This window comes from Triticum aestivum, chromosome 4D (assembly GCF_018294505.1).
Source record: "Triticum aestivum cultivar Chinese Spring chromosome 4D, IWGSC CS RefSeq v2.1, whole genome shotgun sequence".
Taxonomy (NCBI): domain Eukaryota; kingdom Viridiplantae; phylum Streptophyta; class Magnoliopsida; order Poales; family Poaceae; genus Triticum; species Triticum aestivum.
The window spans coordinates 418,552,731-418,624,819 of record NC_057805.1 but is presented as its reverse complement, the minus strand read 5'-3'; the positions used below and the strand labels follow the sequence as shown (position 1 = coordinate 418,624,819).

The window sequence follows — 72,089 nt, the reverse complement described above, 5'->3', positions numbered from 1 at the left end:
TTAGAATCAATTGCGATGTAAGATGGGACAAATTGGTCGGGCCAAACCAGAGATGCGACAAATTGGTCGAGCCTAACAAAGATGGGACAAATGATCAATTGGCCCGGCCCAATGAACCCCTTGTTTTTTGGGGCAAAGTATCCACCGTTGATTGGTCCTGGTTCCGAGTCCCTTCCCTTGGCACTTCCCGATTTCGATCGTCGTCCCATTGTCGAACGTGATCGAGGGTTTGCTTCCTTTGTGAGTCACGGCTTCGCTTTCTTCCCATACTAAACCTAGATCTCCTAGGCTCCTAGCTGCCATGGCCCCAACCACCAGCTGGGTCTTGCTCGAGCGCAGGATTTACATCGAGCACGACGCGAATAAAACAGGAGGAGAGTCGTCGTTCTTCACTGGCACCGCGAAAAAGGGAGTGCCAAGCCACCAGGAGATAGCGGACGCCAACCTCGCCTACCTGCGGATCCTGAAACCAGATGCCCGCTACACCGATCCGCCGGAGCTGTCCTCCCTTCGCATACTGCGCCCGATGAAATTCACCCCGGGGATATGCCAACATATCTCATCCGCCTACGACGCCAGCGCGGTCAAGAACCTAGTCGCCCTCTTCGCCGGCCCTTACCGTCCCGGCTCCAATTCAAAAGGAGGCTATCTCATCTACGACGCCGGCAAGAATTCCCTCTCAACGATCCCCCAGCCCCCCTACGACTACAACCGTCTCGACGTGGGGGGAGCAGTCGTCGTCATGTGCCTCGAGGACGGCGGCTACGTTCTTGGCGAGCTCGCCAAGGTAAGGTGCTCCAACCCTACCGAAGCCGTGATCTGCACGTGGCATTCTTCCACCGCGAGCTAGGTCGTCACCAAGGTCGCGAGCTTCCCCTCCGAGCTTTCCTACCCCGGCCACCTCTTCCGGGCAGACACCTGCTTCGCGTTTCGAGGCTCCAGCCTTTGTTGGGCGGATCTGTCCAAAGGCATGATGGTCTGTGATCTGCGCGTGGTGACCCAGCATGGCGCCAGCCCAGAGGCCCGCTTCATTCCGTTGCCCGGAGAGTGCCCGACATATAACCGTGGCCAGCGCGAGCAGCAACTGAGGCCAGAGGAGTTCCGTAACATGGCCTGCATTGGTGGCAGCATCAAGTTCGTTACCATGGATGGCTACGGCGAGCGGCCCGGCAGTGAAGTAACCATGACTGTCTGGACGTTGTCGCCGGACCTCTGTAGCTGGAAGAAAGGCACGGTGTGCCATGTGGTCAGGGACATCTGTGAAGGAAATATGCCCTAGAGGCAATAATAAAGTTATTATTTATTTCCTTATATCATGATAAATGTTTATTATTCATGCTAGAATTGTATTAACCGGAAACCTGATACATGTGTGAATACATAGACAAACAGAGTGTCACTAGTATGCCTCTACTTGACTAGCTCGTTGATCAAAGATGGTTATGTTTCCTAGCCATTGACATGAGTTGTCATTTGATTAATGGGATCACATCATTAGGAGAATGGTGTGATTGACTTGACCCATTCCGTTAGCTTAGCACTCGATCGTTTAGTATGTTGCTATTGCTTTCTTCATGACTTATACATGTTCCTATGACTATGAGATTATGCAACTCCCGTTTACCGGAGGAACACTTTGTGTGCTACCAAACGTCACAACGTAACTGGGTGATAATAAAGGTGCTCTACAGGTGTCTCCGAAGGTATTTGTTGGGTTGGCGTATTTTGATATTAGGATTTGTCACTCCGATTGTCGGAGAGGTATCTCTGGGCCCACTCGGTAATGCACATCACTATAAGCCTTGCAAGCATTGCAACTAATGAGCTAGTTGCGGGATGATGTATTACGGAACGAGTAAAGAGACTTGCCGGTAACGAGATTGAACTAGGTATTGAGATACCGACGATCGAATCTCGGGCAAGTAACATACCGATGACAAAGGGAACAACGTATGTTGTTATGCGGTTTGACCGATAAAGATCTTCGTAGAATATGTGGGAGCCAATATGAGCATCCAGGTTCCGTTATTGGTTATTGACCGGAGACGTGTCTCGGTCATGTCTACATAGTTCTCGAACCCGTAGGGTCCGCATGCTTAAAGTTAGATGACGGTTATATTATGTGTTTATGTGTTTTGATGTACCGAAGGAGTTCGGAGTCCCGGATGAGATCGGGGACATGACGAGGAGTCTCGGAATGGCCAAGACGTAAAGATCGATATATTGGACGACTATATTCGGACTTCGGAAAGGTTCCGAGTGATTTGGGTATTTATCGGAGTACCGGAGAGTTACGGGAATTCGCCGGGGAGAAGTATTGGGCCTTATTGAGCCATACGGGAATAGAGGAGAGAGGCCAAACGGAAGGAGGCGCGCACCCCCCCCCCTCTGGTCCGAATTGGACAAGGGGTGTAGCCCCCTTTTCCTTCTCCCTCTCCCCCTCTTTCCTTCTCTCCTACTCCAACAAGGAAAGGAGGAGTCCTACTCCCGGTGGGAGTAGGACTCCCCCCTTGGCGCACCCTCCTCCTTGGCCGGCCGCCTCCCCCTTGCTCCTTTATATACGGGGGCAGGGGGCACCCCAGAGACACAACAATTGATCATTGATCTCTTAGCCATGTGCGGTGCCCCCCTCCACCATATTACACCTCGATAATATCGTAGCGGTGCTTAGGCGAAGCCCTGCGTCGGTAGAACATCATCATCGTCACCACGCCGTCGTGCTGATGAAACTCTCCCTCAACACTCGGCTGGATTGGAGTTTGAGGGACGTCATCGAGCTGAACGTGTGCTGAACTCGGAGGTGCCGTGCGTTCGGTACTTGATCGGTCGGATCGTGAAGACGTACGACTACATCAACCGCGTTGTGTTAACGCTTCCGCTTTCGGTCTACGAGGGTACGTGGACAACACTTTCCCCTCTCGTTGCTATGCATCACCATGATCTTGCGTGTGCGTAGGAATTTTTTTGAAATTACTACGTTCCCCAACAGTGGTATCAGAGCCTGGTTTTATGCGTAGATGTCATATGCACGAGTAGAACACAAGTGAGTTGTGGGCGATATAAGTCATACTGCTTACCAGCATGTCATACTTTGGTTCGGCGGTATTGTTGGATGAAGCGGCCAGGACCGACATTACGCGTACGCTTACGCGAGACTGGTTCTTCCGACGTGCTTTGCACAGAGGTGGCTGGCGGGTGTCAGTTTCTCCAACTTTAGTTGAACCGAGTGTGGCTACGCCCGGTCCTTGCGAAGGTTAAAACAGCACCAACTTGACAAACTATCGTTGTGGTTTTGATGCGTAGGTAAGAACAGTTCTTGCTAAGCCCAGTAGCAGCCACGTAAAACTTGCAACAACAAAGTAGAGGACATCTAACTTGTTTTTGCAGGGCATGTTGTGATGTGATATGGTCAAGACATGATGCTAAATTTTATTGTATGAGATGCTCATGTTTTGTAACCGAGTTATCGGCAACTGGCAGGAGCCATATGGTTGTCGCTTTATTGTATGCAATGCAATCGCCCTGTAATGCTTTACTTTATCACTAAGCGGTAGCGATAGTCGAAGAAGCATAAGATTGGCGAGACGACAACGATGCTACGATGGAGATCAAGATGTCGCGCCGGTGACGATGGTGATCATGACGGTGCTTCGAAGATGGAGATCACAAGCACAAGATGATGATGGCCATATCATATCACTTATATTGATTGCATGTGATGTTTATCTTTTATGCATCTTATCTTGCTTTGATTGACGGTAGCATTATAAGATGATCTCTCACTAAATTTCAAGATAAAAGTGTTCTCCCTGAGTATGCACCGTTGCCAAAGTTTGTCGTGCCCAGACACCACGTGATGATCGGGTGTGATAAGCTCTACATCCATCTACAACGGGTGCAAGCCAGTTTTGCACACGCAGAATACTCAGGTTAAACTTGACAAGCCTAGCATATGCAGATATGGCCTCGGAACACTGAGACCGAAAGGTCGAGCGTGAATCATATAGTAGATATGATCAACATAGTGATGTTCACCATTGAAAACTACTCCATTTCACGTGATGATCGGTTATGGTTTAGTTGATTTGGATCACGTGATCACTTAGATGATTAGAGGGATGTCTATCTAAGTGGGAGTTCTTAAGTAATATGATTAATTGAACTTAAATTTATCATGAACTTAGTCCTGGTAGTATTAGCATATCTATGTTGTAGATCAATAGCTCGCGTTTAGCTCCCCTGTTTTATTTTTGATATGTTCCTAGAGAAAATTATGTTGAAAGATGTTAGTAGCAAAGATGCGGATTGGATCCGTGATCTGAGGATTATCCTCATTGTTGCACAGAAGAATTATGTCCTTGATGCACCGCTAGGTGACAGACCTATTGCAGGAGCAGATGCAGACGTTATGAATGTTTGGCTAGCTCAATATGATGACTACTTGATAGTTTAGTGCACCATGCTTAACGGCTTAGAATCGGGACTTCAAAGACGTTTTGAACGTCATGGACCATATGAGATGTTCCAGGAGTTGAAGTTAATATTTCAAGCAAATACCCGAGTTGAGAGATATGAAGTCTCCAACAAGTTCTATAGCTAAAAGATGGAGGAGAATAGCTCAAGCAGTGAGCATGTGCTCAGATTGTCTAGGTACTACAATCGCTTGACTCAAGTGGGAGTTAATCTTCCAGATAAAATAGTGATTGACAGAATTCTCTAGTCACCATCACCAAGTTAGTAGAACTTCGTGATGAACTATAGTATGCAAGGGATGACGAAAGTAATTCCCGAGCTCTTCGTGATGCTGAAATCGACGAAGGTAGAAATCAAGAAAGAGCATCAAGTGTTGATGGTTAACAAGACCACTACTTTCAAGAAAAGGGCAAAGGGATAGAAGGGGAACTTCAAGAAGAACAGCAAGCAAGTTGCTGCTCAAGTGAAGAAGCCCAAGTCTGGACCTAAGCCTGAGACTAAGTGCTTCTACTACAAAGGGACTGGTCACTGGAAGCAGAATTGCCCCAAGTATTTGGTGGATAAGAAGGATGGCAAAGTGAACAAAGGTATATTTGATATACAGATTATTGATGTGTATTTTACTAGTGTTCGTAGCAACCCCTCGGTATTTGATACTGATTCAGTTGCTAAAGAGTAGTAACTCGAAACGGGAGTTGCATAATGAACAGAAACTAGTTAAGGATGAAGTGACGATGTGTATTGGAAGTGGTTCCAAGATTGATATGATCATCATCGCACACTCCCTATACTTCGGGGATTAGTGTTGAACCTAAATAAGTGTTATTTGCTGTTTGCGTTGAGCATGAATATGATTTGATCATGTTTATTGCAATACGGTTATTCATTTAAGTTAGAGAATAATTGTTGTTCTGTTTACATGAATAAAACCTTATATGGTTACACACCCAATGAAAATAGTTCGTTGGATCTCGATCGTAGTGATACACATATTCATAATATTGAAGCCAAAATATGCAAAGTTAATAATGATAGTGCAACTTATTTGTGGCACTGCCGTTTAGGTCATATTGGTGTAAAGCGCATGAAGAAACTCCATGTTGATGGGCTTTGGAATCACTTGATGCTTGCGAACCATGCCTTATGGGCAAGATGACTAAGACTCCGTTCTCCAGAACAATGGAGCGAGCAACTGACTTATTGGAAATAATACATACTGATACGATCCGATGAGTGTTGAGGCTCGCGGCAGGTATCGTTATTTTCTGACCTTCACAGATGATTTGAGCAGATATGGGTATATCTACTTGATGAAACATAAGTCTGAAGCATTTGAAAAGTTCAAAGAATTTCAGAGTGAAGTGGAAAATCATCGTGACAAGAAAATAAGGTTTCTACGATCTGATCGCGGAGACAAATATTTGAGTTACGAGTTTGGTCTTCAATTAAAACAATGTGGAATAGTTTCACAAATTCGTGCCACCTGGAACACCACAGCATAATGGTGTGTCCGAACGTCATAACCGTACTTTATTGGATATAGTGCAATCTATGATGTTTCTTACCAATTTACCACTATAGTTTTGGGGTTATGCATTAGAGACAGCTGCATTCACGTAAAAAAGGGCACCATCTAAATCCGTTTGAGACGACACCGTATGAACTGTGGTTTGGCAAGAAACCAAAGTTGTCGTTTCTTAAAGTTTGGGGTTGCGATGCTTATGTGTAAAAGTTTCATCCTGATAAGCTCAAACCCAAATCGGAGAAATGTGTCTTCATAGGATACCCAAAGGAGACAGTTGGGTACACCTTCTATCACAGATCCGAAGGCAAGACATTTGTTGCTAAGAATGGATCCTTTCTAGAGAAGGAGTTTCTCTCGAAAGAAGTGAGTGGGAGAAAAGTATAGCTTGATGAGGTAATTGTACCTGCTCCCTTATTGGAAAGTAGTTCATCACTGAAATCAGTTCCAGTGATGCTTACACCAATTAGTGAGGAAGTTAATGATGATGATCATGAAGCTTCGGATCAAGTTACTACCGAACCTCGTAGGTCAACCAGAGTGAGATCCGCACCAGAGTGGTACGGTAATCCTGTTCTGGAGGTCATGTTACTTGACCATGACGAACCTACGAACTATGAGGAAGCGATGGTGAGCCCAGATTCTGCAAAATGGCTTGAGGCCATGAAATCTGAGATGGGATCCATGTATGAGAACAAAGTGTGGACTTTGGTTGACTTGCCCGATGATCGGCAAGCCATAGAAAATAAATGGATCTTCAAGAGGAAGACAGACGCTGATAGTAGTGTTACTATCTACAAAGCTAGACTTGTCTGAAAAAGGTTTTTGACAAAGTTCAAGGTGTTGACTACGATGAGATTTTCTCACTCGCAGCGATGCTTAAGACTGTCCAAATCATGTTAGCAATTGCCGCATTTTATGAAATCTGGCAAATGGATAAACAAAATTGCATTCCTTAATGGATTCATTAAAGAAGAGTTGTATATGATGCAACCAGAAGGTTTTTGTCAATCCTAAAGGTGCTAGCAAAATATGCAAGCTCCAGCGATCCATCTATGGACTGGTGCAAGCATCTCGGAGTTGGAATATACGCTTTGATAAGTTGATCAAAGGATATAGTTTTATACAGACTTGCGGTGAAGCCTGTATTTACAAGAAAGTGAGTGGGAGAACTACAACATTTCTGATAAGTATATATGAATGACATATTGTTGATCGGAAATAATGTAGCATTATTCTGCAAAGCATAAAGGAGTGTTTGAAAGGAGTTTTTTTTTAAAGAAATACCTCGGTGAAGCTGCTTACATATTGAACATCAAGATCTATAGAGATAGATCAAGACGCTTGATAAGTTTTTCAATGAGTACATACCTTGACAAGATTTTGAAGTAGTTCAAAATGGAACAGTCAAAGAAAGAGTTCTTGCCTGTGTTACAAGGTGTGAAATTGAGTAAGACTCAAAGCCCGACCACGTCAGAAGATAGAAAAATAATGAAAGTCATTCCCTATGCCTCGGCCATAGGTTCTATAAAGTATGCCATGTTGTGTACCAGATCTATTGTATACCCTACACTGATTTTGGCAAGGGAGTACAATAGTGATCTAGGAGTAGATCACTGGACAGCGGTCAAAATTATCCTTACTGGAATAAGGATATGTTTCTCGATTATGGAAGTGACAAAAGGCTCGTCGTAAAGGGTTACGTCGATGCAAGTTTTGACACTAATCTAGATGACTCTAAGTCTCAGTCTAGATACATATTGAAAGTGGGAGCAATTAGCTAGAGTAGCTCCATGCAGAACATTGTAGACATAGAAATTTGCAAAATACTTACGGATCTGAATGTGACAAACCCGTTGACTAAAATTATCTCACAAGCAAAACATGATCACACCTTAGTACTCTTTGGGTGTTAATCACATAGCGATGTGAACTAGATTACTGACTCTAGTAAACCCTTTGGGTGTTGGTCACATGACGATGTGAACTATGGGTGTTAATCACATGGTGCTGTGAACTATTGATGTTAAATCACATGGCGATGTGAACTAGATTATTGACTCTAGTGCAAGTGGGAGACTGAAGGAAATATGCCCTAGAGGCAATAATAAAGTTATTATTTATTTCCTTATATCATGATAAATGTTTATTATTCATGCTAGAATTGTATTAACCGGAAACTTGATACATGTTGAATACATAGACAAACAGAGTGTCACTAGTATGCCTCTACTTGACTAGCTCGTTGATCAAAGATGGTTATGTTTCCTAGCCATTGACATGAGTTGTCATTTGATTAATGGGATCACATCATTAGGAGAATGATGTGATTGACTTGACCCATTCCGTTAGCTTAGCACTCGATCGTTTAGTATGTTGCTATTGCTTTCTTCATGACTTATACATGTTCCTATGACTATGAGATTATGCAACTCCCATTTACCGGAGGAACACTTTGTGTGCTACCAAACGTCACAACGTAACTGGGTGATTATAAAGGTGCTCTACAGGTGTCTCCGAAGGTACTTGTTGGGTTGGCGTATTTCGAGATTAGGATTTGTCACTCCGATTGTCGGAGAGGTATCTCTGGGCCCACTCGGTAATGCACATCACTATAAGCCTTGCAAGCATTGCAACTAATGAGCTAGTTGCGGGATGATGTATTACGGAACGAGTAAAGAGACTTGCTGGTAACGAGATTGAACTAGGTATTGAGATACCGACGATCGAATCTCGGGCAAGTAACATACCGATGACAAAGGGAACAACGTATGTTGTTATGCGGTTTGACCGATAAAGATCTTCGTAGAATATGTGGGAGCCAATATGAGCATCCAGGTTCCGCTATTGGTTATTGACCGGAGACGTGTCTCGGTCATGTCTACATAGTTCTCGAACCCGTAGGGTCCGCACGCTTAAAGTTAGATGACGGTTATATTATGAGTTTATGTGTTTTGATGTACCGAAGGAGTTCGGAGTCCCAGATGAGATCGGGGACATGACGAGGAGTCTCGAAATGGCCGAGACGTAAAGATCGATATATTGGACGACTATATTCGGACTTCGGAAAGGTTCCGAGTGATTCGGGTATTTATCGGAGTACCGGAGAGTTACGGGAATTCGCCGGGGAGAAGTATTGGGCCTTATTGGGCCATACGGGAATAGAGGAGAGAGGCCAAAAGGAAGGAGGCGCGCACCCCCTCTCTGGTCCGAATTGGACAAGGGGTGCAGCCCCCTTTTCCTTCTCCCTCTCCCCCTCTTTCCTTCTCTCCTACTCCAACAAGGAAAGGAGGAGTCCTACTCCCGGTGGGAGTAGGACTCCCCCCTTGGCCGGCCGCCTCCCCCTTGCTCCTTTATATACGGGGGTAGGGGGGCACCCCAGAGACACAACAATTGATCATTGATCTCTTAGCCGTGTGCGGTGCCCCCCTCCACCATATTATACCTCGATAATATCGTAGCGGTGCTTAGGCAAAGCCCTGCGTCAGTAGAACATCATCATCGTCACCACGCCGTCGTGCTGACGAAACTCTCCCTCAACACTCGGCTGGATCGGAGTTTGAGGGACGTCATCGAGCTGAACGTGTGCTGAACTCGGAGGTGCCGTGCGTTCGGTACTTGATCGGTCGGATCGTGAAGACGTACGACTACATCAACCGCGTTGTGTTAACGCTTCCGCTTTCGGTCTATGAGGGTACGTGGACAACACTCTCCCCTCTCGTTGCTATGCATCACCATGATCTTGCGTGTGCGTAGGAATTTTTTTGAAATTACTACGTTCCCCAACAATCTGGGCAAGCGAGAGTGTCAGGAACAGTGACGAGCGCCAAGAGGGAGTTCAAGCATTAGGCCGGCCCAAGAGACAACCTCGCCTTCCGGCTCGGCTTGCTGGGTCAGAGTGGATCCACTAGCCTGTATTTAAACCACTAAGCGATAAGATCGAGGTGGCGATGGCGTAAACGGCTAGGTGTTGCGTGTGTGGTGTACGCTCCTGCGAGAGCTGATCCCCTTCCTCCTCCTCCGCATTCAACCTTGTAGCTCGAGATTCATGGCTGCTGCCTAATACAAACCCTAGACCTTACAATCTGGTATCAGAGCCGTCCTCCCCTATCCACCTTCCGCTCTGGATCTCCCCGGTCATCGCCATCGCACCCGATTCGCTGACCGACGGCGAGCCGAAGCCATGGAGAAAATTTCTCCAGAGACCAAGGCGATCTACGATCTTCTCCGGGCCGATTTCAACACCGCCCTGTCCAGGACCACGGGGAGCGCGGCGAGGAGCTGTCGACGGTCTTCGCCAAGCTCGACTCCAAGCTGGACCTGCTCTCCGGCCGCATCGACGACGTTAAGCTTTCCATAGGCACCGACCTAGACGAACTGTGTGGCGAGATCGGCGCTGATCGAGGAGCGGCGTCATCTCCTACCGCGCCACCATCTCCGCGGGAGACCGCCGCGCGCACCGGATCAAGTGGATCTCAAGGTACTCGGTCTGAAGCAGAGCAGAGAAATTCCGGCCCCAGATATGTACCTCCGACCGCCCGAGGTATGGTCGTCGATCCAGTTCCTTCAACCCGTCAAATTGTACCTGTCAATGAAGGATTTCGGCAGTACCAAGCAGATGCTGTGAGTTTTGGTCCCCGTATTGAGCTGCCCCAATTCGATGGTTCGAACCCAAAATTGTGGCAGTCTCGCTGTGAGGACTATTTCAGGTTTTGGAACACACCGCAGATTCAGTGGATATCTTTTGCTTCTGCTCTCTTTGAAGGCACTGCCGCGCGTTGGCTTGAGTCAGTACAACGTCGAGCACCTAACATATCTTGGGTTGAATTCTGTGAGATGTTGTAGTCGCGATTTGGGCGTAACAAGCACCAGAATATCCTGAGACAGTTGTTCCATGTACGTCAGACTAGTTCTATTGAGGATTATGTGGAGCGTTTTTCTGAGTTATATGATCAATTAACTGCATATGAAACTAACCCCAATCCAGTGCATTATGTGACTCGGTTCATGGAGGGCTTAACACCATCGATCAGGCTCATGGTGGGCATCCAGCAACCCACAGACCTGGACTCAGCTTACGCCCTGGCACTGTTAATTGAAGAATTGGGAGATAATTCAGCAAAGTCAGTAAATGCTGTCCAAAGTAAAGGCAACTCAGTTTTCTCCAGCAGGACAGTGACCAGTAAAGAAATGGAGGACAAACGAGCACTTGAGTTGCAACGCCTAGCTGCATCTGAAGATCGCTGGTCTACCTTGCGTGCTTACAGGAAATCCAAGGGACTGTGTTTCATTTGTGGGGAGCGATGGGCAAGGGAACACGGGTGTAAGCAAGAAGTGCAACTCCATGTAGTGCAAGAAATGTTGGATTATGTACAAAGTATGCCATCTGAACAAAGTGACTCGGGCGATTCAGTTACTGCTGAAGCAAATGCAATCAGTATTTCTGCTGCAGCCATGGGAGAACTGTCAGCTCCAGCAACTACCACTATGAAACCGAAGGTTTATTTGCAGGGCAAATCTCTTGTGTTCTTGGTTGATTCTGGCAGCACCCACACATTTCTGGATTGTACAGTTGCAACTTCAGTTAAGGGCATCTCCCAAACGCCAGTCAGGATGGTTAAGGTAGCTAATGGTGATATGGTTTCTTGCAATCAGCAATTACTGAATGGTAGTTGGTGTTGTGATGGACATGAATTTGTCAGCAACTTTAAAATATTTCCTCTGGGAACTTATGATGGCATATTGGGCTTGGACTGGTTAGCTGCTCATAGCCCTATGCAAGTTGATTGGGCTGATTATTGGATGTCATTCCAATTAAAGGGAAGTTTTATCACACTGCTGGGTCAGGATGCTGCACCTCAGATGATGGCATTGATTGAACTGTCAGCTATGTTAACTATTGAAAACACTGATGAGGCTGATTTACCTCCTGAAGCTAAAGAGCTGCTACAACAATTTGCTCCAGTATTTGAGGCTCCAACTGGGTTGCCACCTAGAAGAAAATATGATCACACAATTCTTCTAGTTCCTGGAGCTCAGCCTGTATACAGTAGGCCTTACAGAATTCCTCCAGTTCTGAAAGATGAAATGGAAAAGCAAGTCAAAGAAATGCTTGCTGCTGGAATTATCAGACCAAGCAATAATGCTTTCTCTTCCCCCGTGATTATGGTGCAGAAAAAGGACAAAACATGGAGGCCAGTGTTTGACGACAGGAAATTAAATGCCATTACAGTTAAAGGCAAGTACCCCATCCCAATTATTGATGAACTCCTGGATGAACCTGCATGTGCTTGTTGGTTTTCTAAATTGGACCTGAGATCAGGATGTCATCAAATCAGGTTGGCACCAGGAGAAGAGCATAAGACTGCTTTCCAAACTCATATTGGTCATTTTGAATTCTTGGTATTATCATTTGGCCTTACTGGTGGACCTAATACCTTCAACTTTGGTATGGATGATACTTTGGCTCCATGCATTAGGAAGTTTGTATTGGTCTTCTTTGATGACATGCTAGTATTCAGTGCTTCCTATGAGTTACACCTGCAGCACTTGGCTGAAGTTCTGAAACTGCTGCTCCAACACCAGTGGCAGGTCAAGTTATCTAAGTGTGCTTTTTCTCAGACCAAGATTGCATACCTAGGGCACATTATTAGTGGGCAGGGAGTGGCAACTGACCCTACAAAGCCATAAAAGAATGGCCAATGCCTCAATCTGCTAAAGAAGTTAGAGGATTCTTGGGTCTTGTAGGATATTACAGAAAATTTATATCTCATTATGGTATACTGAGCAAGCCCTTGTCAAATTTGTTGAAAAAGGGGGTTACATTCCATTGGACAGATAATGAAAACCAAGCTTTCCTACTCCTAAAACAAGCTCTCATGTTAGCTCCTGTATTAGCACTACCAGATTTCTCACAGAAATTTGTGGTAGAAACTGATGCTTGTGATATAGGAGTTAGAGCTGTACTTATGCAAAAAGGACACCCTATTGCTTATGTCAGTAAAGCATTGGGCCCCAGAAACCAAACATTATCTGTGTATGAAAAAGAATACCTGGCAATCTTATTGGCAGTGGAACATTGGAGACAATACCTGCAAGTGTCTGAGTTTGTCATCAGAACTGATCAAAGGAGCTTGGCTTGTTTAACTGAACAAAGGTTGCACACCAGATGGCAACAGAAAGCTCTAACCAAACTATTGGGATTGCAATATTCCATTGAATACAAGAAAGGGGTGGAAAACAGTGCTGCAGATTCCCTGTCAAGGAGACCTCCTGTACCTGCTGATGTGCTACCAGAGCTGCAGCAATTGTCTGTTGCACAACCAGCTTGGTTAGAGGAGATTGCACAGAGTTATTGCAATGATCCATTTGCAACTGAACTGATACAGCAACTCATAGTGTCTCCAACCTACAATGATAAGTTCTCTCTTAGGGCTGGGGTACTCAAACAAGGGAAAAGTGTCTGGGTGGGTAACAACCCTTCTCTCCATAGAAAAATCTGTGCTACTCTTCATGGCAGCCCAATGGGTGGTCACTCAGGTTTCCCAGTAACTTACAAGCGTATCAAACAGCTATTCAAATGGAAGAAAATGAGAGGATTTATCAAAGATTATGTCCAACAGTGCCTTGTCTGTCAGCAAGCTAAACCTGAACGAGTGCCATACCCTGGTCTTCTCCAACCTCTACCCGTTCCTACACTTCCTTGGGAAATGGTTACGATGGATTTTTTGGAAGGGCTGCCCACATCAGGGCGTTACAACTGCTTGCTGGTCGTTATTGATAAGCTGTCTAAATATGGGCACTTTATGCCCCTGCACCATCCGTTTACTGCAGAAACAGTGGCTGATGCATTTCTGAACTTTGTCTCCAAGTTGCATGGCATGCCCCTGTCAATTGTGTCTGACCACGACAGAATCTTCACCAGCAAGTTCTGGAGCGAACTTTTTCAGAAATCAGGAATCCTCCTTCGAATGAGCTCGGCTTGACACCCTCAATCTGATGGGCAAACAGAGCGAGTAAATCAGCAGGTGGAGTGCTTCTTGCGCTGTTTCATCAGTGGACACCCAACTCATTGGGCAAAGTGGATTCCACTGTGTGAATACTGGTATAATACCAACTGGCATTCAACCATAGGGAAGACGCCATTTGAAGTTATCTATGGACATCTTCCTCGCCACTTTGGCATATCACCTGACAATGCAATTGAAAATGGTGATCTACAACAATGGCTATCTGATCGTGCTGTCGTGCTCGACTCTGTGAAGCAACATTTGCTCCGAGCTCAACAAAGAATGAAATGCCAAGCTGACAAGCATCGTACTGATCGGGAGTTTGCGGTCGGGGACAAGGTATTTCTTAAACTCCAGCCATATCTTCAGTCGTCAGTAGCTCCTCGGGCAAATCAAAAACTGGCGTTCAAGTTCTATGGCCCATTTGCTATTCTGGAGCGGATCGGGCAAGTTGCTTATCGCCTGGACTTGCCTTCTACTAGCAAAGTCCACCCGGTGTTTCATGTATCCCCACTGAAGAAAGTGTTGACTCCAGACTGTCAAGTGCTACCTCTACTTCCCTCGCTTGACAATCAGTTCCAAGTACCTGAACAAGTTTTGAAGCAACGAGTGGCGCGTCGTGGCTATGATTCCGTAGTTCAAGTCCTCGTCAAATGGAGTTCAACACCTGTGGAACTGGCTACTTGGGAAGACAAAGTCGCTTTGCAGCAAAGGTTTCCGAGAGCTCCGGCTTGGGGTCAAGCCGTGTCCAAGGGAGGAGGGATTGTCAGCAACAGTGACGAGCGCCAAGAGGGAGTTCAAGCATTGGGCCGGCCCAAGAGACAACCTCGCCTTCTGGCTCGGCTTGCTGGGCCAGAGTGGATCCACTAGCCTGTATTTAAACCACTAAGCGATAAGATCGAGGTGGCGATGGCGTAAACGGCTAGGTGTTGCGTGTGTGGTGTACGCTCCTACGAGAGCTGATCCCCTTCCTCCTCCTCCGCGTTCAACCTTGTAGCTCGAGATTCATGGATGCTGCCTAATACAAACCCTAGACCTTACAGAGAGCCACCTCTCGCTGGGCTTGCCGCGGGTCTTGCCGTTGTTCCCGGTGCTCAGCGTGGACGAAGACGACGTCGTCTACCTAATCTTCACTGATCTGGACGTGGCGGTCGATGGTCGAATACTGGAGTACAAAATGCAGTATCTGCTTCGCGTCGACATGCAGCACAACAAGGTCTCCTACCATCCGAAAAGTGGAGAGGAAATGCCTTTTCAACTCTTCCACAATGAAATTCTCGCCAGTGAGTGCAGTTCATACCTACGAAGCTAGCTAGCAAGTTAGAGGACCATCCGGTACTAGGTAGTACTTGTCCTACTGCTAGGTGTCTATTTTATTTTCTCGTATTGGGAAATGGATAAAACTAGAGGATATTGCGTGCATTGCTGCTGTAATTGGTTCATGACAATTTGTATTGATAACATCAGAATCAAATTAAAAATGCAAATGACTTACTCCCTCTGTATCAAAATGAGTACAAGAACGTCTTATATTTTGACAGTGTTAAAGAACGTCTTATATTTTGATGGAAGAGGAGGAAAGGATCTCTGCTTGAGAAGGCTACACATATAAAGGGCTGAAACTACTCGGCATTCTTGGAGTAACATTTAAAAAGATGGGACGCGACGTGGAGCGAGGGGGAGGCGATTCCTCACCTACCGGCATTAATGGCGACGCGACCGCCATTAATACCACCGCGGCCTTATCCCCTCCCGTTTCCCATCCTCATCCTCCCCATCTTAGATCGAGCCACGGTTCCCTGAGTGCCACGGACAGATCTGGCGAGCGAGATGGTGGGAGGGGCGCGACGCGGGGCGAGGGCGCGGCGACTGCGACCGGCGCATCAGGTGGCGGCGCCGCCCCAGCCTCCGCCACCGGTGGCGACGCTCCCGAAGATCGATGCGTCGTTGCCGGAAGCGCTGGTGGAGATGCGTCGGGTGGTGAGGGAGAGATTCCCGAACCGCTCCAAGTGGCCCGACATCTTCATGGAGAACCTTCGGCATGCGACGTTCGAGGAGCGCGCTCACTTTGCGGGCGACGACGGCGGGATGGACTACGAGTTCATCTTCTGGGTGATTCAGGAGGCGGAATCATCAGACCCGAGGCAGGCGGCGAGATGGGCGCGTTTCAAGACAGCTCACCGTCAAGGCCCACCATCCGCCCTCCGTCGGTGCTGCAGATCTCCCGCATCCCTCCAGAAGCGCTTCCGCCGGGGGTCGTCCTCCCCAGGGTCCCTTGAAGCTTCCGCAATCCGGCGCATGGGCCTTGCAGGATGCCCCCGCCCTGCAAACAAGGCGCAGGAGGACCAGGGGATCCACCTTGGAACCCCACCATGGTCGGGTGATCGCGGGGAGAAACCCCGTACAAAGGTACAAAACAATCGACCCAAATCCCGTTCATGTGCCTTGCTGAATTCTCGATCTGAAGTTCATTTGATTGGGGATTCCCAAATTGTTTTGGGTGGGGAATTTAGTAAAACGATTGTCCCGGATACAATTGGAAGGGTTGTCCCTTCGATTAGTCCTTGCAATTCTTCATGCACGTCTGGAACACCCCGAAACACTCATGGTGTTCTGTTTCCGGCGACCCATGCGGACTCCGACGACCTCGCTTTTGCAAGGACGGCGGGACTGTGTTCAAACCAACCAGTCACTGTTGTAGGGCCGACCCCCACCCCATCTCCGTTGATCCGTGGATGTGTGGTTGGGAGGAAAACGGGTTTTCAAAAGACGTGTTCTGAGCCAGTGAGCGGGTTTGGAGAGGAGGTGGCGATTTTTTTTGGCCAGCTCTGGGTTATCCCCTCCCCGACCCGCAGTTGCCGCCTACATAAACCTAGGCAGGCTCCCCCGAACCCTAGCTACGCCGTCCCCAAACTGTTTTGGGTGAGAAAAGATTTGTTCCGCTCGAAGATATTCTCGGTTCAAGACTATTTTCCGGTTGCATCGGTTGGTCCTTTCGACCCCATACCTACCACTTTCAAGATCTCTACTGAGGCACTAGGATTCCCTAGATCGTTTGTTGAAGCTGTGAGGAGAGGGATGGAAAATCGTGGTCAGATGCCACAGCGGAATCGCCGGCCACCACCGGGGAAGAAACCCAATCCCCAAGAGGGGAAATCCACTGCCTCTTCCTTGGGCAACACCGGGAAACCAGGTCTGCAAGGGGCGCCCAAACCAACCCAGGGGAACCAAGCCCAAGCTGTCCCTCCGACGACTGCCCCACCACCTCCTCCCCCCTCCAGCGGTACAGATCCTCGACCCCAAATACAAGGATATGATCTGTTTCAACTGCAGTTTGCCTGGACATTATGTGGGGAATTGTGTAGAGGCAAAAAAATGCTTTATCTGCGCTGGGAACCACAACGTCAACAATTGCGCTGCCTGGGCAAAACCACAACCTGCTGCCACTTATTTTGGTAGTGCTGCTTCAGGTCTAGGATTTTACCATGTTGAAGTTCCTGTGGCGGCTCAATCTAGCTGGTTAAATTACAAGAACTGTGCTGTTCTCAAGGTGATTAAGGGAGAGGTTTCTGTCTCGGATCTACTAACTCAGTTAAATGGGATCTTTTGTAAGAACAAAGAGTGTCCATGGCAAATCAGGGAGCTGGAGAACAAGAAATTCGTGCTGAGATTTCCCCCTTGGAAAAATGTGGATGACCTAATTGAATTTCCCCCTTTTGAGCAGCCAATTGCTGGTGTATCTGTCAAAATCTGTGAATGGGAAGGAATGTTGGATGAATTTGGAGCACTAACTGAAGCTTGGGTACAGATTGAAGGAATTCCACCCAAGTGGTGCGCCTGGAAAGTCTTTGCCCAGATCACAGCGTGTTTTGGAATACTGGTGGATGTGGACTGGAATGGTATTTTCAAGAGCTTCTATGAAATTATTCGAGTCAAAGTTGCCTGCAGAGATCCCAGGAAGATTCCTTTCGAGAGATTGGTGGAGATGAAAAAGAAATTATACCTGTTGTTCTTTACAGTGGAAGGGTTCGAGCAGAATGATGAGGATGCTGATGGAGGGGATGATGATCCAGATCTGGATAATCTTGAAGGAAATGATGGAAATAACAATAAGGATACTGAGGACAAGGAAGGATTGGAAGAAGACAATGATGAGGCGATTGATGAACTGGACAAGGCCAATTTCCCTACCAAGACAGCCACATCTTCTAGCTCGAGCAAAAACAAGTCTCAAGTGGCTGCTTCTGCAGTGGAAGTCCATCAGGTTAGCATGAGTGATGTGATACAAGGAGAGATTAATGATGACCTCGAAGATTGGACCCCGATGAAGGCTGGTGGAGATGAAACTGAGCCAACTTCAAGGTTTGAAAAGTCCAATGCTCTGTCAGTCCATTTGGACTACTGTTCGAAACAACTTAGTAAGTTTGAGATGGAGGAATTTGATGTGGAAGAGGAAAACATCAATATGGAAATGGAATGCTTACCAGAAGATCTAACATTAGCAATGAATTCAGTGAAAAGATCCTTGTTAGAATCACTAGAGAGGGCGGACTCGGTGGTCAAGAAGAAACTCAATATCAAGAACTCACCTACTTGGGGCCCAGTGTTGGCTGGCAAACCTATGACCAGAAAGCATGGAGATGTAAAGATCATGGACAAGGCCGCGGCATACATGATGAAGAAGAACTTGGAAATGCCGGCCACGTTTAAAGGTAAATCTTTTGCGACCCTTGATCCTAATGAACTTGCTTCTCATACTGCTAAAGTTGACCTATGCATTAGTAATAGTGAAGAGGAACAAAATAATATCATTCTGGACCTGATTGACAGAGAGAAAATTAGATGTTTACAATTTGCTGATGAAAACCCGGAGATTGTTCTCCCTGATAGCCTAGATCTATTGGATACAAATGACCTTCCTCCTGTTTCTGGGAAAGAGGACATTCCACATACTGAAGCAGGTGGCACTGCTGTTTCAGATGTAGAATGCCCTGTCTTGAATACTAAGAAAAAGCCTTGTGGCTTATCTCATCCATTTAAAATAAAATGATAGGGGCTTTTTGAAATATTCGTGGTCTAGGACAACCTGGAAAAATCCAGTGCCTAGGAGATTTCATTTGTAATAACCATGTAGACTTCCTGTGTTCCTCTGAAACCAAAAGAGAAAATATTGATGCTCATGTCCTTAATGGCATTTCTGGTAGGATAGCTTTTGACTGGCATTATCTTCCTGCTATAAACACGGCTAGTGGGATCCTTGTGGGTCTTAAAAGTGACTTGTTTGAAGTAATTGGTTTTATTAATAAGAAATTTTGCATTGTGGCAACTGTGAAAAACAAATCAGATGGTTTCATGTGGCATCTTGTTGCTGTATATGGTACCTCATATAACGAGTTTAAGCTTGATTTCTTTGCTGAATTACATGATATCATGGATGGCTTACTTACCCACTTTTACTTGGGGGAGATTTCAATTTAGTTAGGTCCACGGTTGACAAGAACAATGGTGTTATTAATAATCAGTTTTCTTACCTCTTTAACGACTGGATTAACTAATGGTGTCTTATGGAGACTAATATTGCAAATAGAAAGTATACCTGGAGTAATAATCAAGACAGTCCCATTTTTGCAACTATAGATAGGGTTTTTGCTTCCATTTCCTGGGATGCTCACTTCCCCTTGTCGGCTGTTACTGCACTCCCTCGCGTAGGGAGTGATCATACACCTTTGTTGTTGGACACAGGAGCTCGGAGGGTTACCTCCCCGAGAAAAAAATGGTGATCGATACCTGGAACACTCCGGTTCCTGGAAAAATAGCCATGGATATTTGGATGAATAAGAGTAAACTATTTAGGAAAAAAGCTAGAGGCTGGAGTATTAACATTGAGGCGGAGATTAAGAAAAAGAAAAGAGAGCTTTTGCTTGAATTTGACATTCTTGATGTGTTTTCTGAGAGAAATCAACTTGACAACAGAGATAAGGTTAGAATGGAGGAAATTAAGAAAGAACTCACACAGATTTGGAGCAAAGAAGAAACTGCCTTGTGGCAGCGCTCCAGGGATCATAGAATTACTGATGGGGACAAAAATAATGCATATTTTCATGCGATGGCCAACCATAGCATAGAAAAAACCATTTATCTGAGTTAATTGGAGAAAATGGCCCAGTTTACACCACTCAGGAAATGTTGGGGGTGGCTACTACCTACTATAAAAACTTGTTTTGTTTTGAAAACAAGCATAATATTTGCCTTGGTCCTTCCTTTTGGGAGGAAAACGAGTTAGTTACCCAGGAAGAGAATGACCTCTTGCAGAAAAACTTTTCCGAAGAGGAGATTAAGGAGGCGATATTTGAGTCTTATGCCCATGGTGCCCCCGGTCCGGATGGACTGTCCTTCTTGTTCTATCAAACCTTTTGGGGTGTGATTAAAAACGACTTTATGGCCCTGGTTAGAGACTTTGAGACAGGGAAACTAGATTTACAACGATTAAACTTTGCCCTGATTGTGCTTATTCCTAAAGAAGTTGATGCCAGGGAAATGAAGAAGTTTCGCCCTATTAGTTTGAGCAACTGTGGGGTTAAGATTTTCTCTAAAGCCATGACCAATAGGGTCTCCCCTGTTGGGCGCAGGTTGATTTCTTCTAATCAAACTGCATTCATTAAAGGGAGATACATCTTAGAGAGTGTGGTGATGGCCCATGAAGTGATCCATGAGATTAAAAATCAGGATCGCAAGGTTTAGTTCTCAAATTAGATTATGAGAAGGCATATGACAGAGTTAGTTGGGAATTCCTTTTTGATATGCTTCATTCGAGAGGTTTTGGTCCAAAATGGATTGCTTAGATTAAAAGCACCCTTGTTAATAGCACTTTCAGTGTGAGAATTAATGACACAACTGGTCCCTACTCGCTTGTTGTTTAATCTAGTTGCTGATGTTTTTACTAAAATGCTCAAGAAAGCTACTTCTCAAAATCTAATTTCTGGGCTTCTGCCCCATGTGATCCCTGGAGGTGTGGTTAGTCTGCAGTATGCAGATGACACCATACTCTTCTTGGAAAATTCTGTGCAAAAAGCAAGGAATTTTAAATAGCTTCTGTCATGTTTTGAAAACCTGTCTGGGATGAAAATCAACTTCCACAAAAGTGATCTCATGACTATAAATGTAGACGATGCAATTGCTAATGAATTTGCACAAATTTTCTGTTGTAAGAAAGGATCGTTCCCTATTAAGTACTTGGGAGTGCCTCTGCACTATGATAAGTTAAAAAGGGAAGACCTTTAGCCTATCATTGATAGAATCATTAAAGGGATCTCTGGCTGGCTGGGAAGATACCTCACTTATAAAGGGAAAATTATCTTATTGTGTGCTTGTGTGATTAGTATTCCTGCTTATTTGATGTCTGTGATCAAGTTTCCTAAGTGGGCAATTAATGCAATTAACTCCCAGATGGCTCATTTCTTTTAGGGAAATATAGGAGACCAGCACAAATATCACCTAGCTAATTGAGGCTTAATCACTAGGAGGAAGGAGTTTGGAGGTTTGGGGGTCCCCAATATCAAGGAATATAATATGGCCTTGTTAGCTTCTTGGGGTAAAAGATTTTTTAATAACCCTGATTCAGATTGGTCTAAGCTTCTGCTGTATAAGTATCGTGTTAATTCTCCAAATCTCCTCTGGGCTAAAAGTGAAGGGGGGTCTACCTTTTGGAAGAGCATTACTTGGGCTTTGGCAGCTGCAAAAACTTTTTATACATGGAGATTGGGGAATGGAAAACTCATTAGTTTTTGGCATGATGTGTGGGTAGGGGGTTGTTCCCTTAAGGTACAGTTCTGGGACTTATTTTGTATTTGTAACCAGACTGGTTACACTGTAGCCCAAGTTTGGGATGAAAATGATTTGAAACTAACTTTCAGGAGGTGTGTTGATCACTTTGGTATGAAACGCTGGGATCAACTTGTCTGTGTGGTCAAACAACATCCCCTAGTAGATGAAGCGGACACCCCAATCTGGGGCTTAGAACCAAATGTGGTTTTCTCAGTTAAATCCTTTTATAAACAAATCAATTTTGGTGGTGTAGTTCCTGACATTAGTCCTAAGATGTGGAAAATCCTATGTCCACAGAACATTCATATATTCTTGTGGCTATGTGTTCACAACAAGATACTTACTAGAGATAATCTTGCGAAGAGGAGGGAAGTGGAAGACCCTTCCTGCTTATTTTGTTCGGAATTTGAAACTGTTCAACACCTGTTGTTTGATTGTGTGGTGGCTCAGCAAGTTTGGAACCTTATTGCAGAAATTTTTAATATTGATAGAATGTCTGGCTTTGCAAAAATTATGTCCTTTTGGCATATGCATAAAGAAAAAGCTGTTTTGAATCTGGTAACAACTGCTGCCTTGTGGAGCTTGTGGAGACTAAGGAATGAATTTTGCTTTCAGGGGCGCAAGTGGAGGAGTGTGAAATGCATTCTTGCAAAACTAAGCTGCTTTTTACACCAATGGAAAGTTCTCTGCGACGATGGGCAAGCAAATCTTCTGCAACGATGCATCCTCCTGCTGGACAAACGACGTGGGGAACTCCTCTGGATTGCTTGGAGGTGAGGCTGGAGGGGACCAACTGAAGAATCAGGGCGATGGAGATGGTGGATCATCCCTGAAGATCTGATTTGGACCCATTCTTCTTCGTTTCCTGTTTTCCTGTTGGACCTCTGTAATAATTCAGTTTGGACACTGGTGCCTCTAGGCGTAATCTGCTATGTTGGTTGTAGGTTATTTTCGGCGAGTTAGATGCTTTGTAATATTCGGGTCGTTTCGGACTTTGTATTACTTGTGACTGGTTGTGGTCTGCTTCATTCTATAAAAATGGGGCAGGGGGGCAACCCCCTTTCTTTCAAAAAAACATATAAAGGGCTCATCTGCGAAAAGTCACAACCGTCACACTCCTTGAGACTGATGTGGCAACGGTCAAAGCGACACGTCGTCAGGTCAACGTTGGCCAGGCGAGCGTGGGAGCTGTGATGGGCGGCTAGAAATGTTTTGAGGCCCAAAACAACAGTCTTGAAGATATAGGACTAATTTGGCATACATCAAATAGTTATAGAACTTATAATGCATCTTACTCGAAGACGAAACGGAAGGGGTACTTGTTTTAGCGAAGTGTGATTGCTTGTTAGGGCATCTACAGTGCAGGGACTCTTGTATAGACGCTAACAGTAAATAAAAAATGAATTTTATGTTTAACGCCCGAGTAAGAGTCTCGGGCTCTCCAACGCTCAGCGCTATAGACAGGCGCTAAACGGCTTAAAAAACGCAACGGGGGATGCGTTAGCATCAATCTCTCCAACGCAGAGGCGCCGTATCAAGCTGTTGTAGTTTGTTGAGATTACCATATTTCCTCTATTTTTTAGCGTTTACACTAGCGCCCGGCTCAGCTCAAACAAACAAGCGGCGTCGACGCAAGTGGAAATCCCATGATCGGGTTTGGCTCAGGTGCAGGGGTCACAACACGGATTAATATGCAGGGCCAATAATCAAGTGACAGATGTCCCGGTGGGACCAACTAATAAAGCCTTCTTATTTCTCTCTATACCTGATTCTCAATCTTCTTCGTTCTTCTTCTAGACTAGAGACCATGAATCCGATCGAGGCCAAGGTGGCGGCGGCGCAAGGCTGAGGTGATGGTGTGGGCGGCCAAGGCGGGGCCGCGGAGGACGACATCACAAAGCTGAGGGGCACGCAGCGATTAGACTTCAGTCAAAAAAACGCAGCGATTGGACCATGGTTCCTTAGGTAGTGGAGATGGCAGCACCCATAGCGTTGAATTCACAGTCCTCATGCACGGAGGTGAGTTGGAGCGGCGGAGCACATCCTCCGTCTTGGCCGCCTTCACGCAGCACGGGGAGCTTCATTTGTGTGGCGGCCGGCGGCCGGCGGCGACGGCGTCATCGTCAATGGGATGACAGCTAGCTACTTTCTCGAGGAAGCACCCTAGTATTACAAACGTTGATTTCATAGGACGTGAAGGTTCATGGTCTCTACCCTTGATTAATGGTGGAGTAGAAGATTGAGAACCAGGAAACTGGTAGAATAAAAAGAGAGAAGTAAAAAGGCTTTATTAGTTGGTCCCACCGGGACATGTGTCACTTGATTATTGGCCCTGCATATTAATCCGTGCTGTGACCTCTGCACCTGAGCCAAACCCTCCATGATCGGCCAGGAATCGATCGAAACGGCCAGGATTGGGACCCTAGCGCCCATCCTAAGAGCCTGCGTTGTAGATGCCCTTAAACTCCTTGGAAAAAAAATAATGCTCATTAACGTCAGACGGCATTTGAAAGTCCAACCTGTATCAAACGTGCCATGAAAGACTTCCTCTCGCTTTCCTCCCTAAGAGCAACTCTAGCAGACCCGTATAATGCCGACCCGCATATGGCGTTTACAGTTCGACGTAGAACTGTTTTGCGGGTCGAAATCGTGCGCGGCAGAGTAGACCCCGTATATGAAACTATATAATTTGAAGAAAAAAACTTTTGCGGGAGAAATTGTAACCACACTAGTTCATCGCATACTACGTGATCATACACTAGTTCATCACATACCACATGATCATACATACTACATTCTACCACTACTACTAGAGGGGGGTGGGGGGTCTCGCGGCGGCGAGGCCGAGGTCGATGTACCAAAATGGACGAGCTCGCGGCCGAGGATGGCGCGGTGGAGGAGCTCGGTCCTCCTCGTCGGAGCTGACGATATCAATGAACTTCTGTCTCTGCTCCTCGCGGATACGCCGCCACTCGTCGTCCTTGTCCTTCGCGGCAAGGTTGGCCGCGACGGCCTGCTGGAGCAGGAGGTCTTCCAGCTCCTCATCATGGCGACGACGCTCCGCCTCCTCGCGCAAGCTCCGTTCGGCAATGGCGGTCGCGACCGCGTCGACATCGGCCACGAAATCTTCTGGCCCTACGACGCCTCAGCGCTCGATATCCTCCGGCTCCTGCTTGACGGCGACGATCTCGCGGTCCTCCGGCTCCTCCAACCACTCCCTCTTCACGGGGAGAAGCGTCGCGCCGGAGGAAGGGCCCGCGGCCGAGGAGGGAGACCGGAGGAGCTCGTGCCGGCGGTCATACTCCTCTGTCTCGCGACAGAGGAGCCTTGACGGCGGCTCGAGGCCCTGGTTCGTCCACTTCCTCGTCATGCACTTCCTCGCGCCGTCCGCGCGGACACACCGTTCGCGCTCGGGGCCGCCGCTGCCGCCGGAGCTACCGCCGGAGTTCTACATACAGCCCCACATGGCATTTCGAGGCGGAAGGGGGCACACCGACGGCGAGAAATGCGGGGAAGAAAGTGAGGAATCGCGGTGAAACGCGGCGGCGGGGGTATAGCGTTTCGACCCGTATCTGCCCCGCAAACCCGTAGATATACTGCTTCGGGGGGGTGGTTTGCGGGCCGCGGTAAAAATTTTTACAAGTCAGACGAGTATACGGGCTCTGTTCTGGCCAGAAAATTGGGTCGAGCCCCTATACTCGCATGAATTATGCGGGTTGGCGAGATATACGTGGTATGCTAGAGTTTCTCTAACTCTAGACGGTTAGGGCAAACTCTACCCTCCATGCTTCATCGACGAGCCGGTGGATTCGTCTTCCCTCTGCCTGCGGCTCCGGTGGCCAGTGGCTGGGAGGGAAATCTCGGTGCATTCGCTTCGGTTATTTGTTTATGTTAGGATTGTTTAAGTCATCGTAGGTGCGTCGCTCGGGGGGATGGCGACGCTTCTTCTTCGAGATTGTCTTTCGGGCTCCAACCCTCCTCGAGTTCGTCCGCCTGGACGTAGTCGACGGAGCTCCGGCATAGATTCCTACCGTCTCCTTGGGGGCGGTGAGGTTATGGGTTTTTGACATGTGGCAAGATTTAGTGTTAGGTGCTTCAAATCCATGCAGGGTTCAACAGCGACGACTGCGATTTCAGGGCGCCGGTCCTTAGGGACACGTGCACGAAGACTTTCCGGATGTCATCATCAAGTTCAAGCCGGCTCCGATAAGGGAGCGGCGACAGCGGCGCGTCGACGGCTTGTTCTGGCGGCAATAGTGTCCATTCGGTGATCTCGAAATCTCGATGCGTTGTTTGTTATGTTTGAGATGCTTTGTAATTCCGGTGATTTTCATAATAGACCTGATCCTTTTCTCAAAAGAAAAAAAACATCAGTCGGCATTTTTTTTGTCTTTTTTAAACGAAAAGAATGCTTGTTTTAGCAGTGGAACGTGGCCAAATTAACCGTGCATCACCGGTCGCTCGCTTGGTGCGACCCGACCCAACCCAACCCAACCCAGGCACGGCCAACCCGACCGAACCCACCGACGCGGCGGCGAGCTCTCCGAGTGCGAGAGCGGCCGTGGGACTGTCCACACCGCGGGAGGGACCGTGAGCTAGCTAGTGCTGGCCTGCCCACTCTCTCACTAGTCACTCCCCACACCGGCGCGGCGCCACCTCCCTCTTCCTTCTCATATGGTCTCCCGCCGCGCGCCCCACACCCACCGCTAGCGAGCCTGCCCCACTTCAACCCACCCATGGCCGCGGCGTCGTTCGCCCGCCTCTTGCCGCCCCTCCTCTCCCTCCTCCTCCTCGCCGGCGCCGCGCGGGGCAAGACGGTGAAGAGAGACGGTACTTGCTCGTTCCTCTTCCGCCCCCCTCGTTCGAGCGAATCGATCCCTCCCGGCAGGCCCCTTGATGCGATTACAGCGAGATGGGCTCTGTACTAGCTGTTTGCTGGGGGAAGATCTGACCCAGCCTCGCGCGTAGGACGCTGCATTCCCCTGCTGGTTCGTTAGAGGTGCTGAATTGGGCGTCCGCTTGTTAGGTTGCCGAATTTGGCTCCCTGGCACTGACGGTTGTAGGTTAGTTTCAGCATCTGTGAAGCTGAGACCCTGCCTGGACACTTAGCGTGACAGTAGGATCTATCCTTGTTTATCTCATTATTAGGTGGTTAAATTCGCCGTGCTTTAGATAATTGGTGCTCATGGCACTTAAGTTTCTGTGCCAGTGATGCATGATCTCTGAAAGAAAATGAGCTGGCGATGTCATATGTTAACTAACACAAATCGGGGGCTCACCTGGTGCCAAGCGATAATTGGCCTGGACTTCATGATTCAGTTGTAGCTGAATGAAGGCCCGGTACGCTGCCTACTTTACGATGCGCTATCTGGTGTAGTATGTATCATTTTCCCTGGTTGCATAAGATATTACTTGGTGCTTGATAGCAGGAGAAATTTGTCTGTTAATAGAGGCATAGACATTATGCAGAATTAGAAACTTACGGTGACCGTTCAGTAGTTGCTCGGCGACTGTCCGAACTGAACTTGTGTTTGTGCTGCAGTGAAAGCGTTGAATGAGATCAAGGCTTCACTAGGATGGAGAGTTGTCTACTCATGGGTCGGCGATGACCCTTGTGGGCATGGTGACCTTCCCCCCTGGTCCGGTGTGACATGTACTCAGCAAGGGGATTACAGAGTTGTCACCGAACTGTAAGACATGTCTTCATTTCTTGACTTTACTCTCTCTTTTTATGTTGGCATATATAAAATTTTGAAGGATATTTTACAGTGACTAGCATTTTCATGTAAAAGGATATGAAACTGTCGTTACATATTTAGTTTAGTACGCTCCTTTGCATACAGAAACTCAATTCATACTTGTAATCCATCCATGGTGTAGCCTTGTAACTACCTGAGATATGTCAAGCTACAGAAAAGTCATTCCTTGAACAACTTTCTTGCTTGAAATCTTTAAGATGCAATGTCAGCCTGAAGAACTGCAGTCAACCATTCATTCTTGTACGTTCCAACTATAAACCATGAAATCTTCAAGATGCAATCTCAACCTGAAGAACTGCAGACAACCATTCGTTCTTGTACATTTCAACTATAGACCATGACCAGGACTAGGAAAAACTAATAAATCATGCGGTCATGCCATGTATCTTGCCTTGTACTTCAAACCTACTCTGACAGTAGTATTTTTAAACTATTCTGGTACCAGTTAAAGGGAAAGTGGTGTACTTTTCTTGTATGGTAAATTCGCCATTCCTATGTTCGAGATAATTGAATAAATAAGATTTTTAGCATAACATAATCTTTGACCAATCGATGCATGTTGCATATGGATGTTAACTTTATTAATTGCACAATCATGCACTTTGTCTGAAGCTTTTGTGTACTGTTCAAGTTAGAGCGACCATATTATACCACTTTACCTTATTTCAGGGAAGTCTATGCTGTATCAATAGTTGGTCCATTCCCTACAGCGGTAACAAACCTGCTGGATTTAAAAAAACTGTAAGGACTTTTTCCTTGTTACCACTGCTTTTATTCTCCTGTTCTGTGTATGCATCTTGATGCGTGTGACAATGAACTGTTGGCATTTTTGTATCTACTAAGTGTAACAAGAACTTTTTCCTGTTCACCGCTACTCTGTCTTCTGTATAAGTGTCGTGATGCACATAGCGATAACCTGTCGGCATGATTGAAGTGATGGATTTCTTAATGTCAAGTTTGTAGTGTTTTAGCATAACCATCACTCCATCAGCACAAGTACATGCATGGCAAGACATCCATGCAGATGTATATATTATTGTGAAAGTTTATGTTTCTGTTTATGTAATATGTCATGGTTTCTGAATTTACGTAGATCATTAGCCAGAATTTAGGAACTAGCGTATTCTGAAAACATTACCTAACTTAACATCAGCTTTTTATTGTGGCTGAGTTACACTTTTCTGTGTACCAAGTGTTTATTCCATTTATACATTGTAGAAGTATCTTTTTCCCCAAAAAACTATATTTGAGACTAAAGTTGGTTATTTTATCAGAGACTAGACGTGGTTATTTTATCAGACTAAAGGCTGAACTAAACATCTTTGTAATTTTGACCTATGTTACCTCATCTTTAACACATCCTTGAACTGAGAACAGTTGAATTTTTGTAACTATAGGGATCTCCACAATAATAAGTTGACGGGGCCAATTCCTCCACAGATCGGACGGCTGAGACACCTCAAGATATTGTAAGTATGGAATGTCTTTGTGTTTACCGAGGTACATTTGGATGCTAGTTTGGCGAATTGTTTTAGTTCTCGCTGTACAAAACATTCCTCTCAGTTTCTGTATTCTTCCAGTGTCCCTGGATAATGCTGTATTGAATCATAATTATTTTGTTGGCATTATGGTTCAGATTTCAGAGCTGCCTATTTTGAATACAGTTGTTCTTCAGCTAAGCAATTTCGTTCATACTTTTAGGAACCTGAGGTGGAATAAGCTTCAAGATGTGCTCCCGCCCGAAATTGGTGACCTAAAGAAACTTACACACTTGTAAGTTCAGTTTTGGAATGAACTGGATTAAATACGTCTCAGTTTCTGTGCCTCTGACTACTACTACTGTTCAGGTATTTGAGCTTCAATAACTTCAAAGGTGAAATCCCTGTGGAGCTTGCAAACCTACCAGAACTACGCTATCTTTATCTTCATGAGAACCGCTTTACTGGGCGAATCCTCCCTGAGCTTGGGACTCTCAAAAATCTTCGTCACCTGTAAACTTCCATCCCAGCTTCTTTCTCTCAAGTTCACATGAAAAAATATCTGTACTAGCAAATATTAAGTCCTTTCTCTGCAGCATATGATGAATTATAAACCCTCTCCTTTTGCAGTGATGTTGGTGGCAACCACTTGATAGGCACTCTGAGGGAAGTCTTCAGCATTGAGAATGGTTTCCCCTCCTTGAGAAACCTGTAAGCAGAAATTTTAGAAGCTACCGATTTGTTCTCTCCTGACTGGAGGATGCTGTCTTCCTAAGCTAGTAGGCTGACTGCTACATTGTGCTCTGCAGATACATTAACAATAATCAATTGGCTGGAGTGGTGCCAGATCAGATTGCGAATTTGACCAACCTTGAGATCTTGTAAGTTTTTTCACAAGTTAAAGTCAACGCTGTACCAAGACACCATCATAAACTCCAGTTTTCTTTTCCCATTGGGAAGATATCACGCAAAAAAAGAAGGGAGAATCAGAATCACCTGATTATCCTTGTGTGTTATGCAGGCACTTGTCCAATAATAGGCTGATTGGATCGATATCGCCAAAGCTAGTTCAGATCCCAAGATTGACATATTTGTGAGCCCTGCTGCTTAAACTTTCTAAAATTCTGTCTAGTGTTTGATCGATGTGAATCTTCCTCTTTCATCTGGTTCTGGCGTTCTCAACCGCTATGATTTTTGGCAGGTATTTGGACAGTAACAACTTCATTGGAAGGATTCCTGAAGGGTTATACAAGCATCCATTTCTGAAGGAGCTGTACGTTGGCTTTAGAATCTCAACTTTTTCTCAAACAAATTCCTTTCATACTATCGAATAGAATTATTCTACGTGCGCAATTGCTGAGGTGCACATGTATTGCTGCAGGTACATTGAGGGGAACCAGTTTAGGCCAGGAAGCAGATCAAAAGGAATGCACAAGGTGCTCGAGTTACCCGAGGCCGACCTCACGGTCTAACCAGGCTCATGAAGTGTGGGCCTGCTGTTTATTCTGCACGACAGCAGCCACCTTTCTACATCTCCACACGACGCAGTTGCGAAACGCACGCGGTATTTTAGGACGTACTTATACTTACAAGTCTGTCTAGGACACATCTAGATGTGACATAGTTATGTCACATCTAAGCTGATTTTCATTCTGGTTGTGGTCTATTTTTTTTTGTCCAAGTTTTTTTTGTTTCTTGTTGCTGCATTATATATTTGTGGGAGCTTAGATGTGACATCCTTAAAAAACATCTAGATGTGAATTAGACAAACCGTATGATGATGTATATGTATACTAAGTAGTATTACGTCGACCATGTTTCTCACTGCGCTGTTTAATGATAAGTTTACGCGTACAAAGGCACCTGCATAAAATATGAAAATCGGTGAAATCCAGAGCCAGAATTACGATCCTGTCACGGAATAGTGTACAGGCTGTGCTGCTTTTTCCTGTATCTACGACGGAGAGGCGTCCTCCTTGAGAATCAGATGCGTCGCCAGCTGCATGGCACCGACAGCCATGGATGGTGTGGCCGGCCGGTGTTTGTGTGTGTGGCCAACGACATTTCCCTTGGCTCGCTCCACTGGACATGATCTGGACTTTTGGAAGCAAACTCCGAGGACATGAATGCACGCTCGAAACCGGGGGAAAAGTGGGAGCAAGAACATGCCAAGAACAGGCTGGCCGTAAGACCTGCCCCAGATGAAGGGGCACCATATACTATCAATCTTCATACCATGATGACACAATTTACAGGCTGCATCAATCAGGAAGATGGCGATGGTGCAGGTGAGAAAAAGAGACGAACTGAGCTGAGAACCAGGACGCTGCTCTGCAGGCTTTCATTGCCAGGAGACACATGACTATGCGCTGCCAACAGTCTGATTGGATGAGCGGCTGCGGCAAGGAATGCATACATACATACTGTCAAGCGCACATGCATTCCCCATCCTGCTCCGTTTTATATACTTTCATGACCTTAACGTCCATGATACCTTTGCTGGTGTTGGTGGTCCGTGTATGGTATACGGCTGTTGGTATCTCTGTTCCTTGTAGCATGATTCAGTCTCAAGGATCATGCTGTCGCCAGGCGGTTATGATCATCTCAAAGGGAAAAACGACGAGGCGGGTTAGGCCAATCCCTGTCCTGGTTGCTGTTGCCAGGGTGACATTTACTCCGTACATGGCTGTCCATATGTCCAACAGTGGCTTCCCACATGAGAGGTTCTCGTCCTGCACTGGCCATGGATGTGCGAGAGCGAGACTACCGGCGCCCTTGATCTGTTTGCCATGGGTGAGCGAACAGTCCGCTCAAGCTTTTTTTGTCTCCCTCCCACATAAGTGTCACTGTCCACGCCACATGGTCCTCGGCCTCCTTTGGTCCTCCCTTTGTGCTGTTTTCCTGTTCCAAAACCTGTGCTGTCTTTTGCTGTGCTGGACCAGAAGAGATGCCTCATCATCAGTGAGAGCTGTAGGCAGGTGTCCCGGGCAATTACCAGGCAGACGCTCCAGTTAATCATGATCAAATATATGAACCTTTTTTCCAAAAAATATTGAATAAGAATAACCGATGTCGGGCTCAGATCACAGTGGATACGCTGCAGTTTGTGATGACTTGGGCTTGTGAATGCGATGTGATACCCAGACATGTGATGCATTACTGCACCACTGGTTGCTTCGTTAAACCTGCAGGTTGCAACTTTACAGCATCAATCAGGCCAGCAGGTGCTCTCAAGTCTTAACAATGTCACTAAGGTCAATGCGTGCAAAATCTTCTTTTCTAATGGCCGAGAGCGACAGGGAAGGGGTGCGTGTGATCATGCATGCGACGATGCGTGCGTCACATGCGATCTGCAGAGGTCATGGAATTCTCCTTTCCATGCGTTGGAAACAGGTACTCCCTCCCCCCCTTGCTAAATATAAGCTCTTTTAGGGATTTTATATGAACTAAAAACGAAGCAAAATAAATGAATCTACACTCTAAAATACAGTATAGTGATCTAAACGCTCTTATATTTCTTTACGGAGGAAGTATGTCTATATACACACATACGTAATCCCTAGAAAAATCTCTAAAATGACTTGTATTTAGAAACGGTGTTGCTAAATCTCAGTCGACTGAACTTCATTAAGTCTCAATCGATACGATATTCTTACATGAAGATTTATGCAAAAAAATAATAATAGTTTCCTTTTGCTTTCTACATGTTATGTCACTTAATTAAGCCTTGATTAAGTTTCAGTCAACTAAAATCTAACCACACTCATTTTAAAAAGGGAGGTAGTAGCAGTACACGGCCGGGCACCTAGCGTTGGAGAAGGGTTAGAGCAACTCCAAGGCAGAGCCCCATTTTGTCCGTTTAGATCATCCGGACACAAAACTTCACCCAACCGGACAACCCAAATGGACGTTCGTGTCCGCCTGTTGTCCGTCCCCGACCCAAACTTGACCCAAATCTGGGAACAAATGGATACGAAGCGGACAGCAGCGTACGCTCTCGTCGACCGCTGTCGTCCGCTCGTGTCCGCCCCTGGTCCCACCTAGCAGTGACTAACCACGAGCTGGCGTCTAGCTCCACCCACCCCCACGAGGAGGAGCGAGGCCACCGGCGAGACCACATGCGCAGGCGGCTGCCACGCTCACCGAAGAGCCCCCCGAGCACCTCAGCCCACTCGTCGTGCCACCTCGCCCCGCCACCCGTGCGCCGGTCGCTTGCCGCAGGCCTTGCCAAGCCTCCCCGCGCGCGTCACCGTGAGCCGCGCCACCTCGCTCCGCCCGCCGCGTGCCCCGCAGCTCGCCTCCGCAGCCGTTGCTCTGCCCGTGCGCCGCTCGCGCGCGCCGCACCCTGCGGGCAGGAGATGGTCGAGCGGGGCGACGAGGAGGAGGCGCGGGACAGCACGACCGCAAAGTCCGGGTCAGGGGCGGCGCCGCGGCGGACGACAGCGAGACGGCTGCGTGGAGGAGCGGCGGGGCCCAACGGCGCGAGGGGGCGCGGCGGTGCCCGACGGCGCGAGGGGGAGAGGAGGGGCGGCAGATGGATGCCCGCAGTGTCCGCTCTATCCGCTTTTAGGTTCTTGTGTTGGATATCCGCAGTGTCCGCCCATGTCCGCTTGGTAGACAGAAGATTCAAACGGACAAAAAGCGGACAAAATCTATGCCCGGGCCGTGCGTTGGAGTTGCTCTTAGGTCTGCCGACCGACACCGCTGGTGGGTGCACGACGCTCCGCCGATGTTGTCTGCTGCTCATATGCTTCTTTGTTTTCCGTTGCAGCTATCAGCTGCCATCTTATTAAACTCCCAAGCACACAGAGGTTGATGTACTCCCTCTATCAAAGATATGTTTTGTGCTGACAGCCATCTTCCCTAGTACTAGTAGTTCCTCCACGAAAAACATGTGAATAAAATACTGCTGTATGGCTCGATGGACCTACCGTTTATATATTTTTCACCTAATTTCACCCTCTGCGGCGGATCAATCAGTATGCACACGGGCCAAGCTACGTACTACCTGGCCGATGGGGTCACCTGGACGGCTGGAGCACCTCAGCTTTGCATTTTTGTTCGTTGTTTTATGTTTTATTATAGCACCAAGACACCAACCAAACACAACCAGATCGAGGCGCCACCGAACTACAGTAGTGTTAAGAAAACACAGAGGGCAGGGCACCACCGAACCGTACCCATGGGGGCGGGGGTGGTCCAACGTTGTGAGTCGTGGTTTGATTCTGCTCGTTTGGATATTGCTCTGGGCAGGACAAATGATTGACATTTTGCTCTATCCGCACCACCCAATTTCTCACTCCTTTTTGTCCGTGAGGTTTTGGTAGGGGTTGTGGAGTTGTTCGATCGGCCAGAAAGAAAGCTATATCAACGAGAAATCTCAAAAAGCTTCTTCTTGGGAAAATAAAATACATGTGCACTGAAACTCTGAAAGCAAGGAGCATACCTAGCACCACTGCACCACTAGTCGCATTAGTACACAATGCAATGCAACATTGGGAGAGGTCAGTAGAGCAGAGACCACATCAACCTGCACGTATATGGACTTCGTCGGGAGAGAGCTAGCTAGTGCTAGTACTATTATAATTAATAGATGTAATAGTAGACATGCAAGGCATGTTTATGTGGGCACCAACTGCAACACCGATCTTCGAAATTATATAATACTACTATGATGAGAATATTTTCTTGCACTCACCAGGTAATAGTTTTGATATTTCTTATTCATCTTTTCCCAAGCGAAGATAAAATTTCCATGTTTGAGAATGAAAAAAAACAAAACACCTCTTTTTTTTAGCGTGAAAATTTCCAATCTATTCATCTTCAATCACAGAAGTACAACGAAAACCAGAAATAATAAAAATTACATTCAGATACTTACTCCACCTAGCGACGACTGCAAGCACCGAAGCGAGCCCAAGGTGTGTCACCGTCATCGCCCCTCCCTCGCCAGAGCCGCGCAAAACATGCTATAGTAGACAGACGCGAAGTTATCGTGCTAAGGCACCGTAGGACCAAGATGAAGAGTATCGTAGATCGGAAGGATCCAAGCTGAAGACACACGAACGTAGACAAACGATGACCAGATCCAATCAAATTCATCAAAAACGGATCCACTGGAGACACACATCCACACACCCACGTCGACACCGACAATGCTAGACGCACCATCGGGATGGTGCCTAGGCGGGGGAAACTTTATTCCATCTTAAGAAAGTCGTCGCCGTCGCCTTCCTGAGCAGGACACAAGCCCTAAGGCCAACTCCAGCGCGCGACCCCATCCTGTCTGGATGCGTCCGTTTGGGGCAAAACGGACAAACCAAACGGCCCATCGTGCGGGCGCAAACGGACTTTTGTCCGTTTCTGTCCGCTTTCGACCCATCCCCGGCCCAACTTTGCACCACATTTGGGGCGAAACGGACATCGCACGGACGTGCGGGACGCGCGCGCGTGTCCTCCCCTGGTCCGCCCGTCAGTTGCACAAGCAAAACCCCCCACGCCCCCATTTGGCGCCATTTCCCCCAAACCCTCCCACGCCCCCCTCTCCCATCCATGGCCGACGCCCCGCCGAATTCCGACGGCCTGGCCGTTGACCCGCCCGCAAAGGTGAAGAAGAAGGCGGCCAAGGGTGCAAGGAAGCCGCGGTAGGAGTGCACGCCGGAGGAGCTCGCCAAGTTGGACACGGAATCGGCGAAGAGGAGGAACCAGAGGGCGGCCGTCAAGGGCAAGACCGCCGCGGCCAAGTTCGCCACTGAGCGCGATGCGGTGGAGGCCGCGCGGCGCAAGGCCGAGGTCGACGAGAAGGATGCCATCGTCAACAAAGCGCACACCCTCCTCATGCTTGGCATTTGCCGTCCGGCGGGGTTCTCTGGTGCGGCCGCCGGCCCGGCGAGCACAGGCTCGTTGATCGCCAGGCCTCAGCATTGCTCATCGCCGACGTCGCGGACCACGCCTATGTCGCGCGGCTTTCTCCCGCCAAGGCACGATGGCCACACCCTTTTTCGGGCTCGTCGGACGTTTGCGTGATCGTGTCATCCACCCCGCGCCCCTCGGCCATCATCGACCTCAACGTCATGCCCGGGTCCAGCAGCGACGGCCGCCCGTTCGTGGAGATGCAAAGAAAGCAAGCACGACCACCATTTACGGGCAGCATGTCGTCGCCCCGCGTCTTGTTCGACGAAATGGCAACACCAACGCCAACGGTCGACGACCCCTTCTACAACCAGTTGATGGAGCAAGTGATTTACGAGGGTGGGCATGGCATTTTCTACGATCCCGACGAGACCCAAAGTCAGGATGGCCGCGCCCAATACGTTGCGGATGAAGAGGCCCACGACCATGCGGACTACGACCATGGTGACTCGTGGCATGAAGACGATGACAAACTATTCTTTCCGTAGGCTGGCTCTGTTGCCGGCCGCTGGTTGTGTTGCCGGCGACAAACTATTCTTTCTGTAGGCTGGCTCTGTTGCCGGCCGCTGGCTCTGTTGCCGGCGAGGACATGTAGGCCGCTGGCTGTGTTGCCGGCGAGGACGTGTAGGCCGCTGGCTCTGTTGTCGGTGTGAACTAGGGCTTGGTATTTCGAACGTTGTTGTTTGAAAATGAAGGCGGACAGGATGGGGCCAAAGGATGCGGCCGCGCGCTGGGCGCACGGCCACCGCATATCAGAACAGGCCCGGACACGATCTCATTGACCTACCCAAACGAACATAATCTGTGTGTTCGTTTGGGGTCGTGCGTTGAAGTTGGCCTATCAAAACTGAAAAAAAAAAAACTAAAAACGAAGACCTCCCGCCGACGAGGGCCGGAATCCATCACGCCCCAAGACACTAAGATCATTGAAGACGAGACGGACGTACGGGAGGCGGAGGAACCTTAAACCTTTTTTTGGGAAGGAGGTGCGTGGGATAAAAAAACCTTTTACCTGGATAAGAAAACCTTTTACCCGCTCCAGCCATCGAGGGTCTTTGCCGCGATTGATCTGTCGGTGCAAAGGGATGAACAACCGTGACATTCTCACACGGCTAGTACATACACATTACACAGACGAAAAGAAAAAGGGGAAATCGGGGCACTACCTACCACGTGGCCGGCACGCAACCCGACGTCAAAAGGGGACCCCAAAAAATCAACGAGAAGAAGTCGCATGCATGCATAGTCGCGTTCGCGTATACATACAAGAACAATAAAAAAATGGAGCTGTGTTGATTACTGTGGTGTGATCGCGCGTCGCGTGCAAGGAATTCAAGAGAAGAATATAGCGCGGGTCCAGCAGCGGGCCAAGGCACTCAAGGCACTCAAGGAAGGAGCGCAGATGAGGAGGCGCTCGGAAAGCTCGACATCTCCGAGGAAGAGGCAACGCCTCTGGTGATCGACGACACTGACGACGGCGTGGCACCAAAGTGGCTTCTGGCAGGCAAGGTTCTCCACCGCAACCTCCTTCACATCCAAACGATAATCAACGCCCTACGTCCAGCATGAGGAAACCCTAGGGGCCTGGTAATCCGTCCTTTGGGTGAGAACATGTTCGCAGCAGATTTTGAATCCAAGAGGGATCGTGACCGTGTGTGGGAGGGATCTCCCTGGCACATCAGTAAGCACGCGGTAATCTTGGAGGAATTCCAAGAGCACATGCAACCATCGGAGCTGAAATTTGATCGGCTGCCGTTTTGGGTACGGGTTGCTAACCTACCCTACAATCTGAAGAATGAGACGAGGGGCTTGGCCATAGCACGCCAGTTAGATGCACAAGCCTCTGCTGTCCAGATCGATCCTGTGGAGGGCTACCTGAGAGCTCGGGTCACCATTAACGTGACAAAGCCCCTTCGAAGATGGATCTTAATTGAATCAGCCAAGAGAAACAAGACTGACTGCTATGCCATTGAGTATGAGTGCATCCCGCACTTTTGTTTCTCCTGCGGCCGTTTGGGACATTCGGATCTGTTTTGCCCTACACCTGGAACAAGGGATGAGAAGGGAGATCTGCCCTTCAAACCCAGCCTACGGGCGCTGGAGGACAAGCAGAGAACCAATTCTAGGGAGTCTTCGTTCAGGAAGAAAAGTGATCCACAACCAAGTACAAGGGAATCACGCCCTTCCAACTCCAAGCAGAATAAGGGTACTGAGGTCACCTCTCCTGCCAAAGCCAATGCACCATTTAAACGCAAGGGCGGGCCTCAGAACACAAAAGTCTACCGCAAGGTCGTCTCGGCCCCATTGGCCATTACTGAACATGGGGAGAAGCAGACCGGAGGGGAGACTGAGCAGGTGGCTTTGGTCATCTCAGAGCAGCAAGTTGGAGATCTAGGGGACACCTTCCAGGAGAGGGAACCCAAGAAGAAGAGACCAACACCACCATCGTCAGAATCAACGGCAGCGGCTGCGGGACAGCCCTGCCCGAGCCAATGAGTGCTCTAAGTTGGAACTGCCGAGGGCTTGGGAACCCTTGGTCAGTTCGAGAGCTTCGCAAAGTTGTGAAGCAAGAAGCTCCCGCCCTTCTGTTTGTCATGGAAACCAAAATCAAGGGCAAGTGTGTGGAAGATCTGAAGTTTACTCTGGGCTTTTCAGGCTGTTTTGCTGTCCATAGTGACGGGTTGAGTGGAGGAGTCGGTCTCTTTTGGACAAAGGAGGTTGTGGTTTCTCTGCAAAGTTTCAGTTTATCTCATATTGACGTCAAAGTCGAGAAAGATAATAAGAGTTGGCGCTTCACCGGGTTCTACGGTGAGCCCAGAGTGGCCAATAGATATCTTAGCTGGCAGCTTTTACGTACTTTGTTTGCTGTTCAACATGAAGCATGGATTTGTATGGGTGACTTTAATGAGACGCTTCATGGGGACGAGCATTTTGGAGCCAACGCAAGACCGGAGAGGCAAATGTGTGCTTTCCGGGAAGCTACGGCAGACTGTGCACTCCTTGATGTGGGGTGGCGGGGTGTCCCCTTCACATGGGATAACAGGCAGCAGGGGGACGCGAACGTAAAGGCAAGACTGGACCGTGCTCTGGTCAACTCTTTGTTCCTTGACCTGTTTGAGTTTTCAAGTGTAAAACACTTGAGTATTGTGGAATCGGACCACGGTTATGTACTAGCTGAGCTTAAAGCGACAGCGGCGACCGGCTGGACTCGAGCCCGGCGCTCTTTTCGGTATGAAAATGTATGGCAGAGCCATTTAGAGTACGATGGAGTGGTACGTGCGATGTGGCGCACGGGATCTGGCCAAAGGGGTCTCCAAGGTGTGATTGAGGCTCTAACCGTGGTTTAGTCTCAGTTGGGCGATTGGGGCCAACGTGAGTTTTGGAATATGCAGAAGAAAGTCCGCCGGCTCCAACACCGGTTGGACAGACTACGGAGCGGCTCAGTGGGTCGAGGCCCAAATGAGGAGGAAGCGAGTGTAGCAAAGCAGTTGCGGGAGGCCTTGCGACAAGAAGAAATCTGGCTCAAGCAACGTTCTCGTGTGTCGTGGCTACGGGAAGGAGACCGGAATACCGGTTATTTCCAAGCCCAGGCAGCACAAAGAAAACGCATCAACAGGATTACCTGGACGTGTATGTACCGATCCAGCGGAGGTGAAGGCGGAGATCATGGGCTTCTACCAGGCGCTATATCTTTCTCAAGGTTATGCGCCCATGGAGGAGTTGTTGGACTGCGTTCAACCTCGAGTGTCAGAGGCAATGAATCAATCTTTGCAAAAGGAATATGTGGCAACCGAGGTAAAGGAAGCGCTCTTCCAAATGGCACCGTCCAAGGCTCCTGGAGTGGACGGATTCACGACGGGCTTCTACCAACGACATTGGGACGTCCTTGGTGATGATATTGCCCAAGCAGTACTGGGATTTCTAAACGGTGGTGAGCTACCGTTGGGACTTAATGACATAGCTATTACACTGATTCCGAAAGTCCGTAATCCGCAGAAAATTTCACAATACAGACCAATTGCTCTATGCCCGGTGAAAGATCGTGAATGTCGCCTAGAGGGGGGGGGGGTGAATAGGCACTTTAAAATAATTACGGTTGAGGCTTGAACAAATGCGGAATAAACCTAGCGGTTAATTTGTCAAGCACAAAACCTACAACAACTAGGCTCACCTATGTGCACCAACAACTTATGCTAAGCAAGAAAAACTACTTAGGTGATAGCAAGATATATGACAAGAAACAATATGGCTATCACAAGGTAAAGTGCATAAGTAAAGGGCTCGGGTAAGAGATAACCGAGGCACGCGAAGAAGACGATGTATCCCGAAGTTCACACCCTTGCGGATGCTAATCTCCGTTTGGAGCGGTGTGGAGGCACAATGCTCCCCAAGAAGCCACTAGGGCCACCGTAATCTCCTCACGCCCTCGCACAATGCAAGATGCCGTGATTCCACTAAGGGACCCTTGAGGGCGGTCACCGAACCCATACAAATGGCAACCCTTGGGGGCGGTCACCGAACCCGTACACTTTGGCAACCCATGGGGGCGGTCACCGAACCCGTACACTTTGGCAACCCTTGGGGGCGGTCACAGGAACCCGTCAAATTGCTCGGGGCGATCTCCACAACCTAATTGGAGACCCCGACGCTTGCCCGGAGCTTTACACCACAATGATTGAGCTCCGAACACCACCAACCGTCTAGGGCGCCCAAGCACCCAAGAGGAACAAGCTCAAGGGCACCAAGCACCCAAGAGTAATAAGCTTCTCAACTTGTAACTTCCACGTATCACGGTGGAGAACTCAAACCGATGCACCAAATGCAATGGCAAGGGCACACGGAGTGCCCAAGTCCTTCTCTCTCAAATCCCACTGAAGCAACTAATGCTAGGGAGGAAAAAGAGAGGAAGAACAAGAAGGAGAACACCAAGAACTCCAAGATCTAGATCCAAGGGGTTCCCCTCACATAGAGGAGAAAGTGATTGGTGGAAATGTGGATCTAGATCTCCTCTCTCTTTTCCCTCAAAAACTAGCAAGAATCCATGGAGGGATTGAGAGTTAGCAAGCTCGAAGAAGGTCAACAATGGGGGAAGAACACGAGCTCAAGAGATGAAGTAGAATGGGGAAGAAGACCCCCTTATATAGTGGGGGGAACAATCCAACCGTTACCCCCACTTCAGCCCCGCAGAGAGCGGTACTACCGCTTGGCCAGTGGTACTACCGCTTGCCCCTATAAGCGGTACTACCGCTCCCCCTCGCGGTACTGCCGATGGGCCCAGAGCGGTACTACCGCGGTGGCAAGGCGGTACTACCGCATACGAGCGGTACAACGACCCCCACTGCCGTGGCTAGTACCGTAAAACCCGACACGAAAAAAGACCCCTCGAATCGAGGCGGTACTAGCACGAGATCGCAACGGTACTACGGCTGGGGGCTACCAGCGGTACTACCGCTCAGGAGCGGTACTACCGCTCTAGAGCGGTACTACCGCTTGTAGCACCCAAGCGGTACTACCGCTCCGGCCCGCGGTACTACCGCTAGGAAACCAAAACTGCCATAACTTCTGCATATGAGCTCCGAATTGAGCAAACTCAAGCTTGTTGGATAGAGGAAGACGAGTAGCATCAAAACAGCGACCTCCAACAAATAGAGGAGTGAAACCTCCAACCGAGGAGTGAAACCTCCAACCGAGAAGAACGGGCATAACCTCCAACATCGAAAACATCATAGAAGATGCGAGTGAACTCCGTTTTCGATGAACTCGAGCTTGTCATCAAGATGACCATAAGCTCCAAAACTCACAAAGAGAAGAACCAAACAAGAACCAATAAAGATGATGCAAGGATGCAATGGTTTGAGCTCTCTATGAACGATACGATCAAGCTACTCATCGAGAGCCCCCCTTGATAGTACGGCAATCGATCCTATAACCCGGTCTCCCACCTACCATCATGAGACCGGTAAAATAGAAAACCTATCAAGAGCAAACCTTTGCCTTGCACATGGTCCACTTGAGCTAGATGATGACGATCTTGACTCCCTCAAGTTGGACCACCTTTCTTGGTTGCGTTGGCTCGATGAAGACTAGTTGATTGCTCCCCCATGCTCCACTATGGGTGAGCCACTCTTCCGCACATCTTCACAAGTCCATTTTCACCACAATGGACGGCAAGATTCAAGCATTTGATCTCTTCATGATGCTTCACTTGAACTTGCACACCGCAACATCTTCACAAGTCCATTGTCACCACAATGGACGGCAAGCTTCAAGCATTCGATCTCTTCATGATGCTTCACTTGAACTTGCACACCGCAACCTAACCCCACAAAGAACTCTCACGAAGATCATGGGTTAGTACACAAAGCGTAATTGACAATGCTTACCACACCATGGGATCGCTTGATTCCTCTCGGTACATCTTCTACGCTTTGTGAGTTGATCAAGTTGATTCACTCTTGACTTAGTCTTGATCAACCTTGAGTCTTGTCAACTCTCTTCATTTGGATGATGTCTTGAAGATATACATGAATGATCACACAATCTTCTTCTCCAAGACATGGTTGTAATAAGCTCAACTCTCACATGACCAATCTTTGGATAATTCCTTAATAACACCTTGGTCACCACATAAACTCCTTGAAACCAACACATGAACTTCAAGGAATGCCTATGGACAAATCCTTCAAATATAACTCAAGGCAACCATTAGTCCATAGAGATTGTCATCAATTACCAAAACCAAACATGGGGGCACCGCATGTTCTTTCACCCGGTGCTTTATAAGATTGCTGTCAAGGTCGTGGCTAATAGGCTTCGGCTTATTCTTGATGATGTTATAGGGGAGGAGCAAAGTGCTTTCGTACCTGGCCATCTAATTACGGACAACGTACTGGTTGCTTATGAATGTGTCCATGCCATTCGCAGAAGGAAGAAGGGCAACAATGCAAGTTGTGCGATCAAACCGGACATGTTAAAGGCTTACGACCGGGTGGAGTGGCACTACCTCGAAGCAATGTTGTTCAGACTGGGCTTCGGGGATCGCTTTATCAGATTCATTATGAAATGTGTCACCTCCGTCCGGTTCACGATCAAGGTGAATGGGGAGCTCCTACCTTTTTTGATCCCACGAGGGGTCTCCGTCAGGGCTGCCCCATGTCTCCATACCTCTTCCTTATCTGTGCACAAGGCCTCACTTCCCTCTTAAACAACTATGGAGGTGCATATATCGATAGAGGTGTTCGGGTAAGTATACATGCACCTTGGGTTAATCACCTTTTATTTGCTAACGATAGTCTCATCTTCCTCAGTGCAAATACCCAAAGTGCAGACAGGCTCAATGATATTCTCCGGATTTATGCCGAGTGCTCGGGCCAGGCAGTTAACCGAGAAAAGAGTTCTATCTTCTTCAGTGCAAACACAGGACAGCCCATCAGAGAGATCCTCAAAAACTCTCTCGGAATTATGGTGGAAGCGCTCTCCGATCGCTATCTAGGGCTGCCTACTGCCATCGGAAGAATTACTAGCGGCACTTTTAACCATATTGGTGATCGTGTGCGCAATAAGATAGGTGGATGGTCTGAAAGGAACCTTGCGTGTGCAGGGAGGGAGGTCCTCATAAAAACCGGTGCACAGGCCATACCAACCTACATCATGAGCTGCTTTCTGTTGACAAAGAAAGTGTGCAAGAGTATCACGTCCCCCATGGCTAAATATTGGTGGGGCAGCTCCCTCGACAAAAAGATCTCTGCATTAGATGTCCTGGGACAAGTTGACCGTGCCAAAGGTCAAGGGAGGCATGGGTTTCCGAGACCCTGAAGTGTTCAATCTCGCTATGCTCGGTAAGCAGGGCTGGCGACTTTTGACAAACCCGGACTCCTTGTGTGCCCGGGTATTAAAAGGCAGATACTTCCCTCAGACAAATTTCTTACACGCCACGGCGTTGGCCCGGGCTTCTGCCACATGGAAGGCCATTGTGGCTGGCCGGAAGGCGTTGGACGAAGGATTGATTCACAGGGTCGGCGATGGTACCACGATCTCAATTTGGACAGACCCGTGGATACCAAATACCACATCCCTCAAACCTAGCGGTCGCATTGGAGATGCCCCGCGTAGAACAGTTTCAGAACTGATTGATAGTTACACAGGAAGGTGGAATATGGATCTAATCCGCCAAAACTTTACTCCCCCTGATGCGGCAGCAATACTTAATATTCCTCTACGGGTGGCAGGCGGGGAGGACACCTTGGCATGGGCTTTGGAAAGGTCAGGACACTACACTGTCGAATCGGCGTATCGATCTCTCATGACTCGTAACGAGCTTAGTTCTCCAGAGGAAGGGACGGTAACGGAGGCATCACCGAACAAGAAACAGTTGTGGACTGCACTTTGGAAGCTAAATGTGCTACTAAAGATTAGAGTATTCTGGTGGAGAGCTCTGCGCGGGATCCTACCAGACTCTGCGACTCTACATCATCGGCACATCAAAACGACGGGCCGTTGTGATATCTGTCAAGCTACAGATGAAGATCTGAAGCATGCATTGATGACTTGCACACATGCAAGCATGTTCTGGGTGGCAGCTAGAGACGTTTCGACTTACAGCTACCGTGACTGCACCAAGACACCTAGGCTCGCGACATCACACTAGATAAGATGCTCTCTGATGATGCGCGGTGCAAGATTATTACCATCATGCACTCCATTTGGACTTCGAGGAACAAGTGGACACATGAACAACTGGGGTTCGATCCTCCGATGGCCATGAAGTGGGTGCAGGAGACGCTGTCTATTCTTGACACACCAGGCCGACACGCTCGGACGGCAGGCCAGTGCTGGCGCCCCCCCCGAAGCGGGATGGATCACCATTAACACTGACGGGTCAGTGTTCGACGACCGGGCCAACAGAGGGGCGGGGGAGTTGCACGCTCCCATCTGGCTTTCCAAGGCGCTTGGTGCAAGCCTATGCTGGGAGTCTCGGACCCTTTCATCGCCGAGTTACTGGCTTTCAGGGAGGGGGTAATTTTTGCTCAGCTCCGAGGTTACTCACATGTGATAATGGAGGTTGACTGTCTTCACTTGGTTGATCTCTGGAACTCACGAGGCAATTCCAGATCGGTTGCATCGCCTATCTTTAGAGAATTATTGGACATTGTACCACACTTTATTTCCTTTTCGGTTCGACATGTCGGTAGGAACTTGAATGTGCCGGCCCATCTCTGTACTCAGCATGCCTGTACGTTTGATGGGAGGATAGTTGGCTAGATGTTAGCCCAGAATTCCTACATGCTAGCCTACGGGCAGACTGTAACCAACTTTTGTTATTCTGAATAGTCCTAAATTCGATGAAAAAAAGAAGAATATACGTACTCCCTCTGTCCGAAAATACTTGTCATCAAAATAGATAAAAGGGGATGTATTTCGAACTAAAATATGTCTAGATACATTTTCTTTTATCCATTTTAATGATAAATATTTTCGGATGGAGGAAGCAGGTACGTACCGGCGCGGCACCGCGGGTCCGCCGGCCGGGAGAAACGGTCGCAAAGGTTGGTTCCTATTCCTTTCTCTTTCCGGTCGATGAGAGGTCGCTGTCAACCCCAGTGATTGAGCGTGAGAGCTTTCACGGCTCTCTCGCGGTCATTTCACGGCTTTTCGATCTGATGATTTGTTAATGTGCGTGCAGTGTGCCAGCGTGCGTGTCGAGTTGTTGGGTTGGTGGGGCGTCGCGTTTGATCGCTAGCGTCATTACGTACGTACGTGCTCAAGAGGACATGATCGAGCACCGCAGTTTCGGCCGTGGGATGGAATGGAATGTCGGTGGTTCTAGGGTCCGGTTCCGCGGTCCCAACCGTAAGCCTCTCGAACCGCAGGAACTTTAGAACGAAAAATTGGAGAGAAAAAAGGGATAAGTATTCTTTTCATGAGTATGAAATGTCAAGTATGTGAGAAAAAATCAACGCGTGGAAATTGTGTACGAGGTTTCTTTGTGCAGTGCAGTGAATAAATTCATATGGATTGGCCCTTCAAAATTTGTATGAAGTCCAGCTAAATAAAAACGCAACTCGCGGTACCTTTCTTTCCCCGTGGTAAACTCGAGGCATCACAGACACGCTGTTTTAATAGAATCTCTTACCACAATCTCATGAGATCGAGCCAATTTTCTGTACGTAAATACTGTATTTCTTTTCCATGTCTAGTGACGTTGCCCCCCCCCCCCCCCCCCCCCCCCCGATACTAAGGGTGTCATTGCTTAGCCCACTGGTTTATTTGCTCTGAGTGGCATATAGTGGTTTGGGGCTGCTTTTGCATATTGTGAAAATTCCTCAAAAGTATCGGTTTAAGAAATTTATTAGTTACTGCAAAAATGTGTACACCTAACTATGGTCAAACTAAGCTCCGACATGTTACATTGAAAGCGGTATGTCCTAACTAGTTCACGTAGTTTTTTGTGCTAGAGAGAACCATGGTTGAATACCAGCTGCACACGTTAAATCAACTAGCTATACATGTAGCTTACTTAATGGAGTGATTGACAAAAAACTACCACTTTAGGGTTACCGTCCCACAGAACTACCACTTTTAAAAAACTGACCGAAAACTACCAAAATTTTCTAATTTCGTGACTAAAAACTACCACTTTTGGAAAATGACAGGTTTAAACGATTTAAACATGTTTATGACATGCGGGGACTACCAGTCAGGGCTGACATGCTTTTTTTTTTCTAAATTCTCAATCTTAGTTTAAAAAAAGTCAACCGCTGCCCCTGACCCCGCACCGCACCGTCGCTCCACCCGTACATCTGCTCCTGACTCCGCTCGATTTGGCCAGCGAGGCAGCCGCTCGCTGCCGGAGCTACGGGATGCGACGAGCAGCCGCCCCTCCATGTCCCGGCGAAGCAGCCGCCCCTCCATCTCCCGGCGAGGTAGCCGCCGGCGCCGCGGGATCCAGCGTGCACCCGCCCCTCCATCTCCCGGCGAGGAAGCCGCCGGCGCCGCGGGATCCGGCGAGGACCCGCCCCTCCATCTCCCGGCGAGGTAGCCGCCGGCGCCGCGGGATCCAGCGTGCACCCGCCCCTCCATCTCCTGGCGAGGTAGCCGCCGGCACCGCGGGATCCAGCGTGCACCCGCCCCTCCATCTCCCGGCGAGGAAGCCGCCGGCGCCGCAGGATCCGGCGAGGACCCGCCCCTCCATCTCCCGGCGAGGAAGACGCTGGCCGCCAGCGCTGCTGTTCCAGGAGACTTGGCTGCTGTTGGTTCCCGCAAACGCGGCTGCGACACTCCTATTCCAGCCAAGACCTGGCTGCTGCTGACGGTGGTCGGGGTCGGAGCAGCTCGGGGTCGTCCGTGGCCAGCAGGCCCAACTCCTCGGTGTTCTCGGCGGCGCAAACAGCTCATCACCGCTGGCGTCGGCGGCGCAGACAGCTCACCACCGCTGGCGGCGGCGGCGGCGTGGTTGTGCTCCTGAGGTGTTTGTTGAAATGCCAAGTAGAGAGAGGGGATGAGGAAGAAGAAGATCAATGCTGACACCTGGGTCCTACATGTCATAAACATGTTTAAATCATCTAAACCAGCCATTTTCCGAAAGTGGTAGTTTTTAGTCATGAAATTAGAAAATTTTGGTAGTTTTTGGTCAGTATTTTAGAAGTGGTAGTTCTGTGGGATGGTAACCCCTAAAGTGGTAGTTTTTTGTCAATCACTCTACTTAATGAGTAGATTTGAGCTAAGCTCACGACCTCTAGGCATTTTGCTACCAACTTTCCGAAGCCTTTCTAGGTTTCTTCGAACAACCCAAATGGTTAAAGATAATTGATAAGATTTGTCATATCAAAGATTTTACATTGATCATGAAGCAGTCAAAGAGTAATCCTAAGCACAACAACACAAGTCCAAACTTTATGAAGCAGGGAAAAGAAATAACAACGAATTTGCCTTTGATAGTAAGGGTAATCTCGGTGTTCCGCCTTACGTCAGCCTCAATGCTCCACCATGTACTATATCTTAAGTACGCCATTTAAGAAAACAATCTCACGTGTCATTCTATTTAACAAGGAAAATAGATAATTACCATATCTTAATTTGGATATATTTCTTAGCACCAAAACTAAGACAACCAATATTTTTGATCTCATAAAACACATTATAGAGCTCTTTTAGATATAACAATAATATATAATGCATTGGAGGGGTTATATATAAGTGCATATTTAATGCTATGGTCTAAAATATAATGCATTGGGGGTGCCCTTAGATTATATCTTAATCATGGCACCCAAGAGGAAAATTTAAAGTGACACATTATTTAATGAGAAAGGGAGAGAAATATCATGTGTTATTATAGATTTAACTCTAGAACCAAGACCAAGACAACTCATATATTTTTCTCACAGAAAACTCATGAAATGATAACTCTTTAGATAGAACAACAAGATACAATCTATTAGAGGAGCTACTATATCCAAAATATATTAAATGCTTTCTTAATGATAATTGATAAAATTTGACATAACAAAGATTTAACATTGATCAGGAGGCAGTCGAAGAGTGATCCTAAGTGCAACAATACTAGTCTTAAGTTTATGCAAACGGAAAACGAAATAACAACAAACTTGCCTTTGATAGTGCAGGTACGAAAGGATCAAGATGGACCTAGAGGGGGGTGAATAGGTACAATTACAAATTTTAATTGTTACTTAGCAATTTTAGGCAATAATGCGGAATATGAAGTTGAGCCTAACAATTGCAAGTGTGATGTGATGAGCTAACCAAGGTAAACAAGTAACACTAGAGGAGAGTAAGCAAGCACAATATCATATAAGTAAAGACTAAGAGACAAGTAACCACAAGTAGGAAGTTAGGGTTAGGAATAACCGCAACTCCGAGAGACGAGGATGTATGCCGATGTTCACTTCCTTGGAGGGAAGCTACGTCACCATTAGAGGGGTGGATGTTACCACAAAGGCTCACCCTATTCTCCCTTTGAGACAACACCATGAAGGCATTTATCAACCACTAATGGTAGACCTCGGGGTGGTCTCCAAACCCTCACATACTTTCCGGGGTAATCACAATGAACGATTCCTCTCCGAATGACTCCTACCGCCTAGGAGTCTCCAACCTCCAAGAGTAACAAGAACGATGGGGCAAAGCTCAAGACTTGCTCAAATCACGAATTCCTTTGGTGCAAAGAAGGGGAAGGAGTGGATCTATCACTTGGACGGACGACTTCTCTCAAATGCTCTCAAATCCCTTGGGGATCTAAGATTTGGTGTGGAAGGGTGAGAGAGAGAGTGAAATGTGTTCTAGGGTTTGCTCAAAGTGAATGGTCAACCCTTTCCCGTGGGGGAAGAGGGCTATATATAGTGTGTGAGCAAAAGTGACCGTTGTAGTGCAAATGACAGGGTAGGCCGGACATCTGGGGCAGAGGCCGGACATCCGGCCTAGTGTAGCACTACAAGCGTAAATCAGAAAGCAGAGGATGAAGCAGAGGGGCCGGATATCCGGCAGCACAGTAAGGCCCGGACATCCGGGGCAAGGCCCGGACGTCCGGCGTGGCTGGGAGTCCCGGACATCCGGGGTGAAGCCCAGACGTCCGACAAATACGTGCAAACCTACTGGTGTCTGGATAGCAGGGAGCCGGACATCCGGGGCAAAGTTCGGACATCCGGCATGGCTGGAAGTCCCGGACATTCGGGGTGCAGCCCGGACATCCGGCTAAAACGTGCAAGCCTACTGGTGTCTGGATAGCAGTGAGCCGGACATCCGGCGAGTGGGTCGGATATCCGGCGTGCGGCACGGATGTCCGGCCGACAGCCCGGATATCCGGCAAGGGAGCAAAATAGAACATATGCACCAAAATATTTTTGTGTGACCCTAAGATTTTGAAGCTAGGAATTATTGTGGCTTGAGCAAGTCCTTCACTAACCCTATCGATCCCCTCTTAATAGTGCGGGATCATATACACAAGAAATCAAATGATGCAATCTTTTTGATACTTCTTGCTTGAGTATACTTTGGGTAAATTCAACTTCGTATGCACACGATCCTCGCACATTTTGATGGACCAGAGACTAACACCTGAGATTTACTTGACAAACATAGTTAGTCCCCTACATGTATATTGTCATCAACATCAAAACATGATGTAAGGGCAAGATTGCACTTTCAATCTCCCCCTTTTTGTTTGTTGATGACAATCATACATGTAGTATCATAGATGCAATAAATAAATCTTGCATTGTGAATCATGAGAGCATAATACAGTATATGTTCCTATTTGCTTTTAGCTCCCCCTCATTGTGTGCATGGGATGATTATGTTAGGATGTACAACACAAATTCTCATGGTAGCATATGTAACTCAAAAAGATAGGAAAGTATGACACGCACATATGAGACAACAACGACCCATAGCCATAAGGTTAACAACATAGTCTCAAACGATTAAGCAACATATGTAGCATACATAAGAGTTTGAATAATAGTGCACACACATGACCAACATATAGCATGATCCAAACCCAAACTACCAAGATACTACTTCTCCCCCTTTGACAGCAACATGCAAAAAGGGGTGAAGAACCATAAGAATACAGTAGAAATCACTCCTGGCGGATGTCATCATTATCATCAAAGAACTCGGCGAACTCGTCACGAGACGGGAATCCGAAGGTGGAAGAGGATGGAGCCGCCGGAATAGGATCATCATCACTCACGGGACTCCCACGGTCGCGAAGTGATACGTCTCCAACATATCTATAATTTTTTATTGTTCCATGCTATTATATTATCTGTTTTGGATGTTTAATGGGCTTTAATATGCTCTTTTATATTATTTTTGGGACTAACCTATTAACCACAGGCCCAGTGCCAGTTTCTGTTTTTGCCTATTTTAGTGTTTTACAGAAAAGGAATATCAAACGGAGTCCAAACGGAATGAAACCTTCGCGAGGATCTTTCTTGGACCAAAAGCAATCCAGAAGACTTGGAGTTGAAGTCGGGGACTCTACGAGGAGGCCACGAGGCAGGAGGGCGCGCCCAGGGGGGTAGGCGCGCCACCCACCCTCGTGGGCCCCTCGTAGCTCCACCTACGTACTTCTTTTGCCTATATGTACTCTTATACCCTAGAAACATCAGGAGGAACAACGAAACCATTTTTCCACCGCCGCAACCTTTTGTACCCGTGAGATCCCATCTTGGGGCCTTTTCCGGCGATCTGCCGGAGGGGGAATCGATCACGGAGGGATTCTACATCAACACCATTGCCTCTCCGATGAAGCATGAGTAGTTTACCACAGACCTTCAGGTCCATAGTTATTAGATACACACGTTCCTCCTCAGTGAGCTGAGTGACAGGCTTAACAAGAGGCATGCAATCATCAATCCCTTGGGCTTATGCAGTGGATCCAGACTGTGGATTTTGTGTCCAACACCAGAGAGGCCCAAAATCTGAACAAAACGCTCATAGGTGATGCTCAGCACGGTATCATCGGTCATCCGGGCAAGAGTGTTGTCAGGGCCAAAGAAGCAGGTGGCATAGAATTGAAGGATGGCCACTTCATTCCAATCACACTTGAAGGTCATTGCTGGACTGAGAGTCATATCATCAATGATCTTGACTGGGTTGTCAGGGAATATGGCAGGATTATCACGCAAGAACTCAAGATCCAGGTACTTGTGAACAGCAAGTCCACGGCCGCGGGCAAAGCTAGAGTAGAGGTCCTGCTACATGCGAGTACGGAAACAAGCATCCTCAGCATCAGCCCTCATCTCAAATTGATTGATATCCCTTCGAAACTCAAGGTATGGACCAGCCCCCACGGTTGTGAAATCGTGAATGGGGTGATCCCCGCTGTTAGGGATCTCCATGGAGATGTGGCGACCACGGACAACAGGCATAGCAGAGCCACAGACTTGAGGCACGGGCCCCCTCCGGGTGCCCGGTTTTGACTGACCAATGGAGCTCCTAGGGGCAATGTCTTCCTCTTCCTCCCCAACATAGTCCTCATCATCCGGATCAGAGGCCGACGGACTTGGTGATGGTGCCCTACGCTTCTTCTTAGGACCGGTGGAGGTCTTCTTCTTCTTAGGTCGAGCATGTTCATCGGAGTCGGTGGAACCTTGCCGGCGATTGACTGAAACGGATGCACGAGAGGGTACCGATGAGAAGGAGTGAAAATGTATGAACAAGGATAAAGCAAATTAAACAGTGAGGATGTGAACATTTTCGAACATGACCATAGGACAAGTCCACGTGGTAGATCAAAATATTGACATGCCCATGATTAAGTCGATTTAGCCAAGTACATAGAAAGGACTTTAGGCTAGGCAAGTGACATCAAATCTCTGGAGAGATATATACACCAAGATAGCCATGAGAGATAATGAAAACCTAGGATGGTTGTGCTAAATAGGAAGGGAGGCAAGGGTAGATAGCAGCCATACCCCAGGAACAAGGAGGAGGGCCACAGTTCTTGGTACGAGCCATGAAGAACTTCGGCGGCCAATCCACAAGTCAACACCCGAACCGGTCCCTCCCGAGTGATTCACACCGCAACCCAGAGAATGAATTGGATGGAACCGAAGATCGGGAGGAGATGAAGACGTAGGCAGGAGATCGGGGCCAGAGGTTGGAGGAGATGACCGGGGCAGCGCCGAAGCACAGCCCGGTGGCGGTGGCGGTGTGAAATAGATGGGGAGAGCGAGAGAGAAGGAAAGGGGAACTGCCCCCAAATCCCAAGCCCCCATCCCGTTTTGTGTGTCTGCGAGCGACAGGCCGAACATCCGGGGTGAAGCCCGGATATCCGGCGACTAGTAGTCAGGGAGCAGACGAGCAGGACTCCAGGGCCCGGATGTCCGGCCACTAGAGACGCCCGAAGATTTTAGGTAGCAAAGAAGTGTTAGGGCCCGGATGTCCGGCCACTGGACACAGATTGAGACTGAGAGAGGGCAGTGTAAGGGCCATATAGAAATAGTTTGTGATATAGACTCCGCCAAGGAGATTTTCATATTGTAGAGATGAAAGACAAAGTAATTTTATGGTCATACTAAGATGTGCAATAATAACCCAACAATATTAAGTAAAGAAAGGTTCATATAAGCAATCCATGAGCAGTGACCGAGGTCACCATGTTTGAGCATATGGGACATAGGATCGCAAAGATTTCGACTTTGGATACATAGTCACGACTCCATCATTTAAAGCACCATAGTTTGAAAAACTTGGTAGCACCACTAGGGAAAACCTTATACACAGAACTTTAGCTGTAGCGCGTGTCAAAAAAGCGCGCTACAGATAAAATTCTAGCAGTAGCGCGCCTGAAGATAAAAGCGCTGCTACTAAAATTCCCACCGCTTAGCCGATAAGCTACACATAGTAGTAGCGATCTACGTAGAACTGCGCTACCGCTACTTGCTTTGTAGCAGCGCGTTTACGATGAAAGGCGCTACTGCTAAAGGAAATAAAATTAAATGGAAAGCAAATAGAAAAGTAAATGAAAATGAAAGAAATAGAAAAAGGTGAAAGGAAAAAAATAAAATGTAAAGAGAAATAAATGAAAAAGGGGAAAAAAGAAAAAGGAATAGCAGTAGCGCGTATGCAGGAACGCGCTATAGCTAGCTTAGCAGTAGCGCACTTCCTGGAACGCGCTACTGCTACTTCTGACTTAACCGCGCGGTTCGTTCTTCCCCACGACCACTTCCCCCAAATCAAACTCCTCTGGCTGTCGCCGCCGCTGTCATCCGTCGGCCGCCGCGCGCTCTCCCGTCGCTCTCCGCACACCCTCGACGCCGCCCTCCGCCGCGCGCCCGACCCCGACCACGACGCCGCCTGCCCCTCTCTCGCCGCAGGCACCCGAGGTGAGCACGCCTGCTCCTCCCCCTTCTCTACCTCTGCCTAGATAGGGTTCTTCAAATTTTAGTTGCATCAAATTAGTTAGGGTTCATCTATGGGTGGAAATGAATCGGATACAAATGCGGCTGGGATGTTTTCTTAATTAGATGATGTTTTCTTAGATGATGAATAAACACTAGTGTAATGCATAATAAAACGAGTAAAATTTGACCACTTATTTCACTTTTAAGTTGGATAATTGGAATATCCGCTACCACTTTCCACCCCTAGGTTCATCAAATTAGATGGTAATTAGGGCAGTAGTTCCTAGGTACTAATTAGTTAGTAAGAACTAGGTACTAATTAGGTACTAGTTTATTTTTATTTATAGTAAGTTTATTTTTAGTAAGAACTAGTTGAATTAATAGAACTAGTTAGTAAGAACTTGTTGTTATTTTTTTAGTTAAAGCAATTTTTCCCGCATCGACGTCGACGATGCCTATCCCGCATCCTCGTCGTCGAGTCGGCGGAGGACACCTGCGTCACCAGATGGGCCATGTCCGGGACTGGGCTCCGCCGGGGTGGTACTGGGAGGCGCTACCTACCGGGGGGCGCAGGTTGGTGAGGAGCCAGCCTGTCGTTGACCCGAACCTTCTTTGGTGGCGGTCGCGTGGGCCAGTGACGGTCCAGAGGCTCGAGGACCCCGCGGAGGTGGTGCGTCACCGTGTCAGTGAGGAGGACGCGCACGTCTGTCGCTACTTGTTTGCGTTGGAGCACAGGTTCTCCAATACCTGGCAGGTTCTCCAGGGATCTCATTGGAGCTATGATCCTGTGATGGTTCCTTCTCTGTGGGTGTCCACCGCCCGCGCCGATACCCGTCGTGCGCTAGGGTTTTAGTTGTATTAGTGATGTTATATGTATGATACTATTCGGGATGTATTAGTGATAATATTCGACGATGTATGGACGCATGAGATGATTTACTTTTGCTTATTGAATGCATGCTAATTTGTGTCCTATAAGATATTTTGAAATGTATATCTTGTGTTGCTCAAATAGGATATGTGCTTTCCCAAGTGGCCGGTCATGTTTGCGGGTTACACCTCCGAGTGGCCTATGTTTTGCCGGAGTGTTGATTCATTTCCGTTCCGGCAAATTTCAGGCACTCGATATGTCCTATTTTAGCAAAGGTCATGCCGGATTTTTCCGTGAATTTTGGCATGACTTGTAGGAAATATCGAGTGCCCCGGATTTGTGTGTTGAGTATCCTGGTAGTTGTCTTTGATCGATTTTCAATTAATGTTTCAACTATGAACATAGGAAATGTCTGACGATGAAAAGGATTTCGGTATTTGCAAATACTGCGAAGACGAGCGCGGCCTGTGCGACGGAATCTTCCTAGATGTTGATAGGCGCTTCAGCATCAAGCTGGACGAGAACTTCGAAGTGGATACAGTAAGTCACAACGACAAGTCTTTTTTCGTAATTAAGCATGACATCTGCTTCATTTGCTTCAACTTATAATTTATTTATTTTACTATTCTACTAGCGTATCCCCTGCCATGCAAGAGTTTATGTATTGGATAAGATAGGTTTCAGTCGTACTATGGAGGTAAAGAAAGTTTACTTGAAGACCGAGCATGGTTATATTTTCCACGAAAAATTATACAACGCAGACGACTACACCTATTTTGGATGCAAAACATGGCGAGCACTATGCAAGACTTATGCATTTAAGCCTGATATGGTTATCACCTTTGATATTCGTCCGGAAGATGATATTGAAGGTAATACTGACATCTGGGTCGATGTGCAGACGCCTCCAGTTATACCATCATGTGAGTTTCTCAACCATATTTATGTCTTTGAAATTGTTTATTAAAAAATAGTTGACAACTAATTTCTATTGTCAGCTTATTTCTGTTCAAGCAAACATGTCCAGCGCTTGGTAGACAGGACCTACTACTGTCCCGGGGCTGAACTAAACTGCGAGGAGCTAAGTCATTATGTTTCATGGCTTGAGGATCTTGATACTGTCAAGGCAAATTTTCTTCCGCACTTAGAAATGTTAGTACTGAAAACGTGTGACCAATAGTGTTCGTAATGAACTACAGTCACATCTATTTAGGAAATATGGTAAGATTTTTACTATTTGTCCTCAGTGCATCTTTTCCATACATTATTTTTTAAGCTAAACTTCATTGCTAAGTATGTTACCATACGATTTTCTTCAACAGGGACTCCCGATGAATATTGTGCCTTATGGGATTGAGACTACAGGTACCATGAGTATTGTTAGCCTACGGCCAAGATATCCTACAATGCACTTTAGTGCATTCAGGCTTTCTAAAAGCGACGAATGCTTAATAGTGAAAGACTGGACCAAAATTCTGAACGATCGTAGAGAAGTACTAGGGGGAAGCAAACAGAAGCGCAACCCATGATTAGGAGACAGGTTCATCTGCATGCTCCAACTTGATGAAGGAGGAGAGCTACACATGTTTTATGTTATTTTACCTGAGAGAGAGCAGCAGGAGTGATTAGCTAGCTAGAAATGAGTTTGAAGATGATGATGTGCTACACTATGACTATGATGATTAAATAGCTAGTGTTGGTGGTAATGACTATGATGATTATTATTAGCTAGTGTTAGTGGTGATTAGATAGCTACCGCATCTAGTGTTGGTGGTGATTAGCTAGCTAGAATGAGTTTGAAGATGATTATGTGCTACACTATGACTGGTGATTAAATAAATACTGTTGGATGACTATGATGATGATTAAATAGCTTGTGCTGGCGGATTAGATTCAAGTGGAGGCAACATGTGGTGCACATCGAAAGTACTACTAGTCCAAACTAGATCTAGTTTGGATTAGTAGTATACTTTTGACATGCACCACATATTGCCTCCACTTGAACCTAATGCACCTTCATTTGACACACTGTTATGGACATAATGATATATACCTCATAATTGGTATTGTACCAAAATTTGTATAACGGCGTATAAATACACTAAAAATAAAAAAAATGAAAAAAGAATACTAGTAGCGATGGATAGTAAGCACGCTGCAACTAGCTAGATTAGCAGCAGCGCGGGGAGAACAAGCGCTACCGCTATGTGTCTTAGCAGTAGCGCGTGTCGCACGCGCTACTGCTAAGTAATAGCTGTAGCGCCTTATTAGTAGCGCGGCAGCACGCGCTACTAGTGGGCATTAAACCCGCGCTACTACTAGGGTTTTCCCTAGTAGTGTAGCTTTGAGAGTGTTTGTTCTATCTATGCATTATGTAGGGTGAGAGTACTCATGAATTGAATGTCTTCCCCTAAATATATGCCTACATCAAGACAAGACATGATGAAAATGCATGGATGGGTACTAGGTTTCACATAATGTTGTCAAGCTCCAAGATACCAAGTTCACGCCTAATTTGACAAAACCTTGCTTCATCCAATGGCTTGGTGAAAATATATGCAAGTTGGATATCTGTACCAACATGATCAATATGAATGTCACCTTTTGCCACATGATCCCTCAAGAAATGATACCTAATATCAATGTGCTTGGTGCGGGTACGATCTTTGGGATTCTCAGCAATATTGATGGCACTTTCATTATCACACAGAAGATGCACATGTCTATAGGTGATACCGTAATCCTTCAAAGTTTGCCTCATCCATAGTAACTGAGTTGCACAACTGGCGGTTGTGATGTATTCAGCTTTGGCAGTGGAGAGGGCAACACAATTTTGCTTCTTTGAGGACCAACTTACCAAGGAGCGTCCAAGAAATTGACATGCACCGGAGGTGGACTTCCGTCCCACTTTGTCTCCAGCCCAATCCGCATCCGTGTACTCAATGAGATCAAACTTAGCATCCTTGGGGTACCATAGACCCAACTTTGGGGTGTGAACAGGGTATCTAAGAATATGCTTAACCGCCTTATGATGACTTTCCCTAGGGGAAGCTTCAAATCTAGCACACATGCACACACTGAACATGATGTCTGGTCTAGATGCACAAATATAAAGCAATGAACCAATCATAGAGTGGTAAATAGATGGGTCAAAAGGGATACCATTCGTGTCTTCAGTGAGTACAATTTTGGTTGGCATGGGTGTCTTACATGGACTAGCATCAGACATGCCAAACTTCTCTAGGATATCCTTGAGGTATTTTGCTTGAGACAAGAAAATTCCTTATTGAAATTGTTGAATTTGGAATCCGAGAAAGAACTTCAAATCCGTATTGAGTGACATTTCAAAATTCATGGTCATGGAGGCTGCAAACTTCTTGCAGAGATGAATGTTAGGAGAACCAAAAATGATATCATCTACATAGATTTGGCATAAGATCAAATCACCCTTGTCCCTCTTAGTAAAAAGAGTGGGATCAATCACCCCTCTCACAAAACCATCATCGAGTAAAAACTTCTTAAGATGATCATACCAAGCACGAGGTGCTTGTTTGAGGCCATACAAAGCCTTATGAAGTTTATACACATAGTCTTTGTGATCGGGATCAACGAACCCAGGTGGTTGTGATACATATACTTCTTCTTGTAGAGGACCATTAAGGAAAGCACCCTTCACATCCATTTGATGTAATGTAAAACCATTGAAAGCAGCATAAGCAAGTAAGATGCGAATAGATTCAAGACGGCAACGGGGGCAAAGGTCTCACCAAAGTCAAAACCTTCAACTTGTGAGTACCCTTGTGCCACTAACCTTGCCTTGTTACGGATGATTACACCATTCTCATCTTGTTTGTTCTTGAAAATCCATTTTGTTCCAATGACATTGTGCTCCGTAGTTGGCCTCTCGACTAATGACCACACTTGGTTGCGTTTAAAACTGTTCAACTCTTCTTGCATAGCAATGAGCCAATCGTTGTCCATCAATGCATCTTGTACCTTGAGAGGCTCAACACTAGACACAAACGAGAAGTGAGCACAAAAGTTTGTCAAATGTTTACGAGTGACTCTACCTTCCGATATTCTGGTGAGAATTTTGTCAACATCAACACGACCGGCCACTCGACGCATGATGGAGGTTAGGGTTTCGCGAGGTTCAACTTCAAGCCCATCATCCACGTCCTCAACATATGGATCATTAATGTGTGGTGGAAGATCTTCTTCTGCATCTTGCATTTGTTGAGGTTCATCATCAATGATTGCACTGTCTTGTTCTTGCCCTTGATGATGATCTTGTTCTTGAAGATTGTCATGAAGAGGGACTTGATCATCTTCTTGTACTTGGACTAAGGGCCTTGGTTGAGCAATAGGATCTTGAGGAGGTGAGTGTTGAAGTAGTTTGATGATGTGTGAAGCTTCCATCTTCTTCATCATCATCATGAGGTTCTTGTTCCATTGGAAGAAGTGCACCAACACCCATGGTCAAAATATGTTGAGAAGAATATTCTTCACCTACATCAGTTAGATCAACTTGCTCCCCATGGGAGCCATTAAATTCATCAAACACCACGTCACAAGTTTCTACAACACATCCATTGTATTTTTTGTAGACTCTATAGGCGTGAGAGTTTGATCCATAGCCAACAAATATGCCCTCAATTGTTTTGGATTGAAATTTCCTAACCGTTCTCTTTTGTTGAGGATGATATTTGCACCCAAATACCCGAAAGTACTTGACACTCGGCTTGTTCCCAGTTAGCAGCTCGTATGGAGTCTTTTCCAATATAGTGCGGAGGAAGATCCGGTTTGATGCATGTCATGCAGTGTTGACAGCCTCGGCCCAAAAACTATGTGGCGACTTGTATTCATCCAACATAGACCTTGCCATCTCCACAAGTGTACGGTTCTTCCTTTCGGCTACACCATTTTGCTAAGGAGTGTATGGAGCTGAATATTGATGCTCAATCCCTTCATCACTAAGAAATTCTTCCAAGGTGTAGTTCTTGAACTCAGAGCCATTATCACTTCTTATTGCCAAGATGTCTTTATCAAACTTGCGTTTGAAGGAAATATGCCCTAGAGGCAATAATAAAGTATTATTTATTTCCTTATATCATGATAAATGTTTATTATTCATGCTAGAATTGTATTAACCGGAAGCATAATACATGTGTGAATACATAGACAAACAGAGTGTCACTAGTATGCCTCTACTTGACTAGCTCGTTAATCAAAGATGGTTGTGTTTCCTAGCCATAGACATGAGTTGTCATTTGATTAACGGGATCACCTCATTAGGAGAATGACGTGATTGACTTGACCCATTCCGTTAGCTTAGCACTCGATCGGTTTAGTATGTTGCTATTGCTTTCTTCATGACTTATACATGTTCCTATGACTATGAGATTATGCAACTCCCGTTTACCGGAGGAACACTTTGTGTGCTACCAAACGTCACAACGTAACTGGGTGATTATAAAGGTGCTCTACAGGTGTATCCAAAGGTACTTGTTGGGTTGGCGTATTTCAAGATTTGGATTTGTCAATCTGATTGTCGGAGAGGTATCTCTGGGCCCACTTGGTAATGCACATCACTATAAGCCTTGCAAGCATTGTGACTAATGAGTTAGTTGCGGGATGATGTATTGCGGAACGAGTAAAGAGACTTGCCGGGAACGAGATGGAACTAGGTATCGAGATACCGACGATCGAATCTCGGGCAAGTAACATACCGATGACAAAGGGAACAACGTATGTTGTTATGCGGTCTGACCGATAAAGATCTTCGTAGAATATGTAGGAACCAATATGAGCATCCAGGTTCCGCTATTGGTTATTGACCGGAGAGGTGTCTCGGTCATGTCTACATAGTTCTCGAACCCGTAGGGTCCGCACGCTTAACGTTACGATGACAGTTATATTATGAGTTTATATGTTTTGATGTACCGAAGGTTGTTCGGAGTCCCGGATGTGATCACGGACATGACGAGGAGTCTCGAAATGGTCGAGACATAAAGATTGATATATTGGAAGCCTATGTTTGGACATCGGAAGTGTTCCGGGTGAAATCGGGATTTTTCCGGAGTACCGGGAGGTTACGGGAACCCCCCGGTAACTTAATGGGCCTTAGTGGGCCTAGGTGGAAGAGAGGAGAGGAGGCTAGGGCAGGGCCGCGCCCCCCTTCCCCCCAGTCCGAATAGGACAAGGAGAGGGGGGGGCGCCCCCCTTCCTTCCTCCCCTCCACCTCTTCCCCTCTTCCACTCCTAGTCCAACAAGGAAAGGGGGGGAGTCCTACTCCCGGTAGGAGTAGGACTCCTCCTGGCGCGCCACACCTCCTAGGCCGGCGGCCTCCCCCTTGCTCCTTTATATACGGGGGCAGGGGGGCACCTCTAGACACACAATTGATCCACGATCTTTTAGCCGTGTGCGGTGCCCCTCTCCACCATATTACACCTCGATAATATCGTTGCGGAGCTTAGGCGAAGCCCTGCGTCGGTAGAACATCATCATCGTCACCACGCCGTCATGTTGACAAAACTCTCCCTCAACACTCGGCTGGATCGGAGTTCGAGGGACGTCATCGAGCTGAACATGTGCTGAACTCGGAGGTGCCGTGCGTTCGGTACTTGATCGGTCGGATCGTGAAGACGTACGACTACATCAACCGCGTTGTGTTAACGCTTCCGCTTTCGGTCTACGAGGGTACGTGGACAATACTCTCCCCTCTCGTTGCTATGCATCACCATGATCTTGCGTGTGCGTAGGAATTTTTTTGAAATTACTACGTTCCCCAACAGTGGCATCCGAGCCTGGTTTTATGCATTGATGCTATGCACGAGTAGAACACAAGTGAGTTGTGGGCGATATAAGTCATATTGCTTACCAGCATGTCATACTTTGGTTCAGCGGTATTGTGAGATGAAGCGGCTCGGACCGACATTACGCGTACGCTTACGCGAGACTGGTTTCACCGTTGCGAGCACTCGTTGCTTAAAGGTGACTGGCGGGTGTCTGTCTCTCTCACTTTAGTTGAACCGAGTGTGCCTAGTCCGGTCCTTGTGAAGGTTAAAACAGCACCAACTTGACAAACTATCGTTGTGGTTTTGATGCGTAGGTAAGAACGGTTCTTGCTAAGCCCGTAGCAGCCACGTAAAACTTGCAACAACAAAGTAGAGGACGTCTAACTTGTTTTTGCAGGGCATGTTGTGATGTGATATGGTCAAGACATGATGCTATATTTTATTGTATGAGATGATCATGTTTTGTAACCGAGTTATCGGCAACTGGCAGGAGCCATATGGTTGTCGCTTTATTGTATGCAATGCAATCGCCATGTAATTGTTTTACTTTATCACTAAGCGGTAGCGATAGTCGTAAAAGCAATAAGTTGGCGAGACGACAACGATACTACGATGGAGATCAAGGTGTCGAGCCGGTGACGATGATGATCATGACGGTGCTTCGGAGATGGAGATCACAAGCACAAGATGATGATGGCCATATCATATCACTTATATTGATTGCATGTGATGTTAATCTTTTATGCATCTTATCTTGCTTTGATTGACGGTAGCATTATAAGATGATCTCTCACTAAAATTTCAAGATAAAAGTGTTCTCCCTGAGTATGCACCGTTGCGAAAGTTCTTCGTGCTGAGACTCCACGTGATGATCGGGTGTGATAGGCTCTACGTTCAAATACAACGGGTGCAAAATAGTTGCACACGCGGAATACTCAGGTTAAACTTGACGAGCCTAGCATATGCAGATATGGCCTCGGAACACGGAGACCGAAAGGTCGAGCGTGAATCATATAGTAGATATGATCAACATAGTGATGTTCACCATTGAAACTACTCCATCTCACGTGATGATCGGACATGGTTTAGTTGATTTGGATCACGTAATCACTTAGATGATTAGAGGGATGTCTATCTAAGTGGGAGTTCTTAAGTAATATGATTAATTGAACTTGAATTTATCATGAACTTAGTACCTGATAGTATCTTGCTTGTCTATGTTAAATGTAGATAAATGGCCCGTGCTGTTGTTCCGTTGAATTTTAATGCGTTCCTTGAGAAAGCAAAGTTGAAAGATGATGGTAGCAATTACACGGACTGGGTCCGTAACTTGAGGATTATCCTCATTGCTGCACAGAAGAATTACGTCCTGGAAGTGCCGCTAGGTGCCAGGCCTCCTACAAGAGCAACACCAGAAGTTATGAATGTCTGGCAGAGCAAAGCTGATGACTACTCGATAGTTCAGTGTGCCATGCTTTACGGCTTAGAACCGGGTCTTCAACGACGTTTTGAACGTCATGGAGCATATGAGATGTTCCAGGAGTTGAAGTTAATATTTCAAGCAAATGCCCGGATTGAGAGATATGAAGTATCCAATAAGTTCTACAGGTGCAAGATGGAAGAGAATAGTTCTGTCAGTGAGCATATACTCAAAATGTCTGGGTATAATAATCACTTGATTCAACTGGGAGTTAATCTTCCGGATGATAGCGTCATTGACAGAATTCTTCAATCACTGCCACCAAGCTACAAGAGCTTCGTGATGAACTATAACATGCAAGGGATGAATAAGACAATTCCCGAGCTCTTCGCAATGCTAAAGGCAGCGGAGGTAGAAATCAAAAAGGAGCATCAAGTGTTGATGGTCAGTAAAACCACTAGTTTCAAGAAAAAGGGCAAAGGGAAGAAGAAGGGGAACTTCAAGAAGAACAGCAAGCAAGTTCCTGTTTAGGAGAAGAAACCCAAGTCTGGACCTAAGCCTGAAACTAAGTGCTTCTACTGCAAGCAGACTGGTCACTGGAAGCGGAACTGCCCCAAGTATTTGGCGGATAAGAAAGATGGCAAGGTTAACAAAGGTATGTGTGATATACATGTTATTGATGTGTACCTTACTAATGCTCGCAGTAGCACCTGGGTATTTGATACTGGTTCTGTTGCTAATATTTGCAACTCGAAACAGGGGCTGCGGATTAAGCGAAGATTGGCTAAGGATGAGGTGACGATGCGCGTGGGAAATGGTTCCAAAGTCGATGTGATCGCCGTCGGCACGCTACCTCTACATCTACCTTCGGGATTAGTATTAGACCTAAATAATTGTTATTTGGTGCCAGCGTTAAGCATGAACATTATATCTGGATCTTGTTTGATGCGAGACGGTTATTCATTTAAATCAGAGAATAATGGTTGTTCTATTTATATGAATAATATCTTTTATGGTCATGCACCCTTGAAGAGTGGTCTATTTTTAATGAATCTCGATAGTAGTGACACACATATTCATAATGTCGAAGCCAAAAGATGCAGAGTTGATAATGACAGTGCAACTTATTTGTGGCACTGCCGTTTAGGTCATATCGGTGTAAAACGCATGAAGAAACTCCATACTGATGGACTTTTGGAATCACTTGATTATGAATCACTTGGTACTTGCGAACCGTGCCTCATGGGCAAGATGACTAAAACACCGTTCTCCGGAACTATGGAGAGAGCAACAGATTTATTGGAAATCATACATACAGATGTATGTGGTCCGATGAATATTGAGGCTCGTGGCGGATATCGTTATTTTCTCACCTTCACAGATGATTTGAGCAGATATGGGTATATCTACTTAATGAAACATAAGTCTGAAACATTTGAAAAGTTCAAAGAATTTTAGAATGAAGTTGAAAATCATCGTAACAAGAAAATAAAATTTCTACGATCTGATCGTGGAGGAGAATATTTGAGTTACGAGTTTGGCCTACATTTGAAACAATGCGGAATAGTTTCGCAACTCACGCCACCCGGAACACCATAGCGTAATGGTGTGTCCGAACGTCGTAATCGTACTTTATTAGATATGGTGCGATCTATGATGTCTCTTACTGAATTACCGCTATCGTTTTGGGGTTATGCTTTAGAGACGGCTGCATTCACTCTAAATAGGACACCATCGAAATCCGTTGAGACGACGCCTTATGAACTATGGTTTGGCAAGAAACCAAAGTTGTCGTATCTTAAAGTTTGGGGTTGCGATGCTTATGTGAAGAAACTTCAACCTGATAAGCTCGAACCTAAATCGGAGAAATGTGTCTTCATAGGATACCCAAAGGAGACTGTTGGGTACACCTTCTATCACAGATCCGAAGGCAAGATATTCGTTGCTAAGAATGGATCCTTTCTAGAGGAGTTTCTCTCGAAAGAAGTGAGTGGGAGGAAAGTAGAACTTGATGAGGTAACTGTACCTGCTCCCTTATTGGAAGGTAGATCATCACAGAAATCAGTTTCTGCGACACCTACACCAATTAGTGAGGAAGTTAATGATAATGATCATGAAACTTCAGATCAAGTTATTACTGAACCTCGTAGGTCAACTAGATCAAGATCCGCACCAGAGTGGTACGGTAATCCTGTTCTGGAGGTTATGTTACTAGACCATGACGAACCTACGAACTATGAAGAAGCGATGGTGAGCCCAGATTCCGCAAAATGGCTTGAAGCCATGAAATCCGGGATGGGATCCATGTATGAGAACAAAGTATGGACTTTGGTTGACTTGCCCGATGGTCGGCAAGCCATTGAAAATAAATGGATCTTCAAGAAGAAGACTGACGCTGATGGTAATGTTACTGTCTATAAAGCTCGACTTGTTGCGAAAGGTTTTCGACAATTTCAAGGGATTGACTACGATGAGACCTTCTCACTCGTAGCGATGCTTAAGTCTGTCCGAATCATGTTAGCAATTGCCGCATTTTATGATTATGAAATTTGGCAAATGGATGTCAAAACTGCATTCCTGAATGGATTTCTGGAAGAAGAGTTGTATATGATGCAACCGTAAGGTTTTGTCGATCCAAAGGGAGCTAACAAAGTGTGCAAGCTCCAGCGATCCATTTATGGACTGGTGCAAGCCTCTCGGAGTTGGAATAAACGCTTTGATAGTGTGATCAAAGCATTTGGTTTTATATAGACTTTTGGAGAAGCCTGTATTTACAAGAAAGTGAGTGGGAGCTCAGTAGCATTTCTGATATTATATGTGGATGACATATTGCTGATTGGAAATGATATAAAATTTCTGGATAGCATAAAGGGATACTTGAATAAGAGTTTTTCAATGAAAGACCTCGGTGAAGCTGCATATATATTAGGCATTAAGATCTATAGAGATAGATCAAGATGCTTAATTGGACTTTCACAAAGCACATACCTTGACAAAGTTTTGAAGAAGTTCAAAATGGATCAAGCAAAGAAAGGGTTCTTGCCTGTACTACAAGGTGTGAGATTGAGTAAGACTCAATGCCCGACCACTGCAAAAGATAGAGAGAAGATGAAAGATGTTCCCTATGCTTCAGCCATAGGCTCTATCATGTATGCAATGCTGTGTACCAGACCTGATGTGTGCCTTGCTATAAGTTTAGCAGGGAGGTACCAAAGTAATCCAGGAGTGGATTACTGGACAACGGTCAAGAACATCCTGAAATACCTGAAAAGGACTAAGGATATGTTTCTCGTTTATGGAGGTTACAAAGAGCTCATCATAAGTGGTTACGTTGATGCAAGCTTTGACACTGATCCGGACGGTTCTAAATCACAAACTGGATACATATTTACATTGAACGGTGGAGCTGTCAGTTGGTGCAGTTCTAAGCAAAGTGTCATGGCGGGATCTACGTGTGAAGCGGAGTACATAGCTGCTTCGGAAGCAGCAAATGAAGGAGTCTGGATGAAGGAGTTCATATCCGATCTAGGTGTCATACCTAGTGCATCGGGACCAATGAAAATCTTTTGTGACAATACTGGTGCAATTGCCTTAGCAAAGGAATCCAGATTTCACAAGAGAACCAAGCACATCAAAAGACTCTTCAATTCCATCCGGGATTTAGTCCAGGTGGGAGACATAGAAATTTGCAAGATACATACGGATCTGAATGTTGCAGACCCGTTGACTAAGCCTCTTCCACGAGCAAAACATGATCAGCACCAAGACTCCATGGGTGTAAGAATCATTACTGTGTAATCTAGATTATTGACTCTAGTGCAAGTGGGAGACTGAAGGAAATATGCCCTAGAGGCAACAATAAAGTATTATTTATTTCCTTATATCATGATAAATGTTTATTATTCATGCTAGAATTGTATTAACCGGAAACATAATACATGTGTGAATACATAGACAAACAGAGTGTCACTAGTATGCCTCTACTTGACTAGCTCGTTAATCAAAGATGGTTGTGTTTCCTAGCCATAGACATGAGTTGTCATTTGATTAACGGGATCACCTCATTAGGAGAATGACGTGATTGACTTGACCCATTCCGTTAGCTTAGCACTCGATCGTTTTAGTATGTTGCTATTGCTTTCTTCATGACTTATACATGTTCCTATGACTATGAGATTATGCAACCCCCGTTTACCGGAGGAACACTTTGTGTGCTACCAAACATCACAACGTAACTGGGTGATTATAAAGGTGCTCTACAGGTGTATCCAAAGGTACTTGTTGGGTTGGCGTATTTCGAGATTAGGATTTGTCACTCCGATTGTCGGAGAGGTATCTCTGGGCCCACTTGGTAATGCACATCACTATAAGCCTTGCAAGCATTGTGACTAATGAGTTAGTTGCGGGATGATGTATTGTGGAACGAGTAAAGATACTTGCCGGTAACGAGATTGAACTAGGTATCGAGATACCGACGATCGAATCTCGGGCAAGTAACATACCGATGACAAAGGGAACATCGTATGTTGTTATGCGGTCTGACCGATAAAGATCTTCGTAGAATATGTAGGAACCAATATGAGCATCCAGGTTCCGCTATTGGTTATTGACCGGAGAGGTGTCTCGGTCATGTCTACATAGTTCTCGAACCCGTAGGGTCCGCACGCTTAACGTTACGATGACAGTTATATTATGAGTTTATATGTTTTGATGTACCGAAGGTTGTTCGGAGTCCCGGATGTGATCACGGACATGACGAGGAGTCTCGAAATGGTCGAGACATAAAGATTGATATATTGGAAGCCTATGTTTGGACATCGGAAGTGTTCCGGGTGAAATCGGGATTTTTCCGGAGTACCGGGAGGTTACGGGAACCCCCCGGTAACTTAATGGGCCTTAGTGGGCCTAGGTGGAAGAGAGGAGAGGAGGCTAGGGCAGGGCCGCGCCCCCCTTCCCCCCCAGTCCGAATAGGACAAGGAGAGGGGGGCGGCGCCCCCTTCCTTCCTCCCCTCCACCTCTTCCCCTCTTCCACTCCTAGTCCAACAAGGAAAGGGGGGAGTCCTACTCCCGGTAGGAGTAGGACTCCTCCTGGCACGCCACACCTCCTAGGCCGGCGGCCTCCCCCTTGCTCCTTTATATACGGGGGCAGGGGGGCACCTCTAGACACACAATTGATCCACGATCTTTTAGCCGTGTGTGGTGCCCCTCTCCACCATATTACACCTCGATAATATCGTTGCGGAGCTTAGGCGAAGCCCTGCGTCGGTAGAACATCATCATCGTCACCACGCCGTCGTGCTGACAAAACTCTCCCTCAACACTCGGCTGGATCGGAGTTCGAGGGACGTCATCGAGCTGAACGTGTGCTGAACTCGGAGGTGCCGTGCGTTCGGTACTTGATCGGTCGGATCGTGAAGACGTATGACTACATCAACCGCGTTGTGTTAACGCTTCCGCTTTTGGTCTACGAGGGTACGTGGACAACACTCTCCCCTCTCGTTGCTATGCATCACCATGATCTTGCGTGTGCGTAGGAATTTTTTTGAAATTACTACGTTCCCCAACAGCGTTGGGCTTGCTTGACAAAGTCAATGAAGGTGATCTACATCTCATCCTTGGATTTGAGGAAAAACACCCATGTATATCTTGAGTAATCATCAACAATGACAAGCCCATAATTTTTCCCACCAAGACTATCCCATGAAGGAGGCCCAAAAAGATCCACATGAAGGAGCTCCAAAGGCCTTGAAGTAGATACGATATTCTTGGGTGGGTGCTTTGATTTATGTTGCTTCCCGGCTATGCATGCACCACACACAGGATCTTTCTCAAAAGAGACATAGGTTAGTCCAAGGATGTGATTACCCTTTAAGAGATCTTGAAGATTTCTCATGCCGACATGGGCTAGCCGGCGATGCCATAGCCACCCCTTGTCGGCCTTGGCCATTAGACAAGTTGCATGGAATGTGCTCTCTTTCGAGAAATCAACCGTGTAAAGGGTGCCATCCAACTCTCCAACAAAGGCCACTTCGAGAGTATCTCTCTTAAAGACCTTCACATCCGTTAATTAGTCCAAAGAGTGTGTCATAGCCAATAGAAGCCAATTGGCGAATGGAAAGCAAATGGTATTTAAGGGATTGGACAAGCATGACATTTGCAAGAGACATGTCATTTGTAATAGCCACCTTGCCCAACCCGAGTACCTGTCCTCCACCAAACATAATGCTCATAAATGGTTGAATATCTTCCATGAAGTCATAGAGCAATTTGCTATCTCCGGTCATATGATTGGTACATCCACTATCGATCACCCATTTTACTCCACCAGAGAAAGCAACCTACACACAATTATGACTTGGTTAGAGGCACCCATTTTGCAATGGGACCTCTCAAGTTAGTCACAACGGTCTTAGGGACCCAAATAGCATAGAAACAAAATGCATTTCGAGGACCAACAGATTTTTCATAAACTTCTCCATCCTTATTTTACGGAGTACATAGGATGGAGGCATGAACTCTTTTGGCTTGTTGAGAGTGGGCATGCCCCTTGTGGCCTTTCCACTCACAACTTTACCTTTCTCCTTGTTCCCTTCTCGTACAAATGTTTCTTTTAGAGGAGTGGTGCACATTTGAGTAGACGTCTTCTTCTTGCTTGTGCTTGGGTCAAACCCAAGCCCCTCTTTGGCAAACACCTCATTGTGTTGGCTCAATACCTCTTCAATGTTCTTTTGTCCTTGAGCACATGTCATGAGACCTTTCTCGAGTTGAGCCTTAAGAAAGCGATTCTCCTCAAGTATAGATGCTAGGTCACTACTAGAGTTAGTAGAACAAGCTTCAACATTGATAATAGGAGAAGAGTAAGCCCTTGCTAGAGTTTCAAGATAAGTTAGCTTGAGTGTCTCCAAACTCTTTGTAAGAAGGGTGAGCTCTTCTTCCTTAGTCTTGAGGGACACGGATAGAAGCTCACAATCCTTAGAGAGAGAAGCATGAGACTTCACAAGTGTCGGCGTTTCGGGAACGGGGGTCCCCAGACTTGCCTGCCTGCGGCCTGCGGCGTGGCTCCACCAGTGGCCCAGTACGACCCATCTTCGTCAACCAACAATCAAGACCCTCGCGAGGGGCCCAGCCTCGCAGGGTGGACGACACAAGGCCTCCTCAGGAGCGGCCTCACCAGGCAGGCTCGCGAGGGAGGCGGAGAGATCAAGGCAAGGGGTACCTCGTGAGGTTCCCGTGACGCAAGCCATGACGACCCAGGCCAGGCGGGCACGAGGCGGGCACCAGCGTGAGCAGTGTCCTTGTTTCCCCTTTGGTGCTAAGGGGGCAAGCGCAGGCGCGGAGTACCGAGGCATCAGGCAAAGGTTTCCATATCGGTGCAACGAGACCAAGACCAGCAGGACGGGAGGACGGAGGTCATCGTGGAGCCCAAGACAGCGTCACCACCAGCGCCTTTGACAGGCGAAGACCACCTTTAGTCAGGATAGCTTGTACTAGCTGTCCCCTTTCAAAATGGCCGTTGTTGAATCCCTTCCCGCTCAATATTTGGGGAGAGGACCAGGGCCTCTATAAATAGGGCTAGCCACCACAGTAGAAGGCAGCTGATTCAGATCATCCTCACCCACACAAGTTCGCCAACCACAAGAACACCTCTCCTCAGGAGGCTGTTCTTCCCTTGTACTGTTCATCACCAGCCCAAGAGGCAATCCACCACCACCACACAGGAGTAGGGTATTACACCACAACGGTGGCCCAAACCTGTATAAATCTTGTGTCTCTTGTGTTGTGAGTTCATGGTGCTATCTTAGAGATCGCGGCGAGGCTGAGGGCATGTTTCGGTAGGGGGAAATCTTCGTGCGCACCCCAGTGTTCGAACCTCAAGGGTTTTGCCAGAACCCGATATCCGACATTTGGCGTGCCAGGTAAGGGTGTGCCGAATTCTTCTTTCCACTGATCCGCATCCCATCGCTTCATCGCATCCATGTTTGATGCCTGCCGAGCCCGCGCCGAGTGCCGGGCTGCTCTTACCGCTCGCGTCGCCCAGACGGCTCCTGTCGGCAGGCCTCCCCGTCGTTCTCCGTCGCCTGCCGCCAACGCCGCCACCGGCCCGGCGGGGAACGAGCAGCAAGCATCCTCGCTGCACCCCTCGATGCGGCGGGAAGGCCGCACCGCCACTGCGTCGCTGACCCCGGCTGGTTCATCGTCCCATGCTCGTCGCGCCCCCCGGACACGCCGGCCACGCTGCTTCTGGCACGTGAACTCCTGCATTACCGCCCCGTCGACAACCTCTACGAAGAATGGCTCGCTCGCATCACCGAGCTTGTCAGCGCCGCGGGGGGCTCTCCCGCGCCGTCTCTCTCGCTGCCTCGCCCTCCGCCAGGTATGGGCGACGAGGCTCAAGGAGCGCCTCTACCACCTCTCCCCCAAGACGGCGCCCTGGCTCCAAGGCGCGCGGCCCCTAGACGTGACCCACCACATCCAGCACCCGCGCGACAAGAAAAAAGCTGCCAAGAAATCCCTCGGCCTCAAGAAGGCACCCCCATGCTCCCTGCACCGGCATGACAAGACCGCGTACTGCCCCTGGCGGTAGCGCGCGGGCACCATCAAGAGCAAGCTCCGCGTCAACAAAGGGCCCCGGTGACCACAACAGGTTGCCGCGCCTTCACCCCCGAGCTGCGTAGCGTCGCCTGGCCCGGCAAGTTCAAGATGGACCTGCCTCCTCGCTACGACGGCACCCCCGACCCCGCGGAGTTCTTGCAGCTCTATGAGCTGAGCATCGAGGCGGCCAACGGTGACGAGAAAGTCATGGCGAATTGGTTTTCCATGGCGCTCAAGGACGGTGCCCGCTCGTGGCTCATGAACCTGCCTCCCGGCTCGATCTCATCATGGGAGAAGATGCGCAGCCGCTTCATCGCCAACTTCCAGGGCACTCGCGACCGCCCCCCGGCCGCGGGTGACCTGCGCCGCATCAAGCAACAGCCTGGGGAGACCCTCCAGAAATACATCCAGCGCTTCAACAACGTCTGCCTCATGATCCCCAAGGTGACGGACGAGGCCATCATGTCGGCGTTCTCTGATGGCGTCCGTGACGTCAAGATGAAGGAGGAGCTCGCCATCCACGAGGAGTTGTGCACATCCCTGGAGCTGTTCAACATGGTGA

The 72,089-nt window shown here is 47.2% G+C and overlaps 2 protein-coding genes across 3 annotated transcripts; both read left to right on the top strand.

Moving 5' to 3' along the window:
• The first annotated feature begins 15,694 nt into the window (after window positions 1-15,694).
• Window positions 15,695-22,897, top strand: LOC123100161 (uncharacterized). Of its 2 annotated transcripts, none has more exons than XM_044522128.1 (2): window positions 15,695-16,413; window positions 22,444-22,894. In XM_044522128.1, the coding sequence occupies exons 1-2, from the start codon at window positions 15,835-15,837 to the stop codon at window positions 22,603-22,605; spliced, it is 741 nt and encodes a 246-aa protein (XP_044378063.1). In that variant the 5' UTR covers window positions 15,695-15,834; the 3' UTR covers window positions 22,606-22,894. The 2 variants fall into 2 exon arrangements, with proteins under 2 accessions (XP_044378063.1, XP_044378064.1); XM_044522129.1 differs by lacking the exon at window positions 15,695-16,413 and adding an exon at window positions 18,295-18,716 and having other exon boundaries at window positions 22,444-22,897.
• A 3,455-nt stretch (window positions 22,898-26,352) lies between these two features.
• On the top strand, window positions 26,353-30,889 carry LOC123098284 (probable leucine-rich repeat receptor-like protein kinase At2g33170). The gene is made up of 11 exons (XM_044520238.1): window positions 26,353-26,658; window positions 27,371-27,518; window positions 28,257-28,328; window positions 28,985-29,056; window positions 29,289-29,360; window positions 29,435-29,578; window positions 29,696-29,776; window positions 29,875-29,946; window positions 30,087-30,158; window positions 30,267-30,338; window positions 30,447-30,889. Exons 1-11 carry the CDS (start codon window positions 26,565-26,567, stop codon window positions 30,535-30,537), a joined length of 990 nt encoding a protein of 329 aa, XP_044376173.1. The 5' UTR covers window positions 26,353-26,564; the 3' UTR covers window positions 30,538-30,889.
• The last annotated feature ends 41,200 nt before the right edge of the window (window positions 30,890-72,089 follow it).

Bases quoted from the DNA above. Each gene is read 5' to 3' on its own strand.
- LOC123100161 (XM_044522128.1), top strand. From the start codon at position 15,835: ATGGTGGGAGGGGCGCGACGCGGGGCGAGGGCGCGGCGACTGCGACCG. The intron at 16,414-22,443 runs GTACAAAACAAT...TTTTGCTTTCAG, and splicing joins GGGAGAAACCCCGTACAAAG to GGGCGCAAGTGGAGGAGTGT.
- LOC123098284 (XM_044520238.1), top strand. From the start codon at position 26,565: ATGGCCGCGGCGTCGTTCGCCCGCCTCTTGCCGCCCCTCCTCTCCCTC. The intron at 29,579-29,695 runs GTAAACTTCCAT...CTCCTTTTGCAG, and splicing joins CTCAAAAATCTTCGTCACCT to TGATGTTGGTGGCAACCACT. The intron at 29,777-29,874 runs GTAAGCAGAAAT...TGTGCTCTGCAG, and splicing joins TTCCCCTCCTTGAGAAACCT to ATACATTAACAATAATCAAT.